We start from the raw sequence: 72,089 nt of genomic DNA on the forward strand, positions 1-72,089 counted from the left end.
GTCCGCTTTCCCCATATCTAGGGATGAGGTTTTGGTGGCACTTTTCCTTCTGTCACCGTAATCTTTATTGCCAGGTGGCTCCAGGCTAATGCCTGGAATGGAGCCTGAGTGATGACAAGCATGGAGCTCGCCGGGCCCTGCTACACAGCTGGCAGTGTTCCTTGACGGCACATTGCAGAGAGCTGCCAGGGTAGTCCCATGTTTGATGTGGCCAAGGTTTCTTTGTGATGTCAGCATACACGTATCTATTAAATGATGATAGCTATTACAGTGCTTTTCATGAGTACACCAGCCTGTGGGAGATGCTGCTCTGTTGAAAACACACAGTAGCAATAACACTTGGTTATGAAAGACAATACCATAAATTGTGAAGCAAAACTTTAGGGACCAATTTTAGAAACACTATATCCGAGGGTAGACACAATGTTTAAACAATGTTAAAAAGTGATCTGTGAGATCAAAGAATATGATTTTGCATTCCTATATCTAGAACCAAAACAAAGATGTAATCCTACCCATGAGTATTCACAGTTTAAAACAGACAAGTCAAACACAAACATGGTAGTGGAGAGGAGGGTCTGTGATTTAATAGCGGAAAGAAATGAGAGACTGCTTCATGGGATAGGCTTTAAGGCTAGTTTGAAGGAGGAAAGGTTAAGCAGCAAGGCACAGAGGCAGCTGGCCAGTCTTTTACTAGGCAGAAACAGAAAACGAGTTCAGATAGGGCTCAAGGTAAAGATCAAAATATACAGGTAGAAGTCTGTGCTTCACATTTGATTTGAAAATAATAATAATAATAAATAAATAATAATAATAAGCATTATAATACCATTCTTACATTTATTCATACAGTAGCCCTGTATGAATAAATATATTAGGTATAGATGCTATCATAGCTGGGCTACCTAAGTATTTATAATGCAATTAAATTGTATCTGTATGAACATACAAGCATAATTTACAGACAGAATAGTGAAAAAAGCATGAAACCTAAAAGCTCTCACAGGCAGATCTCCAGCGCCCAGTTACAAAGAGCAGGCAAACATGGATTTCAGATAAGTTCCATATGGAATGAAGATCAAGACCAGATGGAGCTGAAATGCGAATGGAGGGGCCATACTGTGATGTAGCCGCTACAGACAGAATCATTTAACTGGGCATACCCACCACACAGGGGGCATTGCAGCCGACTATGTTACCAGCTCCCCTGGTATGTTGTATTTGTAGAGCTTTGCTGGCAAATGTATTAACTGAGTCTGGAGAAAAAAAGTGTTCTCATTTCTAAATATCCTAACAATTTTTACGTCTATCCTGGTAATAAGAAAACAGTCGCAGAGCTACAGTAGGAGCTTTAGCTTATAACAATGAGTATGTACTTGCACAAATTATACTAAATGGAAAAAAAAAATCATGAAATGTCAACTTTCTCCATGTGGAGTTTTTTTTAGTGCATTTAATATGCATCTAGCTAGTACATATATTGCTGTTAATAAAGCTTTTGTGTTTCTCTCTGCATTAGTGTTGTAATGAGTGAAACTCAAAGATCCAAGTATATGGAATTTTCCAGGTCACATGTTAAGCCAAGTGCTGGACTCTGCTGGACAGACAACATTAAAAGGAAAAAAAAAAAAAAAGAATTCTAACCATATGTTTTGAAATGAAACAATATACTCATTCTGTTACAGCTGAAGGCTTCAATGACTGCTTTACAATTACCAGCAATAAAGAGGGAAAGTAATATTGAAATAGCATTTGCTGTGGAATAGAAAGTAATTACAGCATAGAAATGAGAATGCCCAATGTATATATCACAAGTCTGACGCAATACAGTACTGTTATACCATTTCCATCACAATATTTATTGGTTTGCTTATACAAGAATAAATAAAAAAATAAAAATGACAAGAATTAGAATATGTGGGATTCAGTTTTCACGTTAACTATCCCAGGCCAAGACTTTCGTGTTTCAGAAGATCATGAAAAACAATCTGTCCTTTTACCAACTGAACTATGATCAGAGAAGTAAGACTAGTAAGAGTTTAACATGTAAGCACAATTACAGTAAAAAGTCCACACAGAAAATTGGGTAAAGCTAGTGCCTATAATATCTTGGAAGTGCAGATACAGCTGCATTGTGCTAAGCTCATTACATGACACAGAATACATCGTACCAGGAAGCCCTCTTGGCTACCGGAGAGACAGAATGTGCTCCACTGCACATACACCCCTGCAGCAACCATTTTATTTTTTGCTTACCAAATTACACTGATTGTCATTAGAAAGTCAGAATTTGTCCAGGTTGGAAATTACCATTAGAATTTCACACAACCCAAGACAGTCCAAAAAATAAATTGAATTTAAATACAAACTTACTCTTCCCATTACACTTAAACCACCATCTTCTTTTATTGGGGAGGGATTTTAGTTTCAATTCCTACTGGTAAAAAGCAAATAAAGAAAGCAAGAGAGACACAGATTGAACTCTTTCCAGCTTTCAGATTCTGTTCTTGGTGCAGACTTTGGGATTATCTTTTGTGACTGTTAAACTTTTGTGACTGTTAAACTGTTAAGCAGCAGGTGTTTTCCTGCTGCTATGTCATTTGTATCATGCGTGTAGATTCCCTGTAATCAATACATTGTGCACAACAATTCAGATTTTGCATTTGTTCTTCCTCACAATGGAATCACAGATTCACTAAAATTTAAATGTTATTTCTCATACTAACTTATTGGATTGTAATCAGCAGTAATGCCATTTAAAATTTAATGAAAGCAATTACAAACAAAAGTCAAAGTTTGTTTCCATAGAACTGAAAACAAAGGCACTCTCTTAATACTACAGACCCAGTATCTGACAGCAACTTGCCAAATAGTTTTACATCTACTTTCCACTCTAGACATTGAAGATCTTTGTCAAAATTTGCTAAATAAGAAAATAAGCAAATGGAAACTAAGTCTTTTATACCAAGTTAAATCTTGAAAACTGCCTAAATTCAAGATAACTGCCTAAATTCAAGATACCAGGGCATATTCTAGAGCCATTCTATAACCATTTTAGAGTTATTCTAGAACTTCTGACGTCCCGGTGTTGAAAGTTGCAGGTGTGTTTTGTTGTTGCTTTTTTTGTTTGTTTATTTTTGTCACAGTACACAGTAACAGAGAAAGTCTTTATTAAGAATGTTAGACATAGTCTGATGACAATAGATAACTACATATACGCAGCTTCAAAGCAATGTCCAGGTATTATTTTGTGAGGGAGGGAGGGAGGGAGGGAGGGAGGGAGGGAGGGAGGGAGGAAGGAAGGAAGGAAGGAAGGAAGGAAGGAAGGAAGGAAGGAAGGAAGGAAGGAAGGAAGGAAGGGAGGCAGGTAGGGAGGGAGGGAGGGAGGAAGGATCTGTGGTCTACTGGTCTACTACTACAGGAATAAGCCCCTGGGCTGGAGACTGTGGTAGTCTACAGACAGGGCACTGGCTGGCTCTCATGACATGACATACCCAAGGCTCAGATAAATCTATGAGGCCTGTTTTAGGCTGATATTTGGTTCCCAGATAGAAAAGTTGTCTTGCTACTTTCCTGGGACTTTTGCATTAGAATTAAGGTAGAAAACAAAGAAGTAGGAAGAAAAAAAAAAAAAGTAGAAAGAAATGCAGCAAGGGACAGAGACCTACCCAAGCTTGTCAGAACTGATCAAGTGGCCTCAACCACCTGAATTAGGAGATGGCTTAGGGCTGTAGTAGCCTGCGGGACATGTGCAAAGTGTGCAATGTGGTCTAAACTATAAAGTTTTCAGACTCAGAGTTCAAAATGAGCTCCCAACATAGCCTTTACCAAACGTTGCCAGCAAGCAACAGCGAACTGGCAGCTCCAAAATTCACTTCGATATTCCCCCGGGCACTTGCTGAGTGCTATGTATCTGCTGGGCTCCACCGCTCTAATGACAGGTTGTAAAGAAAACAGAGAGATTAAGGGAAGGGAGCTGTGAAGAGAGAAAGCAATGACTGAAGGTCGGGGCTATGCCCACAAGCAAAGACAGCCCGTGTGGAGGACCGTCACTTCGTAGCTCTGCCTCTGGGGCCGACCCCGAGCCCACAAAGGGGAGGCCACAGCCGCCGGGATGCCTCGGGGCAGCCCCACTCCACGTCCCTGAGGCGGCAGCGGGCCCGAGGCCGCGGCCACAGCGGCGACGCCAGGGAGGCATGGGCGGCTCCGAAGTTGCGTAACAGGCTGCAAGAGGAGCCCGGCTCTCCGCCGCGCCCCCGCTGCCTCCTCCCCTCGCCGGAGCCCGCCCGTCTCCGCGCCCCCTTGGCAGCCAATGGCACTGAGCGAGGTGGCTGCATGTGGTGGCGCCGACCCAGCGCCCGGGCTGGGAGGAGAGGAGGAGGCAGCAGGCGCCGCTGGTCTCTCGCTGCCGCTCCCCCGCTCCGGGCTCTCCTGACAGCGGCGGCCAGCCTCGGTCCCTCCGCCCCGCCGGTACCCGCAGCATGGACTCGGACTCCGGGGAGCTCAGCGAAGGCGAGCTGGTCTCACCTGCAGGTAAGGGGGGAGATGCTGCCTGCGGGACCGCTGCCGGCCGGCCCCCGGCGAGCCCGGGGATGACTGAGGGAAGGGGTTCACCGCCCCGCCGCCGCCGCCTCGGAGCACTTCGCACGGCAGCGGCCGTGCCGGGCCGAGGGGCTGCGCGCGGGGACGGTGCCGCTGTGGCGAGCGGGCGGCTGCCGCCCGGCACCAGCCCCGCCAGCCGCCCGGCCTCTCGGGAGGGTAGGCACCGGGCAGAGGCTAGCAGCCTCCCGCTGCCCCACTCAGGAGGGGTCCGGCCCGGCTCCTCCTTGCCTCCTGCCCCGACTAGGGAAGAGAGCTGCCCTGCAGCTCGTGCAGTTCAGGCATGTCGTGCCGGGCGGTTGAATTAGCAGCGCTGGCATAAATCCGATCCATTGTGCCTTATGTCCAGAGGCTGCAAAGTTCTCCAGGTTTGGCTAGTTTCTTGCTGCCGCTACAGTTAGCCTGTGTGCAGGAGGGGAGGACTGCTCCTCAGAGACCAGGCATGCCGGGCCCCCAGGCCGCTCAGTTTCTGGTTTCAAGAGTCCTAACTTGTCCCCCCAAAAAACAACATAAAAATGCTGCTGTTCTGCTGCAGCCTGCATAGTTCTTAGATGAGACAGAAGGAGAAAATAAAAACAAACATCTTTCTTGCATTTCCAAATTTCCACATTCCTAAGTCCTACGCAAAGCAGCAGCAAACCGTTGCTGATGTGCTGTAATCAAAGGGTGTCCCGTGTAAGCAGTAAATGGGGCCAAACTTGCCTCAAACCCTGTATGTATAGAAGTAGATTTGTGCTACCAGCACTGGCAACCAGCTCAGGGCCACCCCGTGCCCTTCCACACATACTTTCAGTCAGCGGCATTACCACCGTCGGGGCTGCGGTGCTGTCACACGTGGCTGGCCCACGACAGGCACTGGGTGAGGACGGGCACGAGGAGCGGGAGGGACACGTGTGACGCCAGCTTCCCACGGGGGAAGTCACGGGTACCTTCTCTGAAGGTGTTTAACTGGCAGGAGACAAGCAAGCGCAACTGGAATAGTGTCAGGAGCTGTCATAGAGATCATCGTAAACACAGATAGAAAGTTACTGCGCTACATCATGAGATCATCTTTGAGAAAAATCTAAGCTAGACAGATCGTGGTGAAAATGTCATTTTATCCCAGCTGTCATCTCCTCCTCCTCTTCCTCATCCCCTTCAAAAAAAAAAAAAGGTGACATTTTGTTGTGACATCTTGACATTTTGTTTTTTATTTTCTTACTCAAAATCTAAAGAAATAAGACTATTAAGAGGTTGTACAACTTCTTATGGTCACAGAGCTCGGTTATGCTGAAAGTACTAGCAAAGACCACCAACAGTTGCACTTTTCATCCAAATATACAAAGCAGTGCACGGAGTGTAAATTACAAGCATTACATTTATAGAGAAATTAATGTGATATAGCTCTTGCCAACAACTTGTTCCTGTTGCAAATAGATTTTCCTTTTAAATAAATTAAAAATAACTATAGATTGCCATAAGTGCTTTTTATGTCATCACTTGCTAGCTGCCAAGAGCTGATGTTCATTGTTCTCTACACCTTTTCCTTCCTTGTACTAAAAGAAGAAAAATTTGGTATTTTGGCCATACATGGCACGTGCCAATGCAGTAGAATAAAACTGGAACAGAGTGAGAACTTAGTGGTTTTGTCTTAACAGGTTGCAATCAGTCTTTCCTAAACTAAAGAATTATTACATGCTGTTTGTATCCCCCATCATCCCCTTCTGATTTATTTTTTTTAGATTTCATTTGGTCCCTTTTCTGTACTCTGACATATGTGCAGTGCTGTATCTCTCTGGCCGTGGGTGTTCAGGCATCCTGCTGTCAGTTACTGTTGCAGTCACAGAAACAGGGGCTACAGCATGGGTTTCAGTCACCACCTTGCTCAGGGAACTGTCATACCCCACAGACCTAGTGACCAGGGGCATTCTGCCTGCAGATTAATAGGGCAAGCAGAGAGCCTTGGATAAATATTCAGGATGAAGTTCTAGTAATGGTCTGATTGTGGGCAGTGAGTATGGAACAGCTAGGGTTTTGTACTGGAAGTGACACGTCAACTTGAACGTCTAGCTTATTCTCCTTTAACGAGCCTCCACACCTAAAGTACATAAAGCAATGACTTCACCTTGCACAACTATAAGCCTGTTATGGCCACTGCCCACTTTTCAAGTTGTCCAACTGCTCAAACCCAGTACAGTAATTTCTCTCTAGGGCTTCACGATGCTAATGCAATACAGATGTTTAAAAGCACATCCATCCCACTTAAGGGCTTGCATTCCTCCTACAGTACATACTGAGCTTTCTGCTCTGTCCTGCTGGAACAGCCCCTCTACCATTGCTGGGACACGGGCAGCGTGAACAGGACAGGACAGCAAGGTTCCTTGCGCACCCCCACCATCTGCCACACGTGCTTGACTTCCAAGAGCCAGCTGGAGTCTTGCTCTGAGATCCCAGCAGCCTCATTTCCTTTAATAGCCCACTTAAAGCTGAGTCTCCAAGGAAGCAGAAGTATTTTTTCATGTCTTCTGAATCTGTTGTCATGATAGCATCTTTATATTTCTTTGGTGCAAGCAAAATGTTCCTTATATGTGAGTATCTTAAAATACTAGCTGTACTTAAAAACCACAAAACCAAAAACCCCACACCTCAGCACACAAGAACATCCAGCTCCACAACCTTGGCTTCCATCAGACCAGACTCCTCACCCATCCATTACTGCTTTGTATTGACTTGGCTGTATAGTCAAAGATTACATTTTTCCCCCTCGAAAATTTACTCATGAGTTGACCCCCAGTTAAAAATAAATAAATAAATAAATAAATAATAAACAGATCTTCATGATTTTTTTTTCTTTCCAGAATCTGTACCTTGTAATGAAAAATAAGAAAAAAATATATATATGCTTACTAGCACTACCTTTGGTGAAGTTTCTCAAATTTTATTCTGTGACAGTAGTGTTTCTTGTCCTAAATATAAGCTTTCAGAATATGAGTGAGTAATCCTAGAACAGAACATTGTTCACATTTTATGTCCACCTATTCAGAGGTGTTTTTTTTGTTTGTTTGTTTTTGTTGTTGTTGTTGTTGTTGTTTTTAAAAAAAGTTCTTCAGAAGAGCAGTGGATTTTTTTTCTAGTTCTTTCACAGGCACCCTGCCACATGAAAGTATGATTCTCTGTGCTATCTTTTAAACTAACATTTCACAAAAATCCAGGTCATCTCCAGCAGCAATGATTTAGCAGTGGCTTTGAGGATTCTCCATGCAAGTGAAAGGCAACAGACCTTCATTTGGAGTGCATTGTCCTAGCTTCCTCAGCTAAGCAGGCAGGAATTCTGCCATATAGTTCTAATGCAATATTGCTTTAAGCCTTTCTACAAGCTACTAGGTCAGAACATAGGTTTCCATGCTTATTTAATGAACTATTATGCTACACTAGCATATGATATCTAGATGCTTAAGTACCTGTATTGTCTCTGAACCAATATATTTTATTTATTTTTAATAAATTTACCATATCCCAGAGAATGAACTGTTGCCAGTGCCTTCTTTCCCACTGAAGTCAAGAGAAATTTGTCCTAGGAAAAAGAGCAACTTGTGCTCCAAGTAGAGCTCTAAAGCGGTGATAGGATTTTTTTTGGAACATTAACACTGTGGAGCCTACAGGTTTGTGCGATGCCGGGGAGAACAAGATGAAAACAACCTTATCATCAGCCTGGCATCCATAAAGAAAGTGGGAGTTTTATATTCTTCAGCAGGGCCAAGATCTTACCCTGTGACTCCCAGCGCAAAAAGATTAACACATTTTAAATTTGATAAATTATCTGAACTCTACCCTGATGAATAAATGTGCTCTTAGTAAAAACAACAACAGATTTAAACATTACTTAATGCTGTAAAACAGCCGCGACAGACGTGAATAATGTTTTTGGACCTGTGATATTATTTGATTCACAATGCTTAGAAAATAATGCTTTCTGGAAATAATTTATCATGGTATGTAAACTGTCTGTACATTTGTGATATTAATCTTTTGAGCCTTTTGCATATTTTAACACCATTTTACACAGCTAAATGCCATTGAAGTGTTAATATAATATATACCCTTGTAAACAGAAGATTAATTAGAGAGTTCCATAAGATATGTGGCACTATGCAAAAACTGTTGAAGACATTGCGTAAGTGCAAGTAGGCATTTTGTAATTCTCTTCACAGTATCTTGCTGGTCATTTTATTTTATTTTACATTTAAATCATGACAAAGTATCCTTTGCCTGAGGGAATGCCTGTGTCTTTGAATAGGTTCAATTTTAAGAAAATGTTTCACTTTTTATGTAAAAGGTCCAAGTCACATATGCAAAAAAATTTACTGGACTTTAGACAAGCAAGCAGAAGTGGTAGATAGCAGCATGTTGTAAGTTTTGAAGCTAGGAAAAAACAAACAAACAAACAAACAAAAAAAAACCACTATTTTTAGTAGAAGCTGCAGACTACTGAATGTTTCTGAATTAAGTGCTTTCTACCAGCTAACAAAGGACTCTCTCTCCCTTCCCTTCTGCTGAAAAAGAAAAAAAGCTAGTTGAAAAGAGATGGACAGAGAAGAACTAGCATGTCTGAGGGTCCCATACCCTAAACCCTCTTAAGAGCTTAGATCAAACTGCCAACTAAGGCAAGCATAGCAGAGACACTCAGATACAAGATAGAGCAGGCAAGAGACACCTCAGGGTCATAAGGCAATTCCCATGAAAGAGGAGCAGCCAGGGCAGGCGCATGACCTGAGAGCCTGACTGGGTAAGTTTTCTCGAACCATTCTACTCTTCCCTCCAGGAAAGACATGTGCTTTCTGGGATTTACATACAGACCCCTCCTTAGCAAAATGACTGTCAGACTGGGTGCCTTATCAAATTGGGAATACAAACAAACAAACAAACAAAAAAACACCTTCAAAAGGCAAGAATCCACTCATGCTGTGTTGTTAGTACATTAGTACAAACCACAAATAATCCTATTTTTGTTAAGATGAATAGACAATATGGTTGAGTAGGTCAACCTGTTCAGGCTTCTGTTTTTTTAAATCAAGTGGAAATACGAACTTCATGAAACACTTCACTGAAACCAAAGGTCACCTGCTTGAGCATCTGTGGACCAGACTGCTAAGCAGCAGCAGTGGATAGCATATGAAATAATACCCTTTTTCAGTAGCTTTGATGTGCTCCAGTATGGAATTTGTACCTTAAGAAAAACTCATCCTTCCTGCACTTACCAAAAATGAAAAACAAAGATCTTCAAGATTTTCCTCCTACATTTGGCAGGATGGCATATCGAATCATGCGGTCTCAGAAGGACCAGTCACCATGAAGCAGACTGACTCTCGGGCAGTGAGAACAGGCACATGAAGGATCTCATGTTATCTTACTGAATAAATATTTGAGATTCTTCATCAGAATTACTTACTTTCAAGACAGAGCATGCTAGTGCCAAACAGACACACAAATGGCAGACAAAAGCCAGCCATGACTTCACCAAATCAGAGAGCTCGTGTTTCTCAGGCACAGAAATAGACTTTACACTTAGATGAATGTACATGTATGAAGGGCCCTAAACTGAGGTGTTCACACCTAAATATATGTTTCTAGCAGCCTGAACAGAAAGTCTCTACTTTAAAAAATAAAATAAAATAAAATAAAATAAAATAAAATAAAATAAAATAAAATAAAATAAAATAAAATAAAATAAAATAAAATAAAATAAAATAAAATAAAATAAAATAAATAAAGTGGATATGGACAAACCTTGGAGCAAACATTTGACACCAGTTCATAGATGGGATTATGAAACTGTACCCTGTCACAGAAGTCAGTGGTTATTCCTGTCTGCCCCGCCAAAAGCCTGGAATGACAGTGGGTTTCATTTCATAGGACATTTTGGCAATAGCATATGTGCTGTATAAAGCTATATACATGTCTCCTCAAAAATAACTCATACTTTGAAGAGATGTGTCTTTCATCTTTCTTTGCATCTACACCAAAGTCAAAAAAGTCATGGCAGGAAGAGTAGGTCACTTTTTTTTTTTTTTTTTTTTTTTTGGTAAAGAAAGAAAAAAGAACAAAGCTATAAGCCCTAGGTAAAAAGGAAGATGGTAGGCCAGGTGGATTCACAAGTACATCAGCCTAGGTGGGAGGGAGTTCTAAAGACCTGGCCTTCCTGAAAAGCCATTTTGCTGTTTTCATTTTACTTGGTATCACTTGGGGTGACAGGCCCGGTCAGGTCCCAGGAAAGTAGGTGAACCCTCTAACTTCCTAAAAGCACTTACTGTCTTTTCTGATAAGCTAAGCGAGGCCTGGCTGTGGGCCCAATCAGTGGTACACTAAACTGTTCATCTATTAATATATATTTTGTCACTGTTCCAGCCCATGCCAGATAGCCTCCCACAAAATGTCCTGGCATGAGATGGAAGATAACAGTGGCCAGTATGAATTAAACAACATTTGCAGTGTGGGAAAGAATTCAGCTTGCATCCAGATGGCCGTACTCTAGTGTGTACTACAGGTTCTGTCCCGGTTTACTTACGGATGTAGACCCAGTGGTCAGAGCAGGCTGCAGCCTTTGCCGTGGCAGTGACTTCTGGTGCACCGCTTGGTCCAGGCTGGTGGGTTGCTTGTGGGCCTCTCTCAGAGCAGCTGCCTTGGGCTACAACCAGGGTTTGAAGCCTTGCCGCGTCAGAGTTCAGTTATTTGCCATTTCCCCGCAGAAATCTCTTTGCCAGTTAGCTTCTGTCAGCATCTTATAAGCTGACAGAAGTTTAGTTCAGGGAGACCTACGGAAAGCTGGGACAAAGTTGCTGCGGTAATTATGATTTGGGTCTGTGGTATAAAACTTTCTCTTGAAAAGCCAAGCTGAGCTCAGGCCCTGCCTGGTAGCCAATGATTTTCTACTCTTAAAGGCAGCCATCTTAAATGAAATAGACTGCAAAGAGTAAAAGTTACTTCTCTGTCCTTTCCAGTGGACATTAATTCCTCCTTGGTAGAGATTCTGCTGTCTGTCAAAGTTTGGTATGCTGTCTAGCCTCCCTAGCCTAGGTTTGACTAACATTCATCAGCATAATAACAGATGGAATATTATTTCAACCTATGATATTTTGCCATAAAGACATTCCTTTGGTCTTCTTACTGGTGCTGTTTAATATGAAATGTAATCTTCTGAAACACAAACAGTATAAATTAGCAGAACACCTAATTACCACCAACAAACATTTTATTTCTGGCATTAATTTTGTTTATCCAAGCAGCTTGTGTTACAGAGAAAAAAAAATCCTCTCTTTGAAGACATATATTAACACTATTACTGTGTCACTGTTTTCTCTCCAAATAGTTTTCCTTAATTTCTACAGCATTTAATTTATGTGGTGAAATCACTGACAGATGCAGATCAAAGAATTGCACATTTCTTGGACTTTTGAAAGTGAGGTTCTTCGGGAGGTTATTTAATTTAAAGATGACGAACTTTCAGAGGATGTTTCCAATAAAAACTTTGTACCACAGTGTTATGTCAGACAAATGTCAATGCTTTTTGTTTGCTTGCATTTAATTTTAAACTTTGTATGTTTGTGCACTACTTCTCCCTCACTCTTAAAACAGAGGGAAGTAGGCAAGAGGTATCCCGAATGATCTTTGTGGTCACTTCAAAGCAAGTTATAGTTGGCGTCTCACTATTTTGATACTCATTACTATTTTGATGCATCTTTTCTTTAAAAGCTTCTCCTAACAGTGGAGACTATTAACCATAGATGCAAAAATAACCAGTACAGTCATGACATGCAGCTACTGGATTTCTTAGAAAATAAAGAATTAGTGAGGGGAAAATATTAGCTTGGATTACAGATTTAGGAATGGAATAAAAAGTTCACAAGCCTAAATATATGTGAAGACTACTTCCATGAACTCTGTGGAGTGCCAGTATGCCCTTTCTTACCAACTTGGACTAATTGGTGCCCTTTAAATATACCAGGTGCTGTAACAGTAAAAAAGGAAATGTTTGTTCAGCAGTTGTTCTCTATCAGAAGCCAGCTTCTATCATGTAAATCTAGCCAGAGAGAACTCCTAGCCAGGCTCAGGCTTTTTCCTCACCTGTATTTGTTTGTGAAAGTGTATTTTCATGTCAGTTCTTAAAGGTTGATGTCAGGTATCATCCTGCATAAGAAGGAATGACATAGCACTTTGTATCCTCAGAGCAGATATATCTGAGATTTCACTCTTGCCAGCTCCCTGCTTTCTCTAAGAAGAGACCAATATGTTCTTCCAAAACAGCCACCACTGGTATTTCTCCACAGAGTACTTCCTTTACAGAAGTCATACAGAATTGAAGGAAAGCCAAGAACAAATCATGTTTTTTAAGGACAGATGAATACCAGTGTTCAGCATAATTCCATGATTCAAACATTAAATTTTGGATTGAATCAGATTCCTAAGGGCTTAGAGCAGTCCCAGCACTCAGTTGCTAATCAGCCAGTACACTCCAGACCAGGATACCTCTTGCAGCCCAGCGGACTATTTCCAGATTGTGAACTAGGTTTCTTTTTAATGGGTTGTTATCTAGCCCAACAAGCTTACAAGAAAGTTTTGCTGATTTTGCTCAGTGCTAAGTGTTTAAAAATGTATTAAAGAACAGCTAGAAAGTAAATGCTTTCAATGTTAAAATTGCTACCTGCAATAGCTTGTACCAGTAAAAGGGGATGTTTTGACTACACGAACAACGGTGAATGGAACTGCTCCCTGGGAGGATACACAGGGCTTGAAATAAAGCTCAGCACATGCAGCCTGCTAATGCATGCAGAAGGGAAGGAAGATCAAAAGCCACCTTACACCCTCCCTTTGACTGCCACATGCTACTGAAGAGGTTAAGTCCTTTGTACAAATGGAAAAACAACTTTTTGGATATTTTCTCTAACTTCCGACCTCTGGAATCTTTTTTGCTTTTCGTTTTTTTGCCCATCCTTGCCTCTTGAGCTAACATTTTGTGTTCCTTCTCCAAATATCCACAACTTTCTAGCCTTACTGATCTCATTTGATCGCATTCAGGCCTCACGTGGAGTACTGTGTTCAGTTCTGGGCTCCCTGGTACAAAAAAGACAGGGATCTCCTGGAAAGAGTCCAGCGGAGGGCCACAAAGACGATACAGGGCCTGAAGCATCTTCCCTATGAGGAAAGGCCAAGAGACCTGGGTCTGTTCAGCCTGGAGAAAAGAAGACTGAGAGGGGATCTCATCAATGTGTATACATACCTGAGGTGTGGGAGACAGAGGGATTTGGCCAACCTCTTTTCAGTGGTTTGCAGGGACAGGACAAGGAGTCATGGCCACAAGATAGAGCACAGGAAGTTCCGTACCAACATGAGAAAGAACTTCTTCACGGTGAGGGTGACGGGGCACTGGAACAGGCTGCCCAGGGAGGTTGTGGAGTCTCCTTCTCTGGAGATATTTAAGGCCCATCTGGACGCCTACCTGGGCAGCCTGCTGTAAGGAACCTGCTTTGGCAGGGGTGTTGGACCCAATGATCTTTCGAGGTCCCTTCCAACCCCTTCAATTCTGTGATTCTGTGATTTCCCTTGTACATGTACATCAGCCAATACACTACTTTCACAAACCTCAGTTCCTCCAATCTCAACCCGATTCCTCATGTTTAACTAATTTATTTTCAAAAATTCTTGGATTTATGAGTTCTGCCACTATGAAATAGGATAAATACTGTTCCCTCTATGAAAGGGAAAACTGATGGGAGTAGGATATCGTCTTGTCTTAATTAGAGGTATTAGAAACAGATCTGCTGTGCCAGAACTAACCTGCCTCCTGTGGCAAACAACCAACCCAGACAGTGGGCTTGCAAATGAGATAGGCATCATCCTGATTAACAAGGCATGTCAAGTAAAGGAAAGTTTGATCTTGAAATATTGGAGCAGATAAATAAGATGTTTGCTAGAAAATGAGAATACAATAATACCTCCACAGAAAACAGCAGCTTTGCTCTTACTTCCAGAATGCATTCCTGAACACCTACTTGAAGAAACAGCACACTCTTACCCCATAAGATCAGATCACTGGGCTCGAACAGAAGGTCCAGGGGCAGAATTACATTTCTCTGCAGACAGCAGCCTGTGGCTGTCACTGATCAAATGAGGTCAAAGGAGGACACTGCTTTCTAGTGACACAGGTTAATTACAAGGAATAAAGAAAAGCAGAGCAGTACCACTCCCACGTTTACCAACATATTCTTAAGTGTTTTAATGAAAAAGTTTGACTGAATAGATATCGTGAGAGGATTCAGAAGTTGCCCCCAGGAAGCAAGCAGAAACTTTCAGCAGCTGCTAAGAAGCAGTGCAGGCAAGAGATGCTTATGGAACCAAAATTCTTTTGTCATCAAGATGAGGAGAGTAAAGACAGACACAAGGGATGTACTAAGGAAAGGTGGTGAAGCAGGGAAGTTGTCAAGGAGGAGCAGGTTCACCAGAACACCAGCATAGCAGCTGCATCCACTTTTCCTCTCTACCACTGACCTGGCTGAGCTGAACCAAACAAGTATCAGCTGAATCTGCCCCTTGTAGGGCCAGCAGCCACCCTGACAACTAGTCTTTGCCTTCAGCAGAGAGGAGTCCCTCACTCTTACTTTGGAGACTGCCTTATCTTTGTGGTTTTTCTTTGCCTGAGACTGAGTTTGGAGTAGACGTGACTCCTGACAGGTTAGCAAAGTTTAGCATGCACGTATAGCATTGTCAAGCACCGAGACCAAAGAAGCTACTCTCTGTTTCCCACTCGTCCAACACAAGGGTGATTGGAAACAGGGTCCTTACCTTGCACCAGGGTATCTTGCTGGATCATGTACCTCAAATGCCAGACCCACCCTCGTTTGTCCCCAGTCAGGAGCATCTTGCAAGTGACCTGCCAGCACAGAGGAGGATATCTGGTCCTACCCAGCAGGAAGGAAGAGCACAGCTCTGCCCTGGGGCAGTCCTCTTCCCCATTTACATGTCCCAGCACAACAGAAAGGTTGTAAAATCATATCATGTTCATATCTTCAGATCTGTGCAGCTTTGAAATCCCCACAAGAACCACAAGAAACCATGTCCATGCTTTCCCATCCATACACAGAAGACAAGTAACAGTTGCTCTGCCTTGCTTAGAGCTCTGTGTAATCACCTTTTGGTTCTTCTCTAGAAAAATACTGCCTTAGCAACAGCTGAGCAATACTAAGACAGCAATGTGCAGGAAGGGAGTTTAGGGTAATTGGGAAACCACTGTTCTATGAAAATGTGAAAAATATCGAATAGAGTTCCTTGAATTAATTCCTTAATTCCTTGAAGTTACTGTAGTCAGTGACAAGGAAGTAAAAAGCTACACATGAAACACCTCTGGTTTTGCACCATGAAGTTTGACTAGACGTACCAAATAACCAGGGCAGGCAGCCACAACTATAGGAGGGTTTTTGATTATATACTCATCACTGAAACAGCTTTTCTACATTTATTGATTTCCTTTTTCCCCATAGCCACATTTGAAGGAAATTCAGATAGCATATGTGCAGTTATATTAAACACGAGTTGTGGAATGTTTCATTTCTTCCCTCACTTCTACAGAAGATAAAGCAGTAATGTTTCCTAATAGGGTTTATAATTTAGGGACAGCTGACACCTCCTAGTCAGTTTATCAGTGACCAAAGGACAATTCTGTTTGTTCATATGTTATTAAAGAGGTTGAAAGTGAATCTTTAAATAAGTACTTAGCTTTCTTTTAAAGCAATACTGCTTCTTTTGCAGATGACATCAAGTTAGGTGCATGTGTCGATCTGCTTGAGGGTATGAAAGCTCTGCAGGAGGATCTGGATAGGCTGCACCGATGGGCTGAGGTCAACTGCATGAAGTTCAACAAGGCCAAGTGCCGGGTCCTGCACCTGGGGCGCAATAACCCCAAGCAGAGCTACAGGCTGGGAGATGAGTGGTTGGAGAGCTGCCTGGCAGAGAAGGACCTGGGAGTGATGGTGGACAGTCGGCTGAATATGAGCCAGCAGTGTGCTCAGGTGGCCAAGAAGGCCAACGGCATCCTGGCTTGTATCAGAAACAGTGTGACCAGCAGGGCTAGGGAGGTGATCGTCCCCCTGTACTCGGCTCTGGTGAGGCCGCACCTCGAGTACTGTGTTCAGTTTTGGGCCCCTCGCTACAAGAAGGACATCGAGGTGCTTGAGCGGGTCCAGAGAAGGGCGACGAAGCTGGTGAGGGGCCTGGAGAACAAGTCCTACGAGGAGCGGCTGAGGGAGCTGGGCTTGTTCAGCCTGGAGAAGAGAAGGCTCAGGGGCGACCTTATTGCTCTCTACAGATACCTCAAAGGAGGCTGTAGTGAGGTGGGGGATGGCCTGTTCTCCCACGTGCCTGGTGACAGGACAAGGGGGAATGGGCTAAAGTTGCGCCAGGGGAGTTTTAGGTTAGATGTTAGGAAGAACTTCTTTACTGAAAGGGTTGTTAGACATTGGAACAGGCTGCCCAGGGAGGTGGTGGAGTCACCATCCCTGGAAGTCTTTAAAAGACATTTAGATGTAGAGCTTAGGGATATGGTTTAGTGGGGACTGTTAGTGTTAGGTCAGAGGTTGGACTCGATGATCTTGAGGTCTCTTCCAACCTAGAAATTCTGTGATTCTGTGATTCTTTACCGTGAAAGTCATAAAAATACACATGACAGCACAGAACTTAAAGACTCACAAATTTGGTTGTTGAAAGCTTTATAACTATCTGCTTTGATTCATTTGGTTTGAAACTTGGCGTGGTCTAAAAATTTTTGAGGCTAAAAATATTTTTTATGGACAGCATGTGACAGAGTATAGGTAGGCCTTTTATTTTTGCCTCCCCTAGAGTGAGCAAAAGAGATTTCTTCAACTACTAAAATGCTATATGTAGAAGAAAAACTAAGTAATTCCAAGTCATGGGTTTCAATATTTCTTTATTTTGCTTTTCATGTTAAAGTCTAGAGAGGAATACAGTAAACAATATAAAAGCAATCTCCTTCATAAAAACACATACAGCATCAGAAGCAGCTTAGTAATTAAAGAGAACAGTGCTCTGCAAAATGGAAGCCATTCTCCTGTTGATTCACAATTTTTTACTCTAATAATGAGCGTATCCTGGGAGATGCACATAGGTAAATCAGATGTTTAAGACAAAGTTTAAGTACTTTTTAAGAAGTCATTAGACCTAACTAAGGGGTAGGTTCTTCATCTCTCAAGAGGTACAATTGGAATAACAGCTCTGGGGAAGAAGAGAATGTTACAGACCATTTTTCTGCCATCAAAATTGCACCCTGCTGGTGGGGATTAATCTCTGCCTCCCCACTCTGGCCTCTGAGGAGCCTTATGGCTGGGAAGCTGCGTTCCTGGGGGGAACAGAATTACACACAACACTGCTGCTATGCCATGGAAGTCCTGCACCTTGACACTTTGCAACTATTTCTCAGGCCTTGAGAGTCTGAATTCTGCCAGGAGTTAAAGTAAATTCTAGTGGTGAGTTTGTTTTTTGTTGTTGTTGTGGTTTGTTTTGTTTTGTTTTGTTTTGGTGGCATTGTTTTGTTTTTAGCAGATGAGTATTTATACACATGAAAACATGTAATATAGGTATTTGAAATACCATAGAAGTGGCCAGTTCTGCAATACCACAGTCAGATACATACAGAGACATCACAGATGAAGCGTTAGATGGCTACAGTTAAAGGCCATAGGTGAGATACTCCCAGGATACATGCAGATGTCACATCTCAACAGTTGGGATGCTAATTTGGGGTATACATAATTTAGAGTTGTTCTATAAGAGTACACATTGATATATGCATGAGTAACAGGAAAAAAGGCAAATATTAAAGAAACTCCACTGTCTTTCATTTGGAAAGAGAAGAAAATATTTATGGCCAAATATTTTTTTTTTTTTTTTCATCATTAAAATTGTGGCAGGATTCCTTTCGTCATGTAATATCCCAGTAAAAGTGTGTACTAGTGATACTACACTCACATTAAGCCTGGACTTCAAAAAGATATTAACTGTTTGGCTACCAATTTTATGCATTGGTGGAGATAACTCATCTGTATGTCTTCTAAAACAAGATTTGCTGCTTTAGTTTTCTAAGTAACACTTTCCTGAATTTCAAAGTGAAAAGGATTTGAAATTTAAAGACATGTATTAACATACTGCAAAGATATCAGTCTAATTTCCCTTTGAAAGGATATCATATGGGAGGTTGTGCATACAGATGATAAATTACTGGACTGACAGCAGGGTCTTAATCACACCCTTAGGGAAGTATTTCAGTTGCGTCTTTCTCCTCCTGTTTCTGGTCTGCTTCATCCATTTACCTTTGTCCTTTTTAGGACAGAAATATTTTTTGTTATGAGTCTGTGCAGCAAGGATCCCAATGGTTTATTAAAAGCTAGTAAAAACTAATACCAATGCAGTTCATGCTCACTGCAAGTACATTTACAGGTATCTAATGAGAAAGCTTCAGCCCATAAGAACACCATTGAAGCTGACAACTTGAATATGAAAAATACATTCGACAATGCATTTGACACTGTCTTTTAGAAATGTTTTATAAGAGGCTGCAGTTTGATAAACTGCACTTGAATATGAAAAATACATACAACTTGAATATGAAAAATACATTCGACAATGCATTTGACACTGTCTTTTAGAAATGTTTTATAAGAGGCTGCAGTTTGATAATTAATTTAACCACACTTGACTTTGTTACGTTAAGCAGATGACTGCAATTTTACTTTTCTTTTTTGAACTAATGCTACGGCATGTCATGAAACAGTAGAGGAATGTTACAAACCAAAGTAGAAAAAATCTTACTACATTTTTAGCAAGTTAGCTAGAGAGAAAACACGTTCTTTCTCAGCTTTCCATTGCTTCCTATTTAGACCATCTAGCTCTCTGGCAGTGAAAGCATGTGTAGAATAAAAATAGCTCCAAATTGTGGGTTCTGTTGAGTAGTAGTGTTTCTCCTCCCCCTCCTAATACACGAGCCTCTTACTGAAATGAAGAAAGCCTTTCACCTAAGGAGAGTTTACCAGAACAAAAGAAGTCTGCCAAAATTAATGTGCTCATGACTGCTGGCATAATTTCCAGTATAATTCTTTCAAAATACAGGGTGGGATCAAGCACAAAAAATGAGATCACAATCATCAGTGGTAGGATGTAGGCTTTCTTCCGTGAGTGTGATGCACACACCATGGTCTAAGTCTGTAGCTTCCCCAAAAAAAACACTCTAAGTCAGAGCAAGAAGTGTTTCCCAGAGCACCTAGATTCACTCTATTTTCATAACCTGAGTTCCTCACAGTGTTCTACCACAGTTTGAGTGGACTTCTCATATAAAACCCAAAGTCCACCTACAGCATAATAAAAGATGAAAACACCTTCTGATCTGGCCTGCTGGTTTTATCTCAGAGAAATGAATGCATTATATGATTGATAACTTCTTTCAAGCTCACATTTCTCTGTAAAATAGATACTGAAACTATACACAGCGATTCAAAGCCTAGATCAGCATTGGAAACAAAGATTTTCTACACCAAACCAAATTGTTATCCTCACTTTACTTTTTATATGAGCAGGCAATAACTTTCACCAAAGATGTCCTAAACACCTCATTTTCAAAACTGGCAGCCTGTTAGAGACAAGCTCCAGTCTTTCTGAAAAAAGCTCACTACTCCAGTTAGTATCTATGCAGACAGCCCACCAGTCCTGACAACGGCCAAGCAACTCTTGCTGGCTTTAACTTCAGAGCTTCTGAACCTTGTTGATTGATCAGTTGCCTAAATCACCAAATTGCAGGTGATTTTAACACAAACATTGATTTCCAAAACATAAATACAGACAGGTTATGTGCATAGGCTCATCAAGACACAGCTAAAAAAAAAAGATTAAGGAAAACCACTTGATTCTTCTTCTCCCCTAAACCAACCCAGAGATTTCTCTCCTCCTCTGCAGCTAGCTTGAAAACTATAGATTGTGTTAAATTATGAAATCAAGCGTGCATCCCTTGTATCTTATGCTATCAGGCCACATTCATATGAGTTTTTAAATACATAATCCATTCTGACCTCACTAGATTCAACTGAGATTGTTCCCCCTTCTCACTCCCAACACCACCGCAGGTATTACTGGTTCTTAACTGATACACTGCCCTATAGGGCAATGCCTATAGTATATAGGCATTATATATGCCTATATATTAGGCATAATTATATATATAATTATATATTATATATAGCATATAGTCTATATAGCTATAGACTGCCTTCACCTGTCCAGAAGCTAATGTTCCTTCAGAAAGCCAGGTGCAGCCACCTTCTGTGCCAGCTGGCTTTGAAAGCAGAAAAGGAGCTCGTCTAAGTCATCAGCAAACTATACCTGGAAGTCTATCAATAATATCTTTTATTTGCATATTATGTAGCCTTGAGCATAAGAGACATTATTGACAGCTAGATGAATATGCACACACTTTTAAATAAGAGAAGCCTATCTTTCTATAGGTAGCTGTAAGTGAAAGTTGCTCAGTGCCTAGAGGCACTTTGTGGGTGTGAATTACACCTTTAAAAGAGAAGTGTGTTTTTCTGCTCAATTAGATGTACGCCATCTATTCCAAGCCTAGAGACTGATTACATGTTGTTTTACAGCATAACACTACTGTGAGGCCAAGAGGCAAATTAATACCAAGTGCAGTTGCTGAGGAGCAGATACACTTTCTGGCAAACCTGAGTGTGTCATTTTGTACATTAAACATCTGTTTTGTCTTTTGATTATTATTATTATTATTTTCATCTTGTTACAACAAAACCATATATGGTAGGAAAAAGTCTTACAAAACAGAGCTGTTCCTAAAGTGACTCAAGATGGATGGTCTGTTTAGCCTATCATAGAAATCTGATTTTCAACAACAACAAAAAAAATGTTAGACCTTATGAATAATACATAGCAATACTCCTTTTCAAATACGTAATCAAAAAGCTTAGTGGATGTGTGAGACACATAATGTCTCCAGAGGTCACTCCTTGGTTCATGCAGGACTTTGCAGAATGCCCTTCTGGATGCTGCTATCAGTTTGTGACTAAAGAGTTACAGCTTTAGATTTTTGTACGTTTAGGTTGGCTTCTTTCAGCAAAAGCAACAGCTTACATAGTCGATCAGAACCATTTGCAGTACCATGAGATAATGAAACAGAGCTATACTGGCCACCAAAACACTAGCTCCACCTGTACCACTTGGCTTCTTCTTTTTGTTATAATTTGCCCCCTTAATTAATTTTCAGAGAGCATTGCATTAATAATAGAAAGGAATTTATTGAGTAAGCAACAGCAAGCAAAACAGCGCTGGGCAGCCGGGGAGTCTCAGCTCCGCCAACGGCACGCACCTCACCCCTGCCAGCGTCCCTTTTTATATCTTGCTAATTCCGGGATTACGCAGAACATCCTGGTATATTCTGCGACTGCGTGCACTGTTGCTAGGGGGTCATCTCTGTCCCTCTGGTGGTCGTGAAGATGAAGGCCATAGTCTTCCTCAGCGTTGTGGTTCAACTTCTTTTTTTTATTTGGTCATGTTGGCCCAGCGTGAGACAGGAAGGCAGGATGTTGATACACTAGTTGAGCAACTTATCAAGAGATGGTTACGTGAGCTTTGCAGAAGGGTCTTTGAACAAAAGAGGCAACTGAGATGCAGAAGGAGAGAATGGGAGGGAGTTCTCTTTTTTGTTACATTAAGAAAAAGAATTTTCATAGTATCTAGCCAAGCTCCTTACTTCAGCAGGAAGCTTTTGCAACTCCCGCTCCTCAAACAGAACTCCTTGTTTTTACAATACAAAAGACAATGAACAAACATTTATTGTGATCCAAAAGCCAGAACAACATAGCCAGACCATAGAAACTCTATACACATGCACTACTTTCCATAGCTCTGCAAGGTCACTCTGTCACAAACATTTTCAGGGCAGGCCCCAGTAGCCATTCTGGGCTGCACAGAACACACACCAAGTCAGACCAGGGCCCCCTCCAACCCAGCACCAAACACGAGGACAGAAAGAACCCCAAGAACATCATGCATGCTTCCTGAACAGAAACACACAGCCTCCAACAACTAAAAGCCCCAAAACCTCCCAGCTTAGCCCCACACCAGTAGCACTAAGGACCCACACTCCCAGCTCACAAGTTGTGCATCCCAAGTGCAAATCTTCCATAGCCACCTTCTCCTCTCTCCGCCCACCCACCTTTTCTATTTCAAGCACCAAGTGCAGCTGTTCAGTGATGCCCTTGTTGTGCTGATGGGCAGCACCTTGTACTATGGTTGGCAGCAATCCCCTTTGGCCCAGACATCATCCCAGGATGGCCCCAGTGCAGAAATAAAGTCCTATGGAATATAAATGCCCACACTACATACTGGTCTCACTGTTCTTCCCTCCTTCTGTGGCAGAAACTCCATGAAATCGGAGTTCCAGCTGTCAGACTGTTTTTTGAATTCTGTTAATATTTTTGAAAACTAGTCACACCATTGTTTGTCTTGCAGTGTAAAATTACTTAATATATAAAATAAGTACCTTCAAAATACAGTAAAATAACTTAAGTCCTCAAAATACTTTATTAACATCATGAGGAAAGACATAATTACTAATTTTGCTATTAGTAATTATATTTTTCTTGTGTGGTACTGGAACAGGGCCTGACCTTGAAGTTTTACTTTGGTAAAATTCCCATCAAGTGAGCAATTAGTGATAGACAAGTCATTATCTGAGAAGAAAGCAGAAAAATATTTTTCTAATGAAATTTTACAAGTTTTCTGGAGTCACGAGTAGCTAGCAGATACCATCTCAGTGGAAATTAAATTCTTAAGAAAGTGCTATCTCGGATCATACAAATCACGCTGTTGGAGCCTGCAAGGGACATAGCAGTGGAGTAGGAAAATGGAAGTCTTAAATTACTGCCACATTAGCAGGTAATCTAGGTGGAAGTTCTCAATATAGAAATGATGCTGTTTGGGTCTCTCTTGCACATCTTTCACCACATCTTTTCTGGTTGCTAAGAAACAGCAGTGTGCCGGCACAGCAATCAGTCCTCCTCCATTCTCAGGGGTGGTTAATAGGCCTCTGTGCAAAGCTGGCTTCCGAGCATGAGAGAAAAACTTTGTGTTTACATACAGAAAACAACTAGAGAACTGAGGGTTTGTGCTAAGTAAAACGTTCAAATGGTGTAAAGCTTTGGAAAGTTCACGTTTACCAGAATATAATACTTGTGTCTGACAAAGGAATTGTGATTAGCTGTGTCCCAAAATCTGTCATTTTGCAAACCTTAATGAAAATTCTCAGCTTGAGCGTGAAATCCAGTGGCTACAAAGACAAAGATGATGTGACTGGTTAAATTAAAAAATAATGGGGGGTTGTTCTCTGAGATGGATAGCAGATATAGCATAAAGAGGTTTACAGCTTAAGCATAAAGAGGTTTACAGCTTAAGAGAAGTAAAAGATGCTGCTGGTATTTTTTTTAAGAAAATTTGAAGGTATAGTTTTTGTATGGAAATAAAGAATCTGGTACAAATTATGCGGGGATACAAATGTTTAGGTTACATAAATATACCTGTTTATCCTTGTCATCTGCATTTCTGATTTGTTTGAATAAACGTAAACACCATGGTATTGAACAGAAGCTTAGCTTTTTCATTTGCTAGGAAATTTTCCTCTAGTACTTTTGTTATACATAGTTGTAAATAAAGGATTTTATCATTTGATTTCCAAGCATGAGGGAAAACTTTGTATTTCATTGTGAAAGAAGAATGAACAAGTGCCCCTATTTAAGGCTCAGGACAGACTTCTCATTATCTTTCTAAAAAACTTGTGGCAGCAGCAGTACTACTTTTATACTAAGTCAAGTAAGGAAATTTTAAATACCTCAGAAACCAGTTGCCTTTAAAGATAACCATTAAGAAGACATATACAGTGAATCAGACTTTAGGCTCTATAACTGTAATACTGCAAAAAAATACTGAAACTTGTCTAATGAGATCCTGCAATGTGAGTAGCTGCTTGTGGGCCAGACAGATTTCTGCCTGCAGCAACCACAAAGGACTTCTTGGGTGTCTCTAATGGCATCTAAAAAGAGTGATAAAGTGTCAAGACTGCTACTGTCCAGAGAGATTACCAAATGAGAAAAATTAGGTGTTGTACATGAATGCTTGTAAAGATAGGTAACTTATTTTCTAAAGTGATTGTGGGCGAAATCCAAAATACAGGTCAGAATCACTTCATCTTGGATGTTATCTAAGTACAATCCTATAGGAAATGTTTTAATTAGGACATCACCTTTCCAATGTTTGAGAAATTAGAATGTAGAAGAGGCAGGTAGCTCTGATTACAGCTACAATATCAAACAAGAAATCCTGCTGTGTACGATTTTCATAACTTCTGCTTGGGGCAGGAGGGAGGTCACTTGTTTATGTTTCATTTTTCTTTTCCTAATGGGGCTAGTACGGAACGACATTTCTAACACAAATGCAGTGGACTTCTCAGTTCTCACTGAGCAGAGACTCAGATCATCTAGGTGCTAATTGTTAACATTAATAGCTGGCTAGGTCTCCACTCTGTTAGATAGCCTTCATTTTAGTGGCTATCTACTAGAGCTAACATGCTGTGTGGTGACAGCTTATTAAGCAGGATGCATTCTGCAACCAGAAATGAAAGCTATCTGTGGGCAGTATGCTTTGAGAGCTTTCAAATTATAAAAATGCAGAAAATGTTTTAAATCCTTATTCAAAAGTTCTCATACATTATCAGTCAAGCCTCTGTTTTGTTTCCTCTCCATAAAGGTACAAAGATTGATGCATTTTGTAAGAAATCAATGATTATTTCATTTTACTACTGATTGGGATGTCAAAGGACTTTTAGTATATATTGTAAATAAACAGTTCGACAGAGGCCACATTGGCAGTGACCCAAAAAGAAGCTATGATAATTTTTGGAGTTGAGTGCTATTTTGGAAGTGAGCTGAAAAACTAGCTGTTGTCAAAGCAGCAGAGGAAGGTAAAACCATACAATCAATGGGATGGCTGCAGCCCTAAAGGTAGCAGAGGAAGATACATTGCACAGGCCCAGCACATAATGAAATGAGTGAATTGAGCAGAACTGGGGTGAGAGGGGGATAAGGGTTTCCCTTCTCCCACTCCTTCCTCTATCTTGTCCCAGCTGTGACCATGAAATTCATAGGGGTAAAAAAGGTTCTCTGTTAGACATGCTTCAGTGAGGACCTAAGGTCCGTATACTAGTAAGGGCTTAAGTTGGCCTTAAGCAATTTGAAGTTTTGCAGGGCTTCTCTACATGTTCCATTACTGCCAGATAATACAGTATTAAAAATAAAAAGTGAAAAAACAAACAAACAAAACAAACAAACAAACCACCTTCAATTCTATTTATAAATGACTGTTTCTGGTTGATCTTGGTTGGTAAGAGTTTTATGGAAACTTGCTGGCTTGTGAGACCGCAGTTTGAAAAAGCACAATGGGTGTTCCACTTAAGGGCATGTGTGTAAAGTACATAGAGATGCATGTTGATGTCATTGCCCTGTGAATGTCATTGTGGAGATGTAGTGAGGTGTAGTGCAATTCAATGGAATGGTGAGTTTTGCTGCTGATCCCCAAATCGGTGCATCACTTAATTGTAAGGAATGTTACCTAAGGGACTGACAGCCCTAACCGAGCCTAACGTAGTGGCTTTAACATATCTTTTGTGAGACTGATCTGTGAACAAAACTAACTATGAGTCAGAGTAGCTCAGCTGCAATAATTACAGGCTCATCCACTGATTTCATGCTAATTGGTGATACCTGACAGACCGCCTGTCTTCTGGCTTGCTCCTAGGCTCTTTTAGGGTAAGAACTACATTCGTGGGGAACAGCCACAGTTTTTGCTATCCACATGCAATATAAGGGAAAAGTAGAGATGCTCTGCACATGATCAGGATCCATGCCCCTGCTCAGGGTGCATCCTTCACAAGCATAATTCCATCAGTCTCTGCAAGGCCTACCAATTTACAATCTCCATATGGAAACAGTTGCATTTTTATGTAAGCATCAGTTCAGGTGGTAGTTCTGTGCTCAGAAATCCTGAGGTTCTGAAACCAACCTAAAAAGCACATGCTGAAAACAGTAGATTGTTCAGTGAGTTCCAACCCCGTAATATGTGGTCCCACAGAACAGCTGGAGGGGATAATTCCAGTCAGTAGGAACTGCAGTTTGAGTAAACCTGTGCGCTGCCTGCATGTCCAAGTACTGTTGAACATTATTTCAGGGAAGTTCTCGTAATGGCTGGTGGAGATGTGGATGCATGACAAATGGATTTGGCTTCCTGAATCCACTGGCTAAAACTCCTACGTATGGTGCAAGCAATGATAGCCGCTGTTACAGCAGATGAATTGTCATAGCAGAAAGGGAGGAGCTGGCAGGACATACAGACACTAGGCAAGGACCACATTCCTGCATTCCCAGTGGCATTTTCTGGCAGGTCTCTGTGGTCCAGTGTTTCAGCTTTCAAAAGGAGCTTTTGGAAAACAGGCTATGGAATAGCCATTTGGTTTCCAGGCAGAAAACAGCAGTTCAGACCCACCAACTGCAGATTCTTTTTAGAGGAAAACCCCAGAAACGAGTCAGTGAAAAGCAAAGCACAAAATAAGCTGCTGATTCAATGGACAACTGAGAAATACACTTGTGGTGGGTTATTTCTGTCATTCTTGTACAAGAATTGTTTCCATCATTTTAAGTCATTTTTCCAAGTAACATAGTCTGTTTTCATTTTCCAGCTAAATGGAGGAGAAACCTTTAAGTCTTGAAAACAATTGTCTAGATGAACCAGTAACGTAGCTAAGTAATTGTGCCAGGTACCCATGCAAGCCTGCTATCTACTCCAAAGTGCTGGAAAAGGGAGATAGTTCTCTGAGGGGCAAACTTAAAATAGGCTAAACCCAGCAATAAAGACAGGCCTTATGTACCCCAGAGGAGACAAACTCCTTCAGCTAGAACAAAGATCCCTATAGCAGCAATGACTATAGCCAGCTATGGGAAGACTGATCTGCCAAGGAGTAAACACTAACATCCCAGTTCTCTACTGCAGTGATTTTCAATGTTTTGTTTCATTTTTGAAGATTACTTAACTTTTCTTCAGCTGAGAGCATTTACATAGTAAAACTAAGCCAATAATTGGCTAGGATTTCTTAGTCACCTTTTTCACAGACACCTTTGAAAAGGTTCACGAGCTGCTCTGGTCTGGGTATGTCCACTCAGGTCTACAGTCTAGGACTCTACCTAGGTAAGTAACTTTCTTTACTGAAACCCAAACCTCTGTAGAGAGTTATGATTTTTTTTTTTTTTTTTTTACTCTGTAGGGAGTTGGTACAAGTGTTATACAGCACATGAGCTGTGGTGCATAGGTGATATAAAACCTCTCTGTAAACATCTGAACTTCATCCAATACAAGTGGGAATGAAGTGATTCTGTGATTCTGTGAAGTGCTTTGTGGTTTAATGGATTTCCTTTTTTAGTGTTTGACACTTTTGTTTTTAATTAATTAGTCTTTATTCCCCTGCTAATAAATTAGGTCATGGAGTTACACCTATTTCCTTCCATAACTTAAACAGTGTAGGTACTACCACAGAGGTAGCACCTCCGCACTGCTCTGTGTTCTGCAGTTTTTTGAACACAGTCATTATCAAAGGCTGAACAATGCAGATATAAATGAGCCATCAGAAGTTATAAGCTTTGAAGCTCTGTATAACTGGTCCTAACTAAAAGCAAGAACTTAAGCATCACCAGCAGCAGTTATATGGACAAGAAAGAAACCTTTCATGTAGAGAGCACCTACAGAGACTGCTACTGATCGCCACTGCATGAAAGAATACCAAAGAGGAGATGCGTGAGACTTCTGTTGTACAAGGTTAATGCATTGTCTGCTTGAATCATGAACAACAGAAGAATGAACACCGAACACTGAGAAGTTAATAAGGAAAAGTCAGTCCAATTTAATTGGAAAGCATCACTTGGCTGGCTTCTTTAGTAATAGTTGGAAGCCATCCCAACTCTTTATATATTTAGAAATGATATAATTCAACTCATAAGTAATTTCTTAATAAGCAACAATTCTTCCAAAATATGTGATTTAATCCTGCAGTACTTGAGAAATAGAATTTACATTTAGTGCTTCTGCCATTTAGAACATTTTATGACAACAATAATTTATCCATTGTTTATTTTAGAAGTAGGATAACCCAATAAATGCATTTGGTATCCTATGAGGTGACAAAGGCTTTGGACAGTGGATAATAAATGCTGAAGCAATTACTACTGTCAGTCCTGTGGTGGCACAGAGATGAAGTTATTATATGATTATGGAAATCTACAGAAGTGTTTGCAAGATTAGACACAGTTAAAAGGCAAAGTCTTTACACTGCTGAAAAGTAGCAAAATCTAATGCTACCACATTCTGATTCAGAATGGAAAGTTTCCTGAGAAAATTTAAAATACATATGTATTCAAAATAAAATGTGTATGTATATATATGTACGTACACATGCACAGCTTTGTGTGTGTGCCAAAAGGGCACTGAGTCCTCAAACCAAGGTCAATATCAGCTCTTCAGCTCTATTAGTTTGAAGAGGAGCAAAGAGCTGGATTCCCAATTGCACAACATGAACTCACTTTTTCAGCCAAAATCTATGCAGCAAAGCTAATGCAAACAATAGGCACAGGAAGAAAGGGCTGTCTGACAGCCTGGGAGAATGTCAAGAAATTCTATGGAATTCTGTCCAAAAGACATGCATTTCCAACAATATGTCAACCCTTCCACATTTTCAAAGTAGTTTAATAAGAAAGTTCCCTGTTTATATTAAAGTTAAAGGTAGCCTGTAATTTATGGATTTCCTTCTGCTGAATTGAATAAGTAGTTACAGCCATAATGTATGTCCAGTTTCAAGTCCTTTTAGGTCCAGAGTAATTACCATTCTTCAGTGAATCAATTAAAAGTCTGATGAGGGCAGTGCTCCCTCCCTTGCTATACAACTGTAGTGGTTTATCAGCACAGATGCGAGCATGCCAGTTTATACCAGAGGACTTGGCTTCATATTTTAGGAAGAGCAAACAACAATTTCAGAGACTGGGACTGCACCTTGTGGCAGGAGAAAAAAGAAAAACTGCAAATGCATTTTGATTCAGGGTTTATGTTTTCCTACGACTTCAGTGCAAATTTCAGCAATGCTCTGACTCATCTTCAGGATATTAGTCAATATGACAATTAAACATTAGCTTGCATGAAGAGTTACCTTTGTGCAGGCAAAAAATTAAGACACATTTGGAAGATATGGGGGGAACAAAAATCTTTTTTTTTTTTTCAAATTCTATTTTACACTAAATCCTACTCATTTCATTCAGAGTAACCTATAAATGACAAAGCTATTTACATGAGTAAGTTTAAGCAGGGCTTGGCTGTGAAGTCACTGGCTGTTAAAGCAGTATGTTTTGATTAGTTTCAACTTTCAGTTTGAAAAAGGAAACAAATACTACCGAAAATCAGCGAGGTGCCAAGGCTGGCAACCCAGAGTCCCCTGAGCCGCCAGTCTTTCTTCCAGTCAGGGCACTGCTGCAAAGCAGGGTTTTAAGAGCTGTTCTCTGGCACTGGAGAAATAAATGGCTTTTCATTCATTTTCTTCCCGCTTCAGGGGTGTTAGTCAGGACTAACGGAGTACAATACATTCATTATTGTACCTGTTTGGAGGAGAAGGATTTTATATTTCCACATGCAGGTGGCTTTGCTGGTGTTACTAACCTCTTGCAGTTAGTCATGCCTGCATAAGCATCACTCCTTGGTTTGCCCCGCTCACGCTCGGCTCATTCCATTCAGTTCTGTACATCTCAATTAGGGAAAGCACACCAAACAGCTTTACTCTGCAGAACTTGGTCGTTAACAGCATGCTGCTCGCAAATGTTGCAAACTCTGCAATGAATCAGAGGAATTTTTTTTTCCACTGATCATTTTAAAGGCTCCATGCAGACATATCTTGCCATAAAACTGAGTTGAGCATTGTCACTTCCCCCAAGTAAACATCAAGTCTGAAACATTCAGGCAGCCGTGGCTATCTTACCTGTAACTCCAAAAATACAGCAAAAGACAGCAACTAGAGGTAATAGATAGACACTCTGGGAATTGTTATAATTACAAACACTTTTGAGGGGAAAACCACACACTCTGTGTTGCATGAGAAGAAAGATGCAGTTGTTAGAGGGAAGTGATGACCCTTCTGAATTGAGAGCTGTACTTCCTTGTTAACCCGAGGATGGAAGGTGCATCTATGAATCTGCTGTTTCCCATGCCAACATTTCCGTACAAGTTCCTTACCAGTAAAACAAAGCATTTCCTTGCTGTGTCAGTGATCAAGGTACAAGTGTACTGAGAGCCCCATTTGTTAAATTCTGTGCAGTCTCCATATCTTGTATTAGTGTTTAAATGGCATAAGGAGGTCCTCATGAAAGATACCTTATTGACAAGCCTCAAACTGCCCTGTATTTAGCTGCCAATTACCAAAAAGCAGTCCCTGGCCACTTGAATTGACCTTGGCCCCTGGAGCGGTAGCACAGCCCATTCCTGTGGTCAGAAGAGCAGCAGCTGTGGTGTCAGAGTTGTAAGCCCTCCTTGGAACTGTTTCCACCTCTGCACTACTGCTGCTCAGGTATCGGGTATCGCGGGATGAATCAAAGCTGAAGCAGGGGACTATGTGTATACTGAATAATTAATATTAAACAAGCAATCTACAAGAACATTATTTTGTAGAAAGCCTATGGGAAGAAGAAATCCATTTAGCTTGCGTCTTTGCAGCTAAAGAAAATAAAGCAGGTATGTTTTGCAAAGGGGATGAATAAAACAAGAAATGCTTCTATTGATGCAATACAAAATGTCTATTCAACAAAGAGCAAGCTAATGCACTATGTGTTGTTCAGTACTGTCTAATCTTTCCTCATCCAAGTAGGAATGGTTTTCGGTTTGTTTGCTTTTAAGGTTTTCTTGGTCAAACAAATATTTGTGTGGTCCTAAAATCAAGTAGGAAAATAGAAGAAAAAAATCACATTCAACTCCCTACAAGATACTGAATTTCACAGAAATACAACCTTATTATTTGGATCATGCAAGACAGTGTAAGATGTCTCAACTTAGCTTTGGCACTTTTTTTTTTTTTTGTACAAAAAAAAGTCCATTTTTTTCTACAACAAAGAAAGGGGGAGAAGATTACACAAGTAGGACTTTAAGAAGAGTGTGATTACAGTCACCCATATTTAACCAAAACATATTAACTAACATATGGGTTAAGAATGACAGCCAAGAAATTACATAGAACTAAGAGTTCCAGAGATCTTGTAAATCATGAGAGCTTGGTGGAATTACCTTATGTTATTTTGTTAATTTGTTATAATTGTTATTATGGTGTTGGGGTTGTTTTTTCGGTTTGGTTTTGTTTTAAATCATCCACTGCAGACATTTCATCATTCTTATCTCTCAGGCAGTTTTCTCATTTGCTGCTGTGTCAGTCACCCATGGCTTTTGTCCCTTTGACTTTAAAACTAAAGGAAGGACAACAACGTTGAAAGTCACTCTTAATCCAGCTACTGATACAAGTAATGTATAGTCCTGTATTCCAGATTAATTGCATTATAATCTTATTAAAACAAGAAGAATGAGACAAGAACAAGCACCATAAAATTTAAGATTGTTCTGTTTGAGAAGTTGCCATGGTAAAAAGTAAACTGAAGGAAACCAGAAAGTCCTTCTCTGTGTTTACTGATCCAGTCCCCAGTCTGGAGGATCATAACCCAAAGATGCCAAAGACAAGATTTTGGAATTCAGGACATAAATTCAGGCAGAAGCCACTGTGCAATGCATGGTTACCCTCTGGTAGCTGTGGGAGATTAGAATGAGAACACCAAATATCTTGTAGAGATGATATAGTCTGAGAAATATGGTGCAGTGAATCACAAACATAAACCACACACTGGTTGAAATGCCTCCCCTTTAAATAGCAAGTTCCCTCTAAAAGAAGTAGGGAAGAGCACCTGCTGGGTATTAAATCAGTCATGGATGAAAAGTGGTTGGAGTCAAGCCTGAGCACACCATGGAAAATAGGGAAGCATCCTTGGAAAAATAATCTCCCTATTATCATATATCAGAATTTTACATAGCCACCTTAGGCTATTACCATTGACACAAGCAAGCACTATTTCATGAAAGACTGAATACAGCAAAACAGTTCTGGTCCATTCAAAAGGAGGTGGAACAATGTTCTAAATCCCTTTGTTAGTTTGCAGCTGTAGAATCTACAGGTATTTCAGAAGCATTTCATCCAGCAAGTGCTGCATGATATACAAGGAACCTTTGTACAGAAAATAAGAACAAATATTTTCTTTAAGCATTTTGTTTATCTGAGTTTATCTGAGTAGATATCTAGATAACTGTCTTATTGCATCTTAGACATTTATTTCCATTTTCCTAAAATTATCTTTAAAGAAAATGAAGGAGAGCGCTACCTCCAGATGCATATAGTTTCATTGATTCTTATGTCAATAAATAGGATTACATAATGCTTGGGGAGCTGAGTTTTTGTTTTTAAATAAACATCCTTTACATGTAAATGCAAATAGAGTAATTTAATAACACAAGAATGCATTATAGGCCTATCTAAACATTCAGATGTATATTTTTCCAGTATTGAAATTTGCCAAGTTATTTTATGGCTTTGGTCTGTTGTTTTTTTTTTTTTTTGTTGTTGTTGGTTTTAGTCTGTGTTAAAGCAGGCAGCCATAGAATTGCCAAGCAGCGCTGGAAGTTTCTTGACCATACTTATCACAATGTTAGTAAGATTTATCAGCCTGCATTTGTCCAGTGTACAAAGTAATGCAATTGATGCAGCTGTCCAAATTAAGAAAATCAGTGCTGCCCCAATTAAATTATTGGAGTATCACATTTATAGATTTTCTATAAACAGCACTGATATTTACAGTTAACCAAAAGTACATCCCAAGACAGTAACTGAAGGGCCATTTGTATCCTGTTTGCAAATTCCAGGGGAAAAAAAAGGCGTCAGCCAACTGTGAGCACAAACATGGACCAAAACTTAAGCAAAGACAACTGACTTGGTTCTTTTTAACCCTCACCCCAACTGATGCCATTTGTCAGAAATCTCACAAGCTCTAACACGCTGCTTGAATTTCACTGTGTAAGTCTCTCACTACATAAGAGAGCACATTCTGTCACTGAGCTTTATTTCTCTGATAAAAACTTGCCACAAGTTTTTTGCCACACATATTAAAGTCAAGTAAGCGACAACTGATGCTACATTATGCCAACACCACTGGGCAGTGCTTAATTAGAGTTCACGTAGTGGAAGGCTACTCTGAGAGGCTCATGGGGGTGCCCATTTGCCATAAGAAAACGTGCACTTTATCATGAGCTTATTTCTTATAGGAGGGCAGGTTGTTACAGGTGAAGCAATATGGAGAGCATTGCATGCATTTTCTGTGTAAGATGGAGTGTTTAACATGGAACATGGAAAAGCAGGTAATGGTAAATCGATTGCAGGCTTTTGGCTTGAGGAAAGGCCAGACAGCCCCCCCAGGTGATGGGGGAGCACCATCATGGCAGCAGCACCCCAACCAGTCGTGAGACACTTGTAGCTGGGGAAGGCATGATGCTTCCAGCAGCCAAAATGCAGGTGAGCTCACCCCAGAGGCAGAGGTCCTCAGCAGCTCCACCAGGCTTGGAGGAAGAGAACAGACTACTGCAAAAAGAAATCATCTAAGTAGACTTGGAAGGTGGGGGGAGGATAAAAATAAAGCATGCTAGCTCTTGAGTTTAGCAGCAAATATAGCTGGCCTCACCTTAGTGGAGCCAAGATATATTTCTGCTTAGCACTTTGCCACGGGAAACCTCAAGTCTATTGCAGGGTGGGGAACAATAACATCACACTAGCAGCACAAATTAGCAATAATTAAAATGAAGAAAAAACAAAATGGCTTCTATTACACACCAACATTAAACTCATAATGTTGAATATATAGTGTGCTATATCTGTATGAGCAGGGCAGCAAGCTTCTTTTTTGGCCTGTGTCATCCTAGGAAGTTTCTTGAACTTTCCTAGCAATTGTCATTTATTTAAGTGATTTGTTATATTACAGAATATCAGTCAACCTGATTACTCAATAGTTTATTTAAATGTTACTGCTAACATTTTATTCCCTATGAGCATTATAGAAATATTTATATGTGGAGCACAAGAGCTGTATTATTATTTTCCAGGACTGGTGGTGCAAACATAAGAAACTCTTGAGATTTTGGTATGAGAATTCATAGTGATGAATGACACCTATGTGGCCATTCCTTCGTAATGTTCCATTCACCATTTAAAAGCATACAAATATATCATTTGATTGAAGGCTCCTCAGGTGGTGATTGCTTTCTGCTCCTTGTTTATGTAATTAGGTTAGCATGGCCTTGGATCCCACTATGACAACCACAGGAACTACAAAGACGCTGTTTCAGGAAAAGCTGAAACCTACAAAAGCACATGAACATGGTAGTCTTCTTTCTCTAGACAGGCAAATCATATGGATCCGTAGACCCTCCTGCTAAAAAGCATCAGGCCTTTTGTCAGAATTAGGGCCCACATGGTCTGGCATATTCTTACCTGGCAGAGTCCCCCCAGGCAGGGTGCCTGTACTTGGCAGTACAGAACAGAACCATGAAATCCCCTCTTCAAGAAAGGGAGCAGTATTTTTCTTCATTGTAGAGAAAGTTCATTGTGAAACATGAAATTGGGCAGAACACAGTTTGTTTCTACCAGGTGGGTGAGAGCTAAGAAGCAGGCATTGCCCCACTTCTGCAGAATGAGCCCTGGAGGCAACAGAGCCTTAAGAGAACTGAGAAATGCCAGCTTAGGTCTTTAGGAAAGAAGGATTCGCCAAGTCATGAAAGCAGAAGAAACCAAGTAGTATTTCCCTCAGATGACTTCTGGGATGTCTAAACAAGCCCCACACTGGGTGGCCACTCTGAATGCCATACCTAATCCAGGAGAGACCAGGCAGGTCAAACATACTCTGCAGCTTTCTAGGTCAGACTCAAGTAGGTGCCTACACTTAGAATCACCCAGGAGGAAAAGCAGCTTGTGCTTGGCTTTTTAGTTTGTTTAGAAAGACTTGGTTTCTTTAGCATGCACTGGAGAATCTAAAAATTTTGGAGTTTAGAAACAGCAAAATAGAACAAACACCTTCAGAGGTAGCAGTTGTTTTGCTGGAATTGAGTAAGCACCAACACTTTAACAGAACTGATAAAATGTTATTCTACTTCCTGACCAGATACAGAGGCAGCAGCTTTGACCTAACACTAACAAATCCTCCACTAAACCATATCGCTAAGTTCAACATCTAAATGTCTTTTACAGACCTCCAGGGATGGTGACTCCACCACTTCCCTGGGCAGCACATTCCAATGCCTCACAACCCTCTCAGTAAAGAAGTTCTTCCTAACATCTAACCTAAAACACCCCGGCGCAACTTAAGCCCATTGCCCCTCATCCTGTCACCAGGCACATGGGAGAACCAACCCCCACCTCACTATAGCCTCCTTTGAGGTAAAGAGCGATAAGGTCTCCCCTGAGCCTCCTTTTCTCCAGGCTGAACAAGCCCAGCTCCCTCAGCCGCTCCTCGTAGGACTTGTTCTCCATGCCCCTCACCAGCTTCGTCGCCCTTCTCTGGACTCGCTCAAGCACCTCCATGTCCTTCTTGTAGCAAGGGGCCCAAAACTGAGTACAGTACTCGAGGTGCAGCCTCACCAGAGCCAATTACAGAGGGACAATCACTTTTCTAGCCCTGCTGGCCACACTGCTTCTTATACAAGCCAAGATGCTGTTGGCCTTCTTGGCCACCTAAGCACACTGCTGGCTCATATTTAGCCAACTATCAACCAATACTCCCAGGTCCTTCTCCACCTGGCAGCTTTCCAACCAGCTACTGCTGTTAAACTGTTATTAGAGTCTCCTTGATGAGAGAAGAAGCGTCCCTGTTACCGGGATGTTCCTCTTGGCATGATGTTTTACAACATATAGACAATGAACTAATTAAAAGCATGAAAACAGATTGCATTTATCCTCTAAAGGAGTTCTGACTGTAAGATACTATTTATGTTACTTGGGCCAGTTACATAGCTGTGACAGTATCAATACCACACTTATCACTTCAGTTTAAAGCCATAACAAGAAAACCATCATTTGTAGTCTAGTTTCTCCTCTCACTTTTTCCAGTACAGACTCAGGATTTTTCCTTCATTAGAATAAGAAAAGACACTAGCTTTTGGTAGATATTGTTCATGCAGATTTTGAACCAAGGAGGAACAGAAACAACATAAATCCACCTTTCTGAGCTTTGTATCCTTCCACAGAAAATAATCTTTTGCTCTTCTTATTGTTAGATTTGGCTTTATTTTCATTTGGGTGTACTAAGGTTTTCATGGTGTAACAATTCACATCCTTTACATTAAAGAAAAGGCTGGATAAAATTGGTCCTTCTTTATAACAGGATTTCAGAGAACAATTAGGAGAATTTAGCAGGTGGTGTAGGTCATGTGGATAGATACGTAACAGCATACATTTCTACACACACCCCACAAGCCATCTCCTATTCCATTTCAGTGCATTGTGCATCTTGACTGGGCACCTGACCCATGCTGTGGGTGAGCAGCACAGAGCAGATCACCTAGAGGACACATTTAAGTCCAGATCAGACTTCATCTAAAAGGAGAACAAGATTATAGATCACATCTGAGGCACACAGTACTGTGGGCTTTCTTCCTACCAGTAAGTCCCCAGTCATTTGCACAAAGACTTGTAAGAGATGGAGAGTGTGATGAATCCCAGCTGCATTGCATTTACCAGTATTAATTTTTCCTTCAGGCAGAAGTTTTCCATCCAGAATCTGGGTTGGCCATCTCCCCAGCAGCTAGTCTTCTCTAGAGACAGTTTAAAAAGAAAAAAGGATTCCACAAAGCCTAATATTCTGTAACAGTAAAAATACTTTTAAATAAAAAGAAAAATGACCAGGCAAACAGTAGAGTATTGTTTTAAGCACTAAGTGAATGGAGAAACTTCTAGTTCTGTTGTCCTTTTGAGAAAGAGAGTAAAGAGTCAAAGCAGCTTCTCTTTAAGCATTCATGTCTTTTGACTTTTCAATTTCAGCCCTGCTGTTGTTAAGAAATAATTTTCTAAAAGTTTCAGTCTAAAAACAAGACATTGATTTATCCCTGAGCTGACAGTATTGAAAGATTTAGTTTAGATCTTACTTTTAAAGGTATGCATAGTGCCCATGTTTGTGTGTGGGCAGCTATTTCAGTATAATGTGCTTAATCTGGTCTCAACTGAAGGAAAAAAATGAACTAAAAGGAAAAGGAATTTACTCATAGGCTTCTCAGCCAGGATAAGAAGGATTTTATTTTTTTTTAAATTGCAACACTATTGGCTCATTTGTCACTATACCACTGAACTGTCTCATTAAAGATGAACTTTATGCTATCAATCCTGAGTAATGTAATGACGTAGCAAGCAGGTTTTGTTTCAGCACAGGGTAGACTTCTAAGTGAATCTTCAAACTTTCAGTACAGGGAAAAAAACACTTAAAATGAGTTAAAAGAAAGCAGACTGGGCACCAGTCAAGCACTGATATTATCAGTTCTTACTCAGAGAGGGAGGATGCCCTCAGGTCTCATGGACTTGCAATAGCAACATTCCCATCTGGTATTGCACCTTTGTTATGAAGCTCCAGCACAGAACATCAGCTAATTGCTGCTGAGCAAAATAAAACTTTCTAGTTCAAATAGCAATGAAATTTCTCCCTGCAGTTTACAAGGGCAGAGCATGGGCTGATGTCTTGTAGCCTATTATGGTAAAGGTAGTACAAGGGTTTAAAGCATAGGTTAGAGTAATCAAGACAAAGCACCCCATCCTGCAGGCACTGAGAGGGAAACTGGGCAAAAACCAAGAGAGGTTCTGCAGCCAGGAGGGTCACTACAACAGCAGGCAGCTGATTATCTTGGAGCACTTGTTCACCCTGAAAAAAAAAATCATGTAGTTACAATAACTTCTCCAGCTTTTTTTTTTTTTTTTTTTTTAAGAAGTCCTTTTCTCTCCCTGAATATTCCCAGACTAGGAATTAAGATTTTTGACTACACTTATTAATACATTAAGTGTCTTTGCAAAGCTAGGCCTTCACATTCTTGGAAGGAAAAGATTTTATAAATACACAGACATAGGCAGCACCCACATACCTTATGAGACATACAAAATACTATCACTAAGCATGACTCAAGATATAGGTTCAAAAGAATATTTCTTTCTTAATTGACTTACACACCTGCTGAGTCTCTTCTAACAAAGCTATTTATTTTCTTAAATAAAAAGCCACAAGAAAAACTTGACTTCAAGCTCCTTCATACCCCTAGCAAGCCTTAACACTTGCAGCAGATTTAGTATCCTTTGTTTTCTTTAATGATAGGTCTCATCATGAGATGTCTGTTCCAGCTGTATGACTCAACAATTCTAAATACATTATGATCAGCCTGGAGTGTCCGTTCCCATCTTAGGAAAGTTGCCTGATATCTTCCCCTCATTTGACTTTTAGTTTAAGCTGAGTTTGGAAGCATGTCTGGAGTTAATTGTGGAAAAAAAAAAAAAACACAACAGTTTAATTGTTTTATTTAGAGAGCCACTGTATTTTCTCCCCAGATATACTACATCTATGCCATTATCTAATTTCCCTCTTGTCCATCACCTTCCTAATTCAAAACCTAGTTATCAAGCAAACAGTTATGAAGGAAGTAAAACAACAGCATATGGTGTTCACAAATATGTCTTCCTCATTCTCCAGATACGCTGATGCCATTCACAAAAATCAACCCCAAGCTGAAGCAGCCTTTCCCCTGCTGCTTCCCTTGGCCTCTTCCCATTTATGCACGCACCAATGTTCAGTGTTCCTCCTGCCCATCTGGGGTTTGCACTGTGTCAAAGTCCTCAAAACATTTCAAGCAAACAGGACTGCACGCATATCTTCAGTTTAAAAATAGGAAAATACATTTTGCCTTCAATCGCTGCCCTTATGTGGGACAAGGTGGGCTATTTTGGATGTCTCTGAGCAGCATGATGGAGGACGGTGATGAGAACCATATGCTGTGCAGAGCAGCTGTTTCAGTTCCACAGGGACATGGTGCCATCAACGCACCCTCGCCTCTACCTGGGGAGCCTGCTTGGTCAGCAGCTGCTCGGCACCTTCTGCAGTCACAGACTATTGGGTTTTAATCAGTTATTCACTTTGACCTTGTTCAGACATACTTTTTCCCCCATTTTCATGCAGCCTCATACCACGCTATAGAGCAATGCCATCTTTGAGTTTCACAGCATCCTTGGACCAGCCGTCCTTGGGGTCCTGATTGCTTGCTTTCTCACGGAATTCTGTGCATCCCTAGAGCATAGATGTAGTTATTTTTCATGCCATTCTTAATATATCAGAGTTAAAAATAGAATTACTCCATGTAAAAGGCAAGGGGGTTGTATCTCTGGAGAAGGAGCAGTTACTGCAACAAGAAACAGCTTCAAGCTGAAAAATAAACCCAGTTTTCTTCCTGAGCACATGAGAAATGGGGGAAAGAAAAAAAAAAAAAAATCAGTGAAACAGAAACCAATAGCCTGTTGAATCACATATACTGCATGGAGGCCTCGTTTAATATTTAGAGATGATATAGCCAAGCCTTGCTCTCCTAACATATTACTATATTCCTACTGAGAATCAGGGGCTCCTATGTGATAAAGAGACTGCTGGGGAAGAAATAAAAATCATCTGAGCTACAGATGCTCTGCAAAGCCTACTTGTCCTGTTAGCGAGGAGTTATGAGCATGGTAATGACTGAATGCAAACACCACAGGATCCCAAATAACTCCATAGCCCTAATCTTCTCTCCAGTGGAGGATATTAATGAACATGCAGGAAAGAACCTAAAGTCATTCATGAAATTGGGCTGAGCTCCCTTAAGACCCATTACAAGCACCACAGCATTCAGATATCAGAGCAGGGTGTAGCTGCTCCCAGGCTCCAAATCCTCGCCTACATTAGGAAAGCAGCCAGAGATTGAATCAGGAGGTTTGCTTCTGGGCCTCTGCAAGCAACTGCTCAAAGCACAGACCCAAAAGGCATAAAGCACCTGCCACACTGCTCAACACTGTCAGTCCTGGGGCCATTTCTTCTTTCCTCCTCTTGGAGGTGCAGGCTGTTTTGAAGAGGTGAGTTGTACCTGCACTCCAGCAGCAAGAATGACTGCGTATTGAACACAGAAAGCCTCAACAGCTTTAGGTGAGGTGATTCTGGTTCCTGCATCTCCCATGCTTGGATGATGCAGGGACGTTTTCTATTTTTCAGTGCTTGCAATTTTAATTTTCCCCAAGTTTTTGCACAAAATGGAATCTGCCAGCCTGGAAACTGATCATGAAGTAGCACTGCAAGCATGTTCTGCCAGTCATATACAAGTAGATGCAACTATTGTGGCAACTATGTAAAAACAGAGTAGTTACAGATCTTGAAAGCTTTATCATGGATTATAAGAGTGTTGGTGGCAAATAGTACCTTCACAAGAAGATCTTTTCTAGCTAATCATTACATGTTTAGAAGGATATGACCAACATATTTTTCCACACAAGTCTGACATGTTTTTTTCCCCTTAACAAGAGAGTTGTCTTACTGTTCCTTATAAATAAGATGTTTTCCCAAAGAACATGTCCTGTCTAAGCAGGAAACAGTTTCTTAGCACGTAAGAAGGAACTTACTACTGTCCTATTATGAAAGTCACGTCCTAAAATTAAAACAAACTTAATTTTCTATAGCAATAATTACTTGTGTAATTAGACTTTTAAAAAATAAGGTAATGTTGTGGTTAACAAAAAGTACATCATCTTTAAAAAGAAGAGAGTGTAGGAATCACAGGAAATGTGATTAATTGTGGGGAAAATGCAATTAAGCACAAAATATTTCAGAGACTGTAGTAAAAATGCTGAGTTGATGTACAGGATTTGCTGGATATTAAAAAAATCACAATTTGAAGGTGAAAAAAATCCCCAGTAATTCTAGATGCCCTCTACTGCCTGCACAGAGCTCTCTGCTGCTTTCCAAGCTATCCATATCTACTGAGGAACCTGTTCTTGCATTGTGGATACATCAGCATGTTTCTCTTCTCTAAAAGGTTTTCGGCTGAAGTTACCATTTAAAGAAAAACATTGCCATTATAACCATAAGTTATTTCCATCTCAAAATATAAGAATAGGATCAATGGCAATTGATGATTGCCAGTCCTCCTGCACAGCCAGACCTGAGCTACTCACATGCAGGGCTGGGGTTTCCCAGTAAGAGCAGTTTCCCCCTGCAGTCTCATTCCCTAAAGCTCAGCCCCAGCAAAGTCTTGGTTTGTTATGGCTCCATCTGCTGCAAATATCCCCCTTATCGAAGCTTGCTGTCAGTGTGCAAGTGTTTTGTCTTGCAGTATCAGCCAGAGTTAAACTTTGTCGAGTATGGATGTTCAGTCTCTTTGATGTATTTTACACTTGCTATCAACGTGAGTAACATCGAAAGACTTTAAACCTGTTTATAAGATACAATGATTAATTCATCAAAACCTTGCAGTTGTATAGCAAAGCTTAAACACCAGTGTTTTATTAGCACTTGTGGCAGTAAGACTTACTCATCTCTGCAATACCTATGCATTTCCAGATAAGAAAAAGCTTGTTCATAGTCTTTGTGCAGCACCCTGAGGCTCACGCAAGACCTCTGCATTGTTTACACTTCCCAAAAGTCAGCCAGACATTTGCTGCCTTGGCATAGCATCCCTGTGTGTCACCAAACAGGAAGTGACAAGCTTAAACCAAGTGTTTGAAAATCAGTCCTCAAAGATACCAACACTGCAATTAGACATTAGCAGCCTGCTTTAGATCTTGGTTCTGATATGCTATCAGATTAGTAAAATTAAGGGTTTGGCAGCCATTCTCAGAGCTGTGACTTGGCTGCCCACATGCCTTACTTGTCCTCTGCAGCCTGCCCCCAGAGACACCCCTGCAGCAGCATGGTCACTGCAGCATCCCTCCACTTGGGACATGGCACATGAGAATGGTCCTCACTGAGCCCTTTTAGTCAGGGATTGGCTCCTGCCTCACAAGCTATCAGGACATGACTGGGGCGAAACACCTGATTTGTCTGGAGATGAAGCAGTCACAGCACCACACCAACTGTCACATAGCCCAGGCAGCTCCTGAAGGCTGCCACACCAAGGCCCAGTTCCAGCCATGGGACAACACTGTTGTCCAGACTCCCTTTGCCAGCTCCTGCCTTTAGACACAGCAGCACAGACTGATTCGCATCCAGCTTCTGGGGGGCAGCAGGAAAAGCACTTGGCCAGCCCCAGCGGATCAGGTGGAAGCAACAACTAAGCTGCTCCTCCCTGGCTGCAGCCCAGAGGCCAGGCAGAGGCACTGGCAGCAGCTCAGCTGCTCCATCTGCATGGCTTTTCATTGCTGAAAGTGCTCCTCAGCTCCTCTGCCAGGCACTGGAAGGCTCACTCCATTATGCACCAACATTGTATTAGTAAAGTATTTCAGCAGCTGGCTTGTGTTTTGAAAATAAGATTATCACTAGGCATCTCCAGTTCTGAGGTCCCTAAAAAGTGTTTTTTTTTGGGGGGGGGAGTGATTGCTGCTTGCATGAAGCACTGAGAGCAGTGTTCTTTCCCCCACTCCACCTTCCATTCAGTCACGTTCCCTCTGTTTGGGGCTGTTGCTGCCATTTCAGCCTGACTTCAGAATTTTGGATACTGGTATTTGGCCCCAGGGCTGTGTAATTATCACTCCTGAACCTCCCATTCCCCTGCAGAACGGAGCAGCCCTCTTACACTCATGGTAACCATTTAGAAGAGCTAACAGTTTGAGCATGCCAGGCTCCCTGTGCTTACACATGTTTAAATTGGCCCTCCCTGAAGGCCGATATATTCCATCTGGTCTATTGGATTTCTTGGCTTAAAGTTACTGGAAACACTGAATGTTTCTTCTGCAGTGATCCCATAGCTGTCCAAGAGCAATACGCACACTTACAGCCAGCAAGCTGTACTAAAACACTGTGGGAGAAGTACTTCTACACTTCTTTCCCTGCCTGGTCTTCGAGCTATTTTGAAATCCCAAGTTCCACCATTTGCTTTTTCTAACCTACCTTATGGCACAAGTGATACGTGAAGGGTAAGTACAATGCACAAGTTTTCTGCTTCCTACTTCTAAATGTTTTATCTGATGGTTGCACACTGAGCAATAAGAGGTTTCTGTTATTTATTTTACATATTCTTCTTTCTAAAATAGCACTCGCTTGTTCTTATGCTTATAATTTTACTTAACAAGCTAATAAAACTTCCTTCATTTATTTTCCACAAGTGTTATTTATGCTCTATAAACTATTTGTGTCAAGAAAGTGACATTACAGGCAACCAGGCTATACTTAAGCAAGCTCTCAGCAACAACAGCAACATTTGATCAGCCATGTAGTTATCCACTGCTCATTTAACTCCCTGTAGGAGTGGTATAGAATCACCTAGGTTGGGAAAGCCTTTAAGATCATAATGTCCAGCCACCACCCTGACCTACAAGTCCCATCATTAAGCCACATCCCTCAGTGCCACAATTCATGATACAGCCCATACAGTGCCATGGCCTACAATAATACCACTGCCTCCTTCATTCTCATAAGCACCTGCACTCCCCAGGATCTGGGGCAGGTATAGCACTATCTTAAGACACACAGATGCATTCAAACTGTGTCACATGAATCACTGAGGTCATGAACACAGCACATCCCTTTTGTGCACAGTTGTGCCCATTCCCACAGCAGTTTCCATAACACAATCTCTCTTACAGGAGCAGACTTAAAGGGTATATCCGTCCTTTGGCTTAGTCCATCTCCCCCAGGCCCAAGCACTGCTAGCAGCTGGATGGATGCCCACATTTCCAGTAGCTTTGCTGACTCCTTGAAGCCTACTTCTTGCTGCAGATTCTGCATTGCATTTGAAAACTGAGGATTCAGGAACATTAAAAATAATTCAGCCTCTTCATCATCTTTGTTTTCTTATGTACAGTATGCCTCCTGTTCAGTTCAAGGGGCAGCTCTTTGCTAACTTAGAGGACAGCTGCAGCACAGAGGCAGGGACCTTTCCTGACTCTCTTCTTCCCCCAGCCCCTCAATGCCCTCAGCCCCCCTCACCTCTGTGGGACACATGCAGGCTCACCAGGTGCCCCACAAACATGCACTTCAATATGGATCCAAAAGCACAGCACCCCATCAGCTGCCACAGGCTGGCAGTGTAACTCATCACAGCATTATACTCCCAGTTTCAATGGGCAATAACACACAGCTGCAAGCGTCATTTGGCTTTAGCTGAGGCAGTTAGTGGCTGAGCTGATTGATGAACTGGCACAAGCTGCAGCAGGCACCGTAGTAACAACTCCCAGTGTCAGACAAGCAAACTTAACTCCACAGGTGGGACAAAACCAGATAAATTGCTTCGTATCTCCTTATCTTCAAAGCAAGCCTGTTAATACACTTAGCAGAAAATCTGTGGTTGGCAAACTCTACCAAATCTGAAGATCAACTCCTTCCCTGCGGATTTTTACCTGTGAACAAGCGCTCCCTCCAGAGCTCACAGCAATGCATTTTTCAGCCTTTTGCCAGGGAGAAAATAGCCTGGCTGCAAGACTTTTTTAAGGCTTTGGCTAAAGGAGCTAAGTGAGAGTGAAATGGATTCATCTGTTCAGGGTAGTTGTTTCCACATCCACATCATTGCTTCCAGAAAGTCAGCCACACTCTCTCCCATGCTTGTACTGTTTCTGCTGTCATGTATATACTGGGTGAATGGCTATTTACATGAAAATACAGTCGCTGAGCATTTAGTACTAACCATTTGTACTTGGCACAGCCATCATTTTGAGAATATTACAGATGCTCTTGCCTTTTAATTTCAAAAACTCTGAAAATACTTATAAAACTCAGATATCCCCTCTGTAGAGTCACTGAACTCTTTCCACACTTTTGCTATTAGGCAAGCCTGTTATTAGGCAAGCCTGTCATTAAGGTTAGTGGATGGGAGGCGTCCTTGTCCCGCTCGGCATTGCGTGCAGGAGCTGGTTGCGGCCAGTCGAGTTGAGCACAGTGCTGACTGTGTGCACCAGGCCCTCTGGCACCCCAGCTGCCTCAGCCTGGCGCCAGCCAGGGTTTGTTGTCACCGCTGTGGAAATACGGGTCTGGGGAGCTGCGTTTTCTGAAGGGTGGGAGATTGCTGTGGGATTGATCCCTTGATCCCTTCACATGGGCTTTTGGAATAGATTTTATCATAGACGACACTTCAGATGGTTTAGAGAGGAGTACAGATCTGGAGGCAAAACCCATCACTGCTTTAGTGAAAACTCAGGTGCCAGGATTTCTGTAACGGAGGCTAACCACTACCCAGTGAAGTGGCATGCTCAGAGGCTGCATTTTCTTCTTCAGATTTGGTGTACTGTTCCTGAAAGTTAATGGCATCTATAATGCTGTTGGTGATCTGTTTTGCTACAAAGCAGAAAACAAGTGCTGCCTGTGGGAGGTGATGACGTTTAAAGGGAAATGTGCTGCAGGAAGAAACGTCTTCCACTGTAAACGTGCAGTCCACACAGAAGCTAGACCTTAATGGTGTGGCTAACCACCTGTGGGCTTTGGGAGCCCACTGGTGGCCAGGCCACTGCTGCTCCCTCTCCCCCCATGGACACCCTGGTGTCCGTGAGTGGGGCTGGGTGCATGTGTGGGGCCTGGCCAGGCCCCCAGGCTTTGCTTCACCTCACGCCATGGCCCAGCAGCGCGTATGCACAACTCCTGCTGCAAGGTCCGAGCATAGAGGGACCCAGCCAGGTTGGCAACTGGGGAATATGACACAGCGGCTGAATTGGCATGAATACTAGTCAAATTAATATTCTAAAAGCTTACTGCAGTTATTTGCAGGTTCTGATCAAAACAGATACTGAACAACCACATCCACTTGATTAATAGCAAACACTTGCTACAGAAACAGACACTAATGCTAACCTTCCATTTTACTGTGTTTAATGCACATAATTATTCATCACAGATACTATTTATATACCCCTGTACTGCAAAGTGAGAGAAAGCTTTTGTCTTGGTTTTTATCATTTTTAGATTAAATCCAAGTTTTTCTATTTCCTCCAGTCAGCAGATCAGGCCCACAGTTTTGTCTCCAAAGGACCGGCAATTCTTTTAAATATGTTGAATTATTTTTTCCAGGTGGTGGTTCAGCTGAAATTAAATGCTACTCTTTTCTGTTGCTCAGAGGTACAGATGTAGCACACATGGAAAGATGACAACTTTAACATGATGACAACTTTTAACTAGCAAATGTGGATAACAGTTTTTAAACAGAGGACTTTAAATTCTTGGTGCTACTTACTGCTGCCTCATGCGACAACGTAGGAAGCACCAAGAGGGAAAGAAGGCTGGGGTGAGAGCACAGCAGCATGAGAAAAGGCCATATAGAGTACTGTGATACAAGCACACATGTAGAGTGCAATACCCCAGGCCCTACCACAACAGTGATGAATCCCTGCTGCACAACTGAACTGCAGCGTGGCTGCTGCAGCCACACGTTCATGCCCTGATGGCTGGAAGGAGCCTCAGCCAAAAACCCACTCAGGTTCCGAAATCAAATCAGCACAGGAAGGTTTGATTTTATTTATATTTTTTTAATCTCTTAGTGGACCACTTCCCCAGCAGCTGGCAAAGGGCACAATTTCTCCATTCTCCTCACATCAGACCGAGCTCCCCCAGCTACACACACACTCATCACTGTTTTGGTACAACGACAAAATGCCCTTAGCTCCTACAGGGACTCCACTGCTGCAGTACTAAACTGGGTGGTTATTTCATATGAAATGTTTCTGCTTCCTTTAGTTTGGTCACATAGGGTCAGTTAAAAAACGTTAAGATGAAAAGCAGAGGAAGGTCAAATTAAGCTCTACCAGTTCATTAACGGTAGCCACATGCTCCAAAGGAACTATCCTATCCTAGAACTATGCTATCCTGAGTGGAACCTGCAAAGATAGGTAAGAGAGGGAAAAATCCAAGATATTTACGTTTATTTGACAACTGTCCAGCAAGTAGCTGAGGTATTTTCAACTGGCAGGAACTGCATGTACTGAAGCACCAACGTTTTGCAAAAATCATAGCCTAGGGTTTTGTAAATTGGTAACAAACTGGAACTGTGGCGATGAAAGCAAAAGAAATGCCCTACTCCGATTTACTAGCCTATGCCGCTGCTGCCTGACCACGGAGCAACAGTGTCTCCTAGTGGCCAAAAGAATAATTATTTCAGGTTCACGTACGTGTTTGCCAGTATTGTGCTTTTTGCTTCTCCGTGATAGCTCAGTTACCTTCATAAACACATCTCAACGGATTTTTCTGCCAAGAAAGATTTAACATTGAACTACGGAATAGAAAAAACTTTGTTATTGAACCAGTGACTAGAAAAGAGGTGGCATAGGTATCCCCCACCACAACGTCCTATTCTTCACTTGTAAACAAAAATCCTCAGTGACGAGACCTGAAACATGGATGTCTGAAAGCCCATGGATATACTTGGGAATTCAGTGTTGCAAATGTTCCTGTTACTGCAAATCATGACCATATGTAACGATCAATTAAATAAGCAATACCTCAGTTAAACACATGGGTACTACTTTTCCTACCTGTTTGTGAAAATGATTCACCAAATAAAATTAACATTTTCTCTTTTCTCTGCTATTCTGAAACAGGTCCTGATTGTTTCAGTTCCAAGAATCTTGCACTGCAAGCCCAGAAAAAGATCCTGAGCAAAATGGCCACTAAAACCATGGCTAACATGCTAATTGATGACACAAGCAGTGAAATCTTTGATGAGCTGTACAAGGTAACAAAGGAACACACAAGAAACAAAAAGGAAGCCCATAAAATTATGAAAGACCTGATTAAAGTGGCAATAAAAATCGGGATCCTCTATCGAAATAATCAGTTCAACCAAGAGGAAATGGAAATCATAGACAAGTTCAGGAAGAAGCTGAACCAAACTGCCATGACAATTGTCAGTTTCTACGAGGTAGAATACACTTTTGATAGGAATGTTCTTGCAGAACTTCTGAATGAGTGTAAAGACCTTGTGCATGAACTAGTAGATCGACACCTGACACCGAGATCCCATGGGCGTATCAACCACGTTTTCAATCATTTTGCAGATGTGGAATTTCTAACTGCCCTGTACAGTCTTGATGGGGATTGTCGGCCATACCTCAAAAAGATCTGCGATGGCATCAACAAACTACTTGATGAGAAGATCCTCTGAAAGTACGCTCAGAAACAAGAAACCAACCAAAAACTTCTGTCTAGAACTGGCCACCCTTCATGAGCCGTGGTGAGCATGCGAGCTTCCTTTGCACCGTTCTTGATACAGTCTCCAGCAGGAGCCTGAAGGTGCTCACTTGGCTCATGATGAAGTGGAACACCTACATCAGAAAGCTATCAGTGTTAATGTTTTGTTCCAGATAATTGAGTCTTTTCCAAGGAGTGGCGTGAATAAGGCTGCTGACGTATATTGTTCAGAAATAGATTGCTATACATCACGATCTTATTAGCTTTGTGGTCAAGGCTGAGCATATGAAAGAAAGTAAGCTCCAATGCATGGCTATGTAAAAATAGGTGATGGAAAAAGAGCAATGCATGGAATTTACCCCTAGGCTGCCCTTGGTGTGTATGTTTTTATTATTCCCACACTAATTGAAAAGTCTTAGACAGAAGGTAAGGCTCTCATGGATTAAAAAGGATCAGGAATCAATGTGAGAATGCATCTCTGATTTCACATGGTATTTAAGTCTACTAGGGGATAACAAGTAATACAAATTGAGTAGAAGTGGTACAAAATTTAAAGAGCTTTTCCATGAAACAATGTTCTCATTAGAGATTTTTGGTTTATACCTTCTAATAAGAGAAGATTTCACTTTAATTTTGAAAAGCAGCTCAGTGTTTCAAGCTTAAAGGTAATTAGAAAATTAGACAAAGTAGTACAACATTGGTTCTCCCTCTCTCAGATTTTGGGTATTTGGTAACATAGCTGAGGCTAAGGCTGAAGGTTATGCTGCTCTTTGTGCTCTTACTGTTTTGCCCAGCAGACCAAAACGCTCTGCAAAGATTTTGAAATTGCACTTGTGAAGAAATCAGTGGATCTATAAAGCAACATTAATATCTCATATCCTCAAAAGATAACATTCAGCCTAGGTAAAATGGTTTACCATATCCATGATGTGAATTTGTGCCTACAGTAAAATAGAGTTGTGACAAAAAAAAGGAGCTCCATCTGCTATGCTTGCAGTGCCATCTTAGTGCAGAATATCCACAGCCCTCTTAACTCCAGTGACTCTGGAAAGCTTCATACACAAGCTTTTGTTTTGTTTTTAAATGAAATATACTTATGTCTTTAAACCAAAAACATTTCAAAGAGATACTAGTTTCTTGAAAGTTTTGTTGGGATAAAGGGAGAACCAGAGCAGAGCAGATACTCCAGCTTGCTGGATCTTGCAGCTCAGCTGATGGTGCTGCCTGTCCCTAAGTAGGGGGAGCATGGGGAGAAATCTCTCCTCTCTCCTTGCTTTCTGCGTCTTATCCCACAGACTCACCTCAGTCTGCTAAGGCTTCAATGTCACACAGCGTCTCCTTTACTATGACACAGAGAGCGGACAATCCCATTACCTGGAGATATCACCTTTCATATTGCATATATTATAATGCAGAGACTTACGTACTTTAAAATTGACAAAATGCAAGAAGCCATTCCTCTCTAAAGAAAACATCCAAGGGTTATCACCCATTACTTCAAGATAACAAAAATTTATATTTTCCCATTTAAACTCTTAAATAATGTGGTGGTGGAGAAAACTTTTCAAATTTTTATTTTCATTCTTCTGTCTTTCCTCATCCCAGAAAAACTGTAGCTCATCTCTTGCAAAAACAACTTTAACCATTCTACTGACTTTCATACAGGTAAGAATACACATACCCAGATCACATATTCACTACGGTTTGGACAAGAAGCGTTTTTTATCTGTTCCCAGGAGAATGCATTTTGGAGCACAGGAGGAACACTAAAAATGGCAGCACAAGACATTACCAGGGCAGTTTGTAATGATGTAATTTTCCCTCATGTTTCCTTCAACCATAAAAGTACATTTAGTAGCAATGAAGGTAAACTGTTCCTTTGCAGCACAGCACAGTAATAGTGTATGAACTTTTGGGATGGAAAGTCTATTAAGATTTGCCTTCCAAGGTTGCAAGTTGAGACATTTGCAGAGCCATATTTACATGCACCATTAGCTGCATTCTTTCTCAGAGCATGTACTTGTCAACTGATGCTTTTGAATAGTAGTTATTGTATCCAACATTCCTGCCCCAGTGCACATGTCAGATTCTGTGTGTTTGTTTCTCTTGTGGCAAACAAATATAAGATGTTTTTTAAAGCCAGACAAAGAGATTATTCAATATTGAAGATATCCACAAGGAAAGAGATATCCTATATATGACTTCCTTTTTGTGCAAGTATCAATATCCAAAATCTGATATTTTAGGCCAGCTGAACATCTGTCATTTACAAATCTGAGTAGCCTTAATGAAATAAAATGTTTTTGAGCATTTCTCATATTTGCCTATCTGGTATATTCATTGTTTACTTTTGTACTAGTAGTTTGGTATGTAATGACATTGCTAATGGGCAATGTCCAGGTCACTTTAAGTATATGATGTATTATCATATTTGTGGATTAAAGATGTGTGATTACTGTCCTTTTTGCTTTCGATTTATTTTTCTACCATCCAATGTGAACTCAAATTAAACAATAAGGTGAAGGAATGGATGTAATCTAACTTTTGCTACCTTCAACTGTTCAACCTAAAAGGTCTTTGAAGGGCAGGTCTTGTGAAAGTAGGCGGTAGGTATGCAGACAATTTACATATTTAAAAGAAAACTGGAAACCCCCATTTCTGTTGCATTACATGCACATAACACAAACATGCATCAGCAACAAAGGAAAGCTGTTTTCCACCAAGTTCTTGAGCAGTTGACCTGAGGGCTGATGCTGGCTCCATGTATTCTGCACTATGGTCAAGGGTTTTGGGTTCAGACCCCCCCACACACAAATCCCAGGGAGGAAAGTGCACAAGCTTCTGCCTCCAGGGCCCTGACTGTCCCCAGGCACAGCCTGAGCATTGCCAAGATACTCTCACAGTCTGTGTCAAGGCCAGAGCAGTTGTAACACACCCTGATCTAGCTCTGTACCAAGCACCTTCTTGCAAGTTTTCCATTATTTATTTAGTCCTGTTCAGCTGTGACTTCAGTTAGAAGACACATCCCTGGCACCTTTCAAATCCCTACCCTAAACAAGGTAGATACTGGAATTTACCAGAATGTTTTAACAGCAGCGAGCATATATTCCTCTGTCCTTATTCCCAGAAAAGGCAAACAGTTTTGGCTGAAAGAGCTGATTTGCAAACAACTCACGTGGCAATTAGACCAGAAGCAATTAAAGAGTAGAACAAATAGAAATGCAAACTACCTTAAAAGGCAAGTTTAAGGCGACCTTAATAAGTGGTACTTCAAGTACCACTGCTGATAAAACACTGTTCTCAGGTTAATTTTATTAATCATACCATGGCAGGACACAATATTCTCTGCTTCATCACTGTCAACTTTATTACAGATAAAAACATGAAAATTCAAGAAACTCTCAAGAGTAACCACTTCTGGCATCCTAATGAAATTCTACACATACCACAGAGCAGTACATTGCACTGAACTAATCTCACTTGAGTTAGAAAAACATTCTCATAGGAAGGCATATAAAGTACTGACCCTGAAAAGAACCAAAAGGTAAAACACCATTACCTCTTATCACAGCAACAGGATTGCAAAAGCAAGTCTTAACTGGATGACTTCAGCAGATCCATTTTTACCTGCTACAATACAAGCAACACCAGAAAAAGACAATACAGATTCTTACCACATAGAAAAGATAATACAGCTTTTTATACTGTTTTATGCTGGAAAAAAACAAACAAACAAACAAACAAACAAACAAAAAACAGTATTAGTATGAGATAACCGTCTTCACAATATTTAGAATCATCAGTCAGTGTCATTTCTCAGCTACTCACAAGTATAGAACCTCCAGACAATGCTATGTGTTACATAAGTTTGTGCTCTTAGCTCCTTACGTGATGAGAAGGGGTTTGGAATACCCAACAGAAAGTACTGTGGAAGTGGGAGAGTTGATATACGTTTAGGAAAAAGCACTGCATCATACTGTCCTGCTGCACCTTCACCAATTTTCAGACCAAAATGTTTCATTAAAAATATTTGAAAATACTTTGGGAAAATGAGGAAATCAATAAAACAGGTAAAATACTGATCCAGTATGATAATTTATCTGTTGACTCCAGAACAGTCTGAACTCCAAGCTGCCCATGGCACACAGCAGTAAAACAGTGGAGTCTCCTGCTGCCTAGGTTTTTATGCAAAACACTGTTCAACTGCCGTTTCAGAAAGGTCAGTAGGCTCTGAACAGCTTCTAGATCCTTCTTGAAAGAGAAATCCTTCATGCCAACAGGATTATGTGCTCTGTTCTCTCTAGCCTACTTCCACACATTTTATTTCATTTTCCCTGAAAATGTGTTAATCCTTCAAGACCTAATAAGTCACAAAGAAAAGAAACTAAAACACATATTCCCTTTTAAAGTTTAAACAAACTCCCTGCCTATTTCACATCTCCCAATCCAAGAAATTCTAGACAAGTAGACTGAAGCACTGCTTTACCAAGACATGCACAGGGGGTGAAGGTGAAGGCCAAAGCCCACTACTTAGTAAAACTGCAAACAAGATTCCACATGGCTGCATTTTTTCCAAGAACTGCTCTCAGACGTTGTCTAAACCTATACATTTAGGTGTTAATACAGCTGTTAATTTAGGTGCTTGCGGCGCGGGTGCCGGTCGTCCCGGGGCCCGTGTGGCCGGACGGCCCGGGTCCGTGGAGCGGGCCTCGACCGGCGTGGGGGTCGGCCGTCCCGGAGCCCCAGGGGTCCGGCCTAGGGCGGCGCGGGTGCCGGCCGTCCCGAACCCCAAGATGCTGGCCTCGGGCGGCGCGGATGCCGGCCATCCCGGGTCCGTGGGGACGCCCTCGGGCGCCGCGGGTGCCGGCCGTCCCGCGGCGCGGGGCCCGGTCTCGGTAGGCGCAGGCACTGCCGTCCCGGGGCCCGGTGGGCCGGGCTTGGGCAGCTATGGGGCTGGCCGTCCCGCAACCCGGCGGTCGGGCCTGGGGCGTTGCGGACGCCGGCCGTCGCGGGGGCCGGACTCGGGCGGTGCAGGGGCCGGCTGTCCCGGGGGCCGCACTAAAGCGGCGCGGGAGCCAGGCATCCCGGGGGCCGGCCACGGGCAGAGCGGAGGCCGGCGGTCCCAGGGCCCGGGGGACCGGTCTTGGACAGCGCTCGTGTGTAATGACTCGGGGACCACGGGGCCGGCCTCGAGCGGCATGGGGGCCGGCCGTACCGGGGGGCCGGCGTCCGGAGGCACGCGGGCCGGCAGTCCCGGAGTCCAGGGGTCCAGCCTCGGGCGGCGCGGCGGCCGGTCGGCCATCCCTGAGCCAGGAGGGACGGCCTCAGGAGGTGCGGCGGCCGGACGGCCCGAGCCCCTGGGGTCCGGCCTCGGGTGGCGCGAAGCCGGCCGTGCCGTGAACCGGGGGGCTGGCGTCGGGCAGTTCGGGGACCGGCGGTCCCGGAGTGCGGGCTTCCGGCCTCGGGAGTGTAATAAATGGCTCAGTCTTCAAAATAGGACTATAATCAAAGTTTACAATTTCTTAAAGGAATAAAGGTAATCAAACAGCGCTGGGTGCGCCGGGAGTCTCTGCTCCACCAAGACGCACACAAGTTACATCAAGCAGCTGATTTTTATGCTCCTAGGCTGATACATATTCATTACTACTTCTAAAAAAAACAAGGTTATTATAATTAGTTTCCGGAATCCAAACCCTCCTACTGGAGCATGCGTATCAGTCTCCGGTGGTCCCTCTGGGGGTCTCTCGTGCTGAAGGCTCATAGTCTTCCTCCCTCTTGTCCTTCTCCTTTGTCCAACTTGGCTGTAGGTCAGAGACTTGTGCAACATCCCCTGCAAGCTTTGTCTTTTCGTTGTTTTTCAGCTCTCCCCGTCTCCTTAATCTCCTGGCCAGATAGCAGAGACTTGCATAGTGTCCCATGCAATAGTCATAATAGTTAGCAGTTATTCTGAACCCCCCCCAGATATCAGAGACTCCAAGGAAAAGTCTACAAATACATTTCCCTTCAAGCTCTCTATTGACACAAATTGCTAAAACATTCCTTTGCAAGATACAAGATTTATATACATTAACCACTCTGTTTTTCTTAGACTTGTGATTATACATGGGTATGTAAGACAGAAGGTCACATTCATCATACCATGCAGCCCTAGCATTGTTCCATACTGACACGAATCAGATGAACATATCTCACAGGTGGAGTGGGGGCTGGCCCTCCTGAGCTCCGGGTGGCCAGCCTCGGGCGGCTATGGGGCCAGCCATCCTGGGGCCCAGCGGTCTGGCCTGTGGCAGCAGGGAGGCCGGCCACCCCAGGGCCCGGGGGGCTGTACTGGGTCTGGCTGGGATGTTAACTTTCCCTGCAGCAGCCCATACAGTGCTGTACTCTGCACTTGTAGCTGGAACAGCAGTGTTATCACACCAGCGTTGTGTGTACTGCTGAGCAATGCTGGCACAGGATCGGGACTCTCTCTAACCCTCCTAGGGGGTGGGCAAAAAGTGAGAAGAGAAACATCACCAGGGCAGCTGACCTAAACCACCCAAAGGGATATTCCATACCATGTGATGTCACACTCTGCAATAAGAGGTGGAAATAGGAAGAAAAGGGGAGGGCTGGGCTCGCGTTCTGAAAACGTCGGTCCTCCTCCTGAACACCAGCTACGTGCATTGAGGCCCTGATTCAAGGACATGGTCAAGCATGGCTCATTTGTGGGAAGTAGAAAGTAATTTATTTCCTCTGCACTTCCACATAGCCTTCATTTGTTTTATTTGTTTGTTTTCCTCCTTTTTTTTTTCCTTTCCCCCTCCCTTCTCCCCTTTCCCTTTTTTTCCCTTTAGTTAAATTGTTTAGTTCATAATAATATTTCTTTAATTATTATTATTATTTCCCTTTAATTAAATTATCCTTATGTCAACCCGTGAGATGTTCTTTGCTTTACTTCTTCCTCTCCTCATCTAAGGAGGGGGAGTGAGAGAGCGGTTGTGGTGTTTAGCTGCCCAGCACGGTAAAACCACCACGAACACCTGTTTGTCCTTTTAGTCATGAACTTTTCTGGGCCTCAAAGGAAATGAGCAGAACTAGAATATTCTGTCACCTGCAATTGGATATTATGGCCGTCACAGATTAGGCAACCCAGGGTTTGGAGAGCTTGTCAGTGTAAACAGCCATAATTACATAATTACATAAGATTCCATAATTCCATAATTACATAAGAGATGTCTTCATCAGAGAAGATAGAGAGGCCTTTGAAAGCAGCAACCCCGGCACTGTTTAAAAAAATAAAAAATAAAATAGTGTTTTCTTTTGCTCACTTTAGAAATTAAATATAGCATCTTCCCTGTTATCGTCATGCATGAAATTGCATGAATATTGTCCTGGGCTGGTTAACGTAATGTTTGGCCCCTGTGGGGAAGGCTGTTACTTAAAAATCACAGAATCACAGCATCACAGAATCACACAGAATCACAGAATTTCTAGGTTGGAAGAGACCTCAAGATCATCGAGTCCAACCTCTGACCTAACGCTAACAGTCCCCACTAAACCATATCCCTAAGCTCTACATCTAAATGTCTTTTAAAGACTTCCAGGGATGGTGACTCCACCACTTCCCTGGGCAGCCTGTTCCAATGTCTAACAACCCTTTCAGTAAAGAAGTTCATCCTAAGATCCAATCTAAAACTCCCCTGGCGCAACTTAAGCCCATTCCCCCTCGTCCTGTCACCAGTCACGTGGGAGAACAGGCCAACCCCCACCTCACTACAGCCTCCTTTAAGGTACCTGTAGAGAGCAATAAGGTCGCCCCTGAGCCTCCTCTTCTCCAGGCTGAACAAGCCCAGCTCCCTCAGCTGCTCCTCGTAGGACTTGTTCTCCAGGCCCCTCACCAGCTTCGTCGCCTTTCTCTGGACTCGCTCAAGCACCTCCATGTCCGTCTTATAGCGAGGGGCCCAAAACTGAACACAGTACTCGAGGTGCGGCCTCACCAGAGCCGAGTACAGGGGGACGATCACCTCCCTAGCCCTGCTGGTCACACTGTTTCTGATACAAGCCAGGATGCCGTTGACCTTCTTGGCACCTGAGCACACTGCTGGCTCATATTCAGCCGACTGTCCACCATCACTCCCAGGTCCTTCTCTGCCTGGCAGCTCTCCAACCACTCATCTCCCAGCCTGTAGCTCTGCTTGGGGTTATTGCATCCCAGGTGCAGGACCCGGCACTTGGCCTTGTTGAACTTCATGCAGTTGACCTCAGCCCATCGGTGCAGCCTATCCAGATCCTCCTACCCTCAAGCAGATCGACACATGCACCTAACTTGGTGTCATCTGCAAACTTACTGAGGGTGCACTCAATGCCCTCGTCCAGATCATCGATGAAGATATTAAAGAGGACTGGCCCCAGCACCGAGCCCTGGGGAATGCCACTAGTGACTGGTCTCCAACTGGACTTGACTCCATTCACCACGATTCTTTGGGCCCGGCTATCCAGCCAGTTTCTAACCCAACATAGCGTGCGCCAGTCCAAGCCAAGAGCAGCCAGTTTCTTGAGAATGCTGTGGGAGACAGTGTCAAAAGCCTTGCTGAAGTCAAGGTAGACCACATCCACAGCCTTTCCCTCATCCACCCAGCGCGTCACTTTGTCATAGAAGGAGGTCAGGTTTGTCAAGCAGGACCTGCCTTTCAAACCCATGCTGACTGGGCCTGATCGCCTGCTTGTCCTGCAAGTGCTGCGTGATGACTCTCAAGAGAATCTGCTCCATGAGCTTCCCTGGCACTGAGGTCAAACTGACAGGCCTGTAGTTTCCCGGGTCTGCCCCCTGGCCCTTCTTGTAGATAGGCGTTACGTTTGCTAGCTGCCAGTCAACTGGGACCTCCCCCGATAGCCAGGACTGTTGATAAATGATGGTAAGCGGCTTGGCCAGCTCCTCTGCCAGTTCTCTCAGTAGCCTTGGGTGGATCCCATCCGGCCCCATCGACTTGTGCACATCCAAGTGCCATACCAGGTCACCAACCAGTTCTTCGTGGATAGTGAGGGCCACATCCTGCTCCCCATCTCCTTCCACCAGCTCAGGGTACTGGGTATCCAGAGAACAACCGGTATTGCTGCTAAAGACTGAGGCGAAGAAGGCATTGAGCACCTCCGCCTTTTCCTCATCTCTTGTAACTAAGTTTCCCCCCTCATTCAGTAAAGGATGGAGATTCTCCTTAGTCCTCCTTTTTGTGTTGATGTATTTATAAAAACATTTTTTTGTTATCTTTAATGGCAGTAGCCAGATTGAGCTCCAGATGAGCTTTTGGCTAATTTTGTCCCTGCCCAGCCTCGCAACATCCTTATAGTCCTCCCTAGTGGCCTGTCCACTTTTCCAAAGATTATAAACCCTCTTTTTTCTCCTAAGCTCAAGACACAATTCTCTGTTCAGCCAGGCTGATCTTCTTCTCCGCCAGCTTGTCTTTGGGCACGTGGGGACAGACGGTTCCTGCGCCGTTAGCGTAAGGGTTAGGTTTTGGGTAAGGTTAAGCATAATGGTTAGGGTAAGTGTATGAAAAGGGTATGAGAATGAAAGCTGCTTTCCAGTAATTCAGAAAGCCAAGTTACATCTCAGCCTTGAGCATCTTGGGCTTTTGCCTGGGCTTTTGGGCCTGTCTGTAACATTTGGCACCAGCACTAATACTTTTTTTGGCATATGTTTAACATTTGGGACCTGTCTCGAAACACTGGGGCTTTGTCATGGGTTTTGGAGCCTGCCTGTAGAGTTCAGGGCCTGTGATTAGGCTTTTGGGGTCTGCATCTTGGGGGGGGGGGTGTTGGGGCCAGTGTCTGGGGGCGAGGGAGGAGCTGCTTGTAGACCATTGGGGCCAGCATTGAGGGGGTTGGGAGCTGACTGTACACCTTTGGGGCCTGCTTCTGGGGTGGGGGGGGCTGGGACCTGCATCTGGAGGAGGGGTGAGAGCTCTTTGTATTCCTTTGGAGCCTGGGAAAAGAAAAGGGGGGATTGATTAAGGAGGTATTGGGGAGGCATTGGGGAGGCAAGGACAATCCCCAGACAAGGACTGTATATCTCGAAACAAGACACTGGAACTCATGATAAGGAAGCGGCAGACGGACAGAGAAACAAATGTAAGGACTATAAATCTCAAAACTGGACATTGGAATTCATTATAAAGATACAACAAACGGAAGAATTAGCAACAACCAGCTCTTGCAATTAAGAAACATGCCAATTCAGCAGATTCCTGACCAAAGGTGAAAAGTACACTGTGAGGAAGACTCGGGGTCTTCCTCCCAAAGACCCCTGCCCACGTCCCAGAGACCACTGCCCACAATTCTTGGGAGGCTCTACGCAGGCGCAAGGTGCCAAAAGGCTAATTAGCATGAGAAGCGAGGGAAGGCGGGGATAGGTAATGCATATGTATAGGTGCTTGTAGAATATTGATAGATTGATTGTATAAATTCAAGTCTGCTTTCTGCTTTGGGTATGCACAATAGGTGGAGAGATCCCCCGTGCATTCAGGGATGCAATAAAGAATATACCACTTAAAGGAATTTCGGCTTTGATCTTTTAATTGGGGGGGGGAAGGGGGGAGTTGGGAGCTGCTTGTACACTGTTGGAGCCTGGGTTGGGGGGGAGGTTTGGAGCTGCTTCTACAGCTTTGGGGCTGGCATCCGGGGTGGGGGATTGGGTGCTGGTTGTATACTGTAGGGGCCTGTGTCTGGGGGGGGGGCTTGGGGCCTGTGGCTCGGGGGTTTGTGAGCTGGTTGCATACCTTTGAGGCTTGTGTCCATGGGGGGTTGGAGCCTGCCTCTGGGTGGGGGGTTTGGAGTTGCTGGTGCACTGTAAGGGCCTGCGTTGGCGGGGATTTTGAGGTGGCTGTTCACCTTTGGGGCCTGTGTCTGTGGGGGTCAGGGCCTGTGTCTAGGGGGTTGGGAACTGCTTGTACAATGTAGGAATCTGTTTCTGTGGGGGTTGGGAGCTGTTTGTACAACTTTGGGACCAGCATCTGGGGGTGGCTGGGAGCTGCTTGTACACTGTAGGGGCCTGTGTTTGGGGGAGCTTGGGGCCTCCCTTGGGGGGGGGTTGGGAGTTGCTTATACAATATAGGGAGCTGTGTCTGTGGGGGTTGGGATCAGCTTGTAGAATTTGGAGCATGAATCTGGGGGTGGTTGGGAGCTGCTTGTACAACATTGGGGCCTATTTCTGGGGGGGCTTGATGCCTGCATGTCGGGGGGGTTGGGGCCCATGTCTCAGGGGGGTTGGGAGTTGGTTGTACACTGTAGGGGCCTGCGTTGGGGTGGATTGGGAGCTGTTTGTACAGTGTAGGGATCTCCCTCGCAGGGGTTGGGAACTGGTTGTACACCTTTGGGGCCTGTCTCTGGGGGGAGGGGGGAGCTACTTGTACACTTTTTGGGCCTGTCTTTGAGGGGGTTTGGGAGCTGCTTGTACACTTCTGGACCTATGTTCAGGGGGGTTGGGAGCTGCTCATACATTCTAGGCGCCTCTCTTTTGAGAGGGGTTGGGGCCTGCATCTGTGGGTGGTTGGGAGCTGCTTGTACACTTTAGGGGCCTGGGTCTCGGAGGGGGGTCTGGGCTGTTTGTACACCTTTGTGGCCTGTGTTTGGGGGGGGGGGGGGGGGTGCCTGGGGGAGTTGGGAGCTGCTTGTATACTCTAGGGGCCTCCATTTGGGGGTCTTTGGGGCCTCCCTTTGAGGGGGAGGGAGTTGGGAGTTGGTTGTACACCTCTGCATCCCATGTCTTGGAGGGGGCAGGGGGTTGGGACCTGTCTCTGAACGTTGTGAGCTGCTTGTACACCTTTGGGACATGTGTCTGGGGGGGGGAGGGACCTGGGTCTGGGGCCTGTGTCTGGGTGGAGTCCAGTTCTTGGGAGGGGGTGGGGGGGGTGGGAGCTGCCTGTGGGCAGTTGGGGTCTGCATCTGGGTGTGGTTGGTGCCTGCTTCTGTTGGCAGTTTGGGGCCTGCTTGTAGACTTCTGCAGCCCGGGTGTGGGGGCTTTTCTGTAACATTTGGGGTCTGCATTTTTGCTTTGGGATGCATCTTGAGCTTTTGAGGCCTAGCTGTAGCGTTTGGGGCCTGCGTCTGGGGCTTTTCTGTAGCGTTTTGGTCGCGTGTTTGTGATTTGCGGCCTGTATCTAGGGTGTTGCCTCTTTTTGTGGTTTCCACCTTTGTGTCTGTGTGTTTCGTTGTTGGTTGTCTGGGGTTAGGGGCAGTTTGGGGTTTGGATTAAGGTCAGTGTCATTAGCATTAGGGAGTTGATAATAAGGGTTAGGGTTGTGGTTAGAGTTGTTAGGTTTAAGGGGAATAAGGATTTCAGGGTAAGGGGATCAAGGTTGTGGGAATAAAAATGTTGTTTTTGCACAGTTACATCCTTTAGAGGGAAGGAAGGTGGTATTGAAATAAGCTTGCAGTGATAAGAGAGCTTAACAGTGTGAAATGGGTTCATCTGATTCGTGTCAATATGGAACAATGCTAGGGCTGCATGATATGATGAAATGAGACCTTCTGTCTTACATTCCCTTGTATAACCACAAGTCTAAGAAAACCAGAGTGGTTAATGTATATAGTTCTTGTATCTTGCAAAGGAATGGTCCAGCAATTCGGGTCAATAGGGGATAAGAGAACAAAGGGGTTTCAGAATAACTGCTAACTATTACAACTGCTGCATGGGACACTATGCAAGTCTCTGACATCCAGCAAAGATGGACAAAGGAGAAGGACAAGGGAAAAGCCTGGGAGGAAGACTACGAGCTTTCAGCATGAGAGACTGTGGTGTAATTGCCTGAAGTAACTAGGAAAATAAAACTAACATTCACATTTTTAAGGAAAAGGTACAGCATTGAAGGGGCTTTCAGGGTAGGGCATAACTGCATTACCTGAGCGTTCCCTAGGCTCCCAACCTTAGATGCTATCGCGCTGGGGAAACTTGGTGTGCTAGCTCTAAGGAGCTAGCACGGAGCGTAAAGTGGAGTGGAGACACCACGGCTAGGCTCTGTAATCAGGTGGGGCCCCGATTGTTCTTGTGCACAAAGCTGCACTTTTTGCCACCCTGAGCCAAAGACCTGTCATGTTTTGACAAATGCTGTACCCTAGTGTACTTTTTGCTCATAATACCATTATAATACCAAAACACACCTCCATCCCAAAAGCTACCTGCCTCCAAGGTGTGACCACCCCTCACTGAGCATGCGCCCTGAATTTCTCGGAGCCTATTACTTTAAACGGAGACAGGAAAACTTTACACCAATCATAACTAAGATATGCTTGACTAGAGCCACTCAAGCTCCACCTAAAAGATAGAAAATAATATAAATTGGCCCAAGAGAGAGGGGATGTTAGGGAAGATACCACCATCAGGGGAGATACCATCCCGAGGAAATACAATATCCTTAGGACCTCCTGACTCCTGGGATCAGTCGACAGGCTGAGCCTCTCTCCCCCCCCATTGGGACGCCTTTGGGTGAGATCTGAATACTTGCTTATAAATCTCTATAGAGTCTTTAATCCTTTTAACGCATTTATTTCTAGGCTGTGCACCTGTAACACCTGTAACACCTATAACACCTGTGTATTTCATGCATGCTAGCTTGCTTTTGCAGACAGTCACTATCACAGGCAATCCAAAAGAACCTGATTATCTGTTGCTGTAATAAACCATACTTGATTGCATTGTGACAGCTCTCATTAAGTGCAACTAGGATGAGGGTGGTTATCCCTGATAGTTCAGTGTTCTGAATCTAACCAGACCCCCAGACGGTTAATGCGTTTTTGGTGAATGTCTGAATGGACCCCCAGATGGTTAATGCGTTTTTGGTGAATGTCTGAACGGACCCCCAGACCGTTAATGCGTTGATGGTGAATGTCTGATGGGACCCCCAGACGGTTAACATGTTTTTGGTGAATGTCCGACTGGTTCAGTACTCTGAATCTGACCGGGCCCATAACGGTTAATCAGCTACAACCCTTAATGTGACAGAGACCCCCAGAGGGACCACTGGAGACTGATAACGCATGCACCAGTGGGAGGGTTCGGATTCCGTGAACTAATTATAATAACCCTGCCTTTTCTAGAAGTAGTAACGAATATGTATTAGCCTAGGAGCATAAAAACCAGCCGCCAGATGTAACTGGTGTGCATCTTGGTGGAGCAGAGACTCCCGGCGCACCCAGTGCTGTTTGCTTACCTCTATTCCTTTAATAAATTGTAAACATGAATTGTAACCCTATTTGGGACTCAGTCATTTGTTACAACTGGGATCTCCCGATGGGTGGAAGCTATCCGGATAGCCCGGGATGCTGAGGCATGGTGCTGCAACGAGTGGCGGGTGGTTGGTGGCTTCTGTGGAAATGGCCCTTGTGTGGGCCGAGGGCAGTGCATTCAGAAGAACCTTGTCAGGCTGCAGATAGGGGCAGGCAGGAATCTTTTGAAGTTCAGGAGAGGGAAATGCCAAGCCCTACCACTAGGGAGGAACAACTCTATTCACCAGCACTGGATATCTGGATACTAAATAAGCATCTCTTCATGGAAGGGGTGGTTACACATTAGAACAGGCTGCCCGGGGAAGTGGTAAGAGTCCCCATCCTTAAAAGTATTTAAGAGACGTGTGGACATAGCACTTAGGGATACAATTTAGTGGTAGCATTAGGTTGATGTTTGGACTTGATGTTCTTAAGGGCCTTTTCCAACATAAAAATTATTGTTAAGGATGGGGGTTCAAATAACAAATGCATTTTCGGGAAGTGGCTCTATGCTTCATTGTAGGTGACAGCAGCTCACCTTGCAAATGGAATCCACCCAAAGATCTTGGGTCATGTCATCACAGATACTGTAGAAGGGAAGAAAGTTGGAACTTTTTTTTTCAGAGGGAAAACCTGCAGGTGAGTACAGAAGTAACATGTACACTGGGAGCTGTAGAGACTCCCTGAAAGTTTAGGGTTGAAATTTGGCTAGGCCTGCCTGTTCAACAAATGGGAAACTATGCTCTGCTTGACAAACGGCTTTTGAAAGGTAATTTTCAATGATGGAATGGAACATCGTGAATCCTTTTCTTGGGTTCCTTCCAGCTGATGACTTGCTGCATCAGCCTTGCATTCAAAGAACTAAGTAGAATTTGTATTGTTTTCAGTCTTAGAGGTTATCATGTCTTATTGATGATTTCAGGGTGAAAGCATGCATATAGAATGTACTGCTGAACTAAGATAGTGTGCAGTTTCATTTTTTATCCTAAGTTCTTTTTATGACTCAGTCTTTTGTTACTGTATGTAGCAATGTTTTCCTGCCTCTGTGTTGCTGTGACAATGTAACAAGGGCCACAGAAAGTCAGACCAAAGATCTGTGATCTTAGCAGAATAGAACAAGTATAGAGTGATACTTGTGACTTGCACTGTAAGACAAGCAAATGCCTTGGAGTATAGAAATGTTTAATGGATTTCTTGTAAAAATTGGCCATATCCTTTGAACCCATGTAAACACTTAGCATCCATGGGTCACAGCAGTCACGAGCCTTAACTAGGTATTGTGTGTAAACTCTGGAGCTAGCTTCACTATGTGAAGAACTGCTGCCTTTATTTTGTGTGTGCTTGTGGGCAGGAGGAGTGAAATTTGCTTCCTGCTAGCTTTTGATGCCCCCATCTTCTGTATGGAAAGAGAACATTGGTGATCGATCTCTGTTCAACTTCTATGATATGAGACATCGTCTTTTCCCTCATCTCTCTTTCACATGAAAGAGGTTTTTTCTTAGTCTTTTTCTACAGAAACTGTTCCAAACATGTGGTGATCCCTGTTTCTCTTGGCTGAAACTGTTTTTATTCTACTGTGACCTTTTTAAGGTGGGCAAAAATAAAATTGTGTGTAGCATCCGAGATGCAAATGAACCTTCAGTTTATAAGATAGCAAGGCTACCTTTGAGTTTTGATTAGATTGGTGATGCTTTTTGTTGCCTTTCCTAGGCCTTTTCCAAAAGGTTAAACAGGGAAGTTGGCTGTTCAACGCTGATGAGCATTGAAGTTATGTTTTCATAGGCTTGTGTGCAGTACCAAGGCCTGATTTCCCCTTTTGCCTCTGCATTACTTCATGTTTATCTGCTGTGAATTGTACTTGCTATTTGGCTGCATAGTGGCTGCAAAGGAATCACAGGCGGGTTGAGGTTGAAAGGGCCTCCAGAGGTCACCTGGTCCAACACCCCTTTTGTGTTCAAAGAACATAAAAATATACTCCACGTTATAAAGTATGACCTCGCTTTAAAAAGCTGTTTTAACAGTCCTTCATTAAGTCTTATTAATCAAGCGTCCCCAGTTCTTTTCTTACGCTTCCCACTATACTTCTTGTTATTTTCCTTAACATGGGAATTCCTGCTCTGGCAATTTCTGTAGAACACTTCTTACACAGAAGTCTAGGCATATTAGTCACGTTTCAAGTCATCTGTTTCAATTCAGACAATTTCAAGAGTTTAAAGTGAAAACATAGCTTATCCGTGAGCTCCTTGAGAACTCCTTAGTGAAATGCTGCCTGAGCCTTTTGACTTGTTACTTCTGTTTCCGTGTCAAAACTTGTTCTGTATCATTTCAGTTGGAGATGGATTCTTTGACATCCGTTCCAAGAAAAATCTTTCTTCCATAGGAGTCCTTCAATGTACACAGAGCGGAGAAAGAGCAGCTATTCTGCAAGTTGGTACTCAGGCTGGTTTTGGCTTCCCGTATTGTTTGTACATTCCCATGTTGTTTTGCAATCTTTTCTCTTTTCAGTAGTTATGTAATATAACTTTTTCAAAGGATGCCTCCCTGTTTTAAGTAGCCTCCTTACACCCTGAGATTTAGCTGTCCTTGTATTCTTTTGCTCTTCGTCTTTTTGATACAACTCGTATAGTTGTTGGATCCCCGGGCTCCGGGATGGCCACTGTGTTGAGCTCTGGGTTGCCTACCTCCGGAGGGGTCTGAGGTGGCCGTCCTGATCCTCTGGGGTCCAGCCTTGGGCGGCGCGGGGGCTGCCATCACAGGGCCGGGGAGTCCAGCAACGGGTGGCACAGGGGCTGGCTGTCCCGTGGTCTGTCCTTGGGAGGATGGGAGGGGGCGTTCCCAGAGCCCGGGTGTCCGGCTTTGGGCTGTGCGGGGGCCAGCTGACCTGTGTCTCTGGGGTCCGAACTTGGGCAGCGTGGGGGCTGGCTGTGTCATAAAGTGGGAGGCTGGCATCTGCCGGCTCGGGGATTGGCCGTCCCAGAGACAAGGAGTTCTGTCCCATGCGGAGTGGCAGCCGATGTCCCGAACTCCTAGTTGCCTCCATCCAGAGGTGTGGGATCCGACCATCCCGAGCCCCTGGGCTCCGGGTCTTGGGCGACGCGTGTGCTAGCCGCACCGGAGTCCGGGGCCAACCTCGAGCGGCTTGGGGACAGCAGTCCCGTGTCCGGGAGTTCGGCCTCGGGCAGCCCGGCGGCCAGCAGTCCCAAGCCCTGAGGGGGCAAGTCTCGGGTGGCAAGGGGGGCGGCTATCCCTTGACCCGGGGTGGATGTCCTCAGGCTCATGTGGCCCGGCTTTCCTGGGATCGCCGGAGCCGGCCTCTGGAGGCACAGGGGCCGGCTATCCTGCGTTGCGGGGGTCCAAACTCGGGTGGTGTGGGGGCCAGCCGTGCCATGAAGTGGGAGGCTGGCGTCCACTGGCTTGCGAATTGGCCGTCCCGGAGACCTGGGGGTTCTGTCCCATGTGGAGCGGTGGTTGAACTTCCCTAACTCCTGGGCTCTGGTCTTGGGCGACATGAGTGCTAGCTGCACCAGGGTCTGGGGCAAATTTCGGGTGGCTCGGGGATGGCGATCCTGGGGACCGGGTGTCCGGCCACCGGCTGCGCGGGGGCCGGTTGTCTCATGTTCTGGGGGTCCGGCCTTGATCGGCATGGGGGCCAGCCGAGCCTTGGATCAGGTGGCTGTCGTCCACCAGCTTGGGGGCTGACCGTCCCGGAGACCAGGGGTTCTGTGCCATGCGGAGTGGTGGCCAGCCGTCACGAGCCCCTGGGATCTGGTCCTGGGCGACATGTGTGCTAGCCGCACCGGGGTCTGACCTCGGGAGGCTCTGAGACAGGGATCCCAGGAAAAGGGTGTCCAGCCACAGGCAGTGTGGGGGCTGGCCGTGCCGTGAAGCGGGAGGCTGTCTTCCGCCGGCTCCCTTTTCATGGCACGCCAGCACTTACGTCCCAGAGGACGGACCCTCGGGACACGGGACAGCCGGCCGCCACCACCCATGGCTGGGCACCCAGGCCCTGGGATTGCCGTCCCCGAAACGCCCGAAGTCGACCCCAGACCCTGGTGTGGCTAGCACACACGTCCGCCCAGGACCAGAGCCAAGGGGCTCGGGACAGCCAGACCCACGCTGCCTGTGGGTCCTGCGATCACCATACCAGAGTCAACCGAGGTCCGACCCTGACTAGTGTGTGCTAGCAAACACTTCAGCCGGGACTGGAGTCCTGGGTCTTGGTAAGGCTGGTTTACGCCATGAACGGGTAAGAACCTCCGTTCTCCAGGACGGCCAGTCCCCGAGCCGGTGGACAACAGCCTCCGGCTTCCCTAACCCTAACCCTTAACCCTAACCTTAACCCAAACCCCAACAACAACCCCACCCCAACCCTGTCAGTCCTAACCCTAACCCTAACGGCCCATAACCCTAACGGCCCCTAAACCATAACCCTAACCCCAAACCCATAACCCTAACCCTAGTTCCCAAGAACTATATCTCCCGGCAAGCTCTGGGCACTCAACATGGCCACCCGGAAATTCAGAGTCCGAGAAATACATCTCCCAGAATGCTCTGGGCACCCAACATGGCCGCCCGGAAGCCCAGTGTCGGAAAACTACACCTACCAGCATGCCCTGGGCACTGAACATGGCCTCCCGGACGTCCAGAACCCAAGAACTACATCTCCCGGCATGCTCGGGGCACCAAACATGGCCTCCCGGACGTCTGGAGTCTTAGAACTGCATCTCCCAGCATGCTCTGGGCACTAAACATGGCCTCCCGGAAGCCCAGTGCTGGAAAACTACACCTACCAGCATTCCCCGGACAGCTAGCCTGACCAATCACAGGCCGAGTGTTCGAGAATTACATTTACCAGCACTCACTGTAACCCTAGCCCTTTCCGCCCTTACAAAAAAGCCTCAAGCCCTAACACTAAAAAACCTCCAAACCCCTACAGGCCTAAGCCAAACTATTTACCACACGAAACCCCTGAAGATCTATGCCTAAAAGCCCTAACCCAAACACTTAGGACGCTCAAAACCCAAACCCAAAACAGTAGGATGCTCAAAGCCCTAACCAAAAAAATTAGAACGCTCAAAGCCCTAAACCAAAAATTAAGATGCTCGAAACCCTAACCCAAAACATTAAGACACTCAAAGTCCAAACCCAAAAATTAAGATGCTCAAAACCCAAAGCCAACCCAAAACAGTAGGATGCTGAAAACCCAAACCAAAATGCAAAACTTTAGGACGCTCAAAATACAAACTGAAAACATTAAGCCACACAACACCCAAACTCAAAAATTAGTATGCTTAACACTCAAACCCCTAACCCAAACATTAGGACGCCCCATTCGCCCATCAAAAAGTGCCCCCAAAGGAAGGCTTTGGGTACAACTGACCCCGGAGCGGCTGGCACACACGTCTCCAAGTACCGGAGCCAAGAAATTCAGAACGGACGGCAACGCTCTGGACAGGACAGAACCCCGGGTCCCCGTGACTGCCAGCCCCCGAGCCTGTGGACGACAGCCTCACGCTTCGCGGCAAGGCTGGCACCCACACCGCTTGTGGCCGGTCACCCGTGCCGAGGGATCACCTTCCTTAAGCCGCCCAAGACGGGACGCCGACCCCGGTGCGGCTAGCACACACGTCGCCGAGGACCGGAGCCCAGTGTCCACATACAGACGGCTGCTGCACAGTACAGGACTGAACCCCCAGTCTCAGTGACTGCCAGCCCCCAAGCCAGCGGACGACAGCCCCCGGCTTCATGACACGGCTGACAACCATGCCGCTCGTGGGCGGACAACCGTGTTGTGGGATCTCCTTCCCCAATCCGCCATAGACGGGACCTGGAATGCGGTGCGGCTAGCACACACGTCGCCCAGGACCGGAGCCTAGTCCTTCGGGACGGACGGCTGCTGCTCCGGACTGGACAGAACCCCTGTCTAGGGGACGGACAGTTCCCGAGCAAGCAGACGACAGCCTCCAGCTTTGCGGCAAGGCGGCACCCACACCGCTTATGGCCGGTAACCTGTGTCGAGGGATCACCTTCCTCAAGCCGCCCAAGACGGGACGCCGACCCTGGTGTGGTTAGCACACACGTCGCCCAGGAAAGGAGCCTAGGGGTTCAGAACGGACGGCTGCAGCTCCGGACAGGACAGAACCCCTGGTCTCTGTGACGGCCAGCCCCCGAGCCGGTGGACGACAGTCTGCAGCTTCTCAACACACCTGGCACACACACCGCTTGTGGCTGGACAACAGTGTTGTGGGATTGCCTTACCCGATCCACGCGAGATGGGACCCGGACCGTGGTGTGGCTAGCACACACGTCGCCCAGGACCAGAGCCTAGTCCTTTGGGACGGACGGCTGCTGCTCCGGACTGGACAGAACCCCTGTCTAGGGGATGGACAGTTTCCGAGTGAGCGGACGACAGCCTCCAGCTTCGCGGCAAGGCTGGCACCACACCGCTTGTGGCCGGTCACCCGTGTCGAGGGATCACCTTCCGCAAGCCGCCCAAGACGGGACGCCGACCCCGGTGTGGCTAGCACACACGTCGCCGAGGACCGGAGCCCAGGGTCCACATACGGACGGCTGCTGCACTGTACAGGACTGAACCCCCGGTCTCCGTGACCGCCAGCCTCTGAGCCAGTGGACGACAGCCTCTAGCTTCTCAACACGGCTGGCACCCGCACCGCTTGTGGCCGGACAACAGTGTCATGTGATCGCTGTCCCCAATCCACCGGAGACAGGATTCTTACCCCGGTGCGGCTAGCACACTCGTTGCCCAGGACCGGAGCATGGGTGTTCGGGATGGATGGCTGCTGCTCCAGACGGGACAGAACCCCGGGTCCGCATGACTGCCAGCCCCCGAGCCCGCGGACGACAGCCTCACGCTTCGCAGCAAGTCTGGCACACAACCGGTTATGGCAGGACAACCGTGTCGTGGGATCGCCTTCCATGATCCGCCCGAGACGGGACCCGGACTGCGGTGCGGCTAGCACATACATCGCCCAGGACCAGAGCCTAGGGGTTTGGGACGGACGGCTGCCGCTCCGGACAGGACAGAACCCCCGGTCTTGGCGATGGCCAGCCTCCGAGCTGGCGGACAAGACTCCTGGCTTCACGACACAGCTGACAACCATGCCGGTCGAGGGCGGACAACCCTGTCGTGGACCACGGTCCCCGAGCCTCCAGAAATGGGACCGGTACTCTGGTGCGGCTAGCACACACGTTGCCCTGGACCGGAGCCAAGGGGCTCGGCACAGCCAGCCCCACACTGCCCGTAGACGGACACCTGTGTCCTGCAATCGCTTTCCCTGAGCCGGTCGAGGTGGGATCCGGACCGCGGTCCGGCTAGCACACTCGTCGCCCAGGATCGGAGAAAAGGGGCTTGGGATCCCGGACCCGCGCAGCCCGTGGAGGGACACACGGGTCCTGCGATCGCCATACCGGAGCCGACCAAGGTCCGACCCGGACCCCTTTGCGGCTAGCACAGACGTCACCCAGGACCGGAGCGTGGGTGTTCGGGACGGTTGGCTGCCGCTCCAGACAGGACAGGACCCCCGGTCTCCAGGACGGCTCTAACCCTTTAACCCTTACCCTAACTCTTACCCTTACTCTTACACTAAACCTAATTCTCTCACCCTATCCCTAAACCTAACCCTAATACTCTCACCCTAACCCTAACCTAACCCTAACCAGAACCCGAACCCTTACCCTAATCCACTCACCCTATCCCTAAATGAACCCTAACCCTATCCCTATCCCTAACCCCTAACCCTAAGCCCTAACCCTCTAACCCTAATCCTAACCTCTAACGCTAACCCCTAACCGTAGCCCTTACCCTTACCCTAACCCTAACCCCTAACCCTATACCCTAACCCTAGCCCCAGCCCTAGCCCATAACCCTAACCCTAGTTCCCCAGAACTACATCTCCCAGTATGCTCTGGGCACCCAACATGGCCCCAGAACTACATCTCCCAGAATGCTCTCCGCTCCGACCGAGGCTGGTCCCTCCCCCAGGATTCTGGCACCATCGGTCCCAGAGCTGCCATACAGCAGCCACCCGGTTCAAGGCACGGCCAGCCCCCACGCTGCCTCGGGCAGCGTTTATGGATGGGGACTCTTACCACTTCCCCGGGCAGCCTGTTCTAATGTGTAACCACCCCTGCCGTGAAGAAATGCTTATTTAGTATCCAGATATCCAGTGCTGGTGAATAAAGTTGTTCCTCCCTAGGGGTAGGGCTTGGCATTTCCCTCTCCTGAACTTCAGTTCCTGCCTGCCCCTATCTGCAGCCTGTCAAGGTTCCTCTGAATGCGCCGCCACTTTCCCCACGTAATGGCCTTTTCCACAGAAGCCACCAATGACCCACCACCTCTCCCCCTCCTGATTTGGCATGCCCCAGGGCGCCACTGACCACCAACCTCATTGTGGCACCATGCCTCATCATCCCGGGCTATCCCAACAGCTTCCACCCATCGGTAGGTCCCAGTTGTAACAAATGACTGAGTCCCAAATAGGGTTACAATTAATGTTTGCACTTTATTAAAGGAACAGAGATAAGCAAACAGCACTGGGTACGCCGGGAGTCTCTGCTCCACCAAGATGCACACCAGTTACATCTGGCGGCTGGTTTTTATGCGCCTAGGCTAATACATTTTCATCAACACTTTTGGAAAAGGCAGTGATATTATAATTAGTTTCCTGGGACCTGAAC

The 72,089-nt window shown here is 44.3% G+C and overlaps 1 protein-coding gene across 1 annotated transcript; it reads left to right on the top strand.

The window, feature by feature from the left end:
- Positions 1-4,187: 4,187 nt before the first annotated feature.
- Positions 4,188-51,614, top strand: TNFAIP8L3 (TNF alpha induced protein 8 like 3). Its single transcript, XM_068695627.1, has 2 exons — positions 4,188-4,533; positions 48,566-51,614. The coding sequence occupies exons 1-2, from the start codon at positions 4,482-4,484 to the stop codon at positions 49,126-49,128; spliced, it is 615 nt and encodes a 204-aa protein (XP_068551728.1). The 5' UTR covers positions 4,188-4,481; the 3' UTR covers positions 49,129-51,614.
- The last annotated feature ends 20,475 nt before the right edge of the window (positions 51,615-72,089 follow it).

Source organism: Anas acuta, chromosome 12 (genome assembly GCF_963932015.1).
Source record: "Anas acuta chromosome 12, bAnaAcu1.1, whole genome shotgun sequence".
NCBI classification, from domain to species: Eukaryota; Metazoa; Chordata; class Aves; order Anseriformes; family Anatidae; genus Anas; species Anas acuta.

Bases quoted from the DNA above. Each gene is read 5' to 3' on its own strand.
- TNFAIP8L3 (XM_068695627.1), top strand. From the start codon at position 4,482: ATGGACTCGGACTCCGGGGAGCTCAGCGAAGGCGAGCTGGTCTCACCT. The intron at 4,534-48,565 runs GTAAGGGGGGAG...ATTCTGAAACAG, and splicing joins CGAGCTGGTCTCACCTGCAG to GTCCTGATTGTTTCAGTTCC.